We start from the raw sequence: 72,089 nt of genomic DNA, 5'->3' as shown, positions 1-72,089 counted from the left end.
TGGAGGAGGTGGTAATCCGTCCCAAATGTGACGGATTTACCACCAGCCGTATTACGAGTTCCATAGGATATAATGGACTCGTAATACGGCTGGTGGTATATCCGTCACTTTACCGTCACTTTTGGGACGGATTACCACTTCCTCCAAAGTTGGAATAACCCCCAATGTCTCCAAAAGATTCAAGTACCAAAAGTTTGTAACTCTTACATAGCTACTGCCGTGGAGAAAGAAATTCAGCTGCCCAAACAATATTCATCTTACAAAGATGTATTTGATGAGAAAGGAGCAGAGACTCTACCTCCTCATAGATCTTATGACTGTCAAATTGATCTAGCCCCAGGTGCGATACTTCCCAACTGTTGTGTATATGCCCTGTCAGAACATGAAAATCAACATTTACGAAAATACCTAGATAAAGTTTTGGAGAATGCTTCATTCGCCCCTCTAAGTCTCCTGCAGCTTCGCCTTTGTTTTTTGTTACAAAATCTAATGGAGAACTTCAAACTTGCATCGACTATAGGGGTTTGAACAAAGTCACCAAGAATAAATATCCTTTACCCCTAATTCCGGTATTATTGGAACAAGTAAAGAGAGCAAAAATCTACACAAAGCTTGACCTTTGAGGTGCTTATCATTTGGTCAGAATGAGAGAGGGTGACAAATGGAAAACAGCGTTCAAGACAAGATATGGCCTTATTGAATACACAGTCATGCCTTTTGGTCTGTGTAATGCTCCAGCAGCATTTCAATTTTACTTGAATGACGTTCTTAGAGAGTACCTCGACATAGTTGCCATAGTCTACATCAATGACATTTCGATCTACTCTGACAATGAAAACAAACATGTCCAACATGTCAAGAAAATTCTTGCAGCCCTTCGAAAGCACCATTTATATTGCAAACTAACCAAGTGTGAGTTTCATGTTACCACAGTTGAGTTTTTAGTGGTTATTCTTACCCCTCAAAGTAAGGTGATGGCAGAAAAGAAAGTAAAAGCCGTATCTGATTGGCCCATCCTAAAGACTGTTCGTGATGTACAATGTTTACTGGGGTTTGCACATTTTTACCGGAGATTCATAAATCATTTCTCCCAGACAGTGGCTCCAATCACTTAGCTACTAAGAAAGAAAGAAAAGTTTGTATAGTCCCCAGAAGCTGATCAAGCCTTCTCGACTTTGAAGAAAGCTTTCTCCACTGCCCCAGTCTTGACTCATCCTGATGAGAATCGACCTTTCATAGTGGAAGCTGATGCTTCAGATGTAGCAATAGGAGCCGTCTTATCACACCGAAATAAAGACACTGGTCAACTTCATCCTGTAGCTTATATGTCTCGGAAGTTGAACGAAGCCGAACAGAACTATGTCATTGCTGAAAAAGAGCTTCTGCCGATTTGTGACGCCTTTAATGAATGGAGACATCATTTGTTGGGTGCCAAATACACTGTCACAGTATATACTGATCATCGTAATCTTCAATTCATGAGTTCCGCCAGACTTTTGACCCCTCGGTAATTACGCTGGATGCTGTTTTTTGCCGAATTTGATTTTGTAGTAACCTTCCGGCCTGGTAAAGATAATCGCAAAGCTGACGCCTTGTTCCGTCAAGAGTCCACCACGTTGCCTGCATTTCAAGCCTCCAGAGCTATCATTGCTCCTGACAAGGTTCTATGTATCATAAAAACTGAAGATTTCTTTGAAGAAATTTGCAACTCTTTCACTGTTGAAAAGTGGCAAACATGGGCCCAAGCAGCTCCCAAAAGGTCAATCAAGCAAGGACTACCCTTTCATGACGCTCGTTTGTTCGTACCCACTACCAAACTTCGCAAGATAGTGTTTCATTGGTTGCATGTTATACCGACGGCAGGTCACCCAGGTAATCCTAAAACTCTTGAACTGATCCAACGCTATTTTTGGTGGCCTACCCTAACAAAAGATGTAAAAGCAATGGTAAACAACTGCGAAGTTTGTGCTCGCATTAAAACAAGTCATTCAAAACCAAAAGGGTTGTTACATCCACTTCCAACCCCAAGTCGTCCACGGGAGCACATTTCTTTAGACTTTATTACCGGTCTGCCAGTGGTTCAACAGCATTCAGTTATTCTGGTGGTAGTAGATAGTCTCACGAAATATGGACATTTCATTGTCTGTAACAAATGCCCACTTCTAATGAACTGGCAACTATTTTACTGAACAGAGTGGTTCATTATCATGGACTGCCAAAAGTTATCCTCTCCGATCGGGGGTCACAATTTGCCTCCAATTTCTGGAAGACATGGTGTAAACCACTCCAAGTGACATCTACGCTATCTACTAGTCACCATCCTCAAACAGATGGTCAAACGGAGAGACTAAACCAGACTTTGAAACAATACCTACGTGCCTACGCTGAAAAGGCACTTCATTCTTGGACATCTATGCTCTGGTTAACTCAGTTAGCTTACAATAACTCATTCCACACTTCTATTGGTGTTACACCCTTTTTTGGTTAATTTGGCTATCTTCCTGACACCCTGCCCATCACAATTCCTCAAGAAAGTTCTCTTACTCCAGCTGTGTCAGAAACCATTCAGAATTTGCATCAAACCCAGAAACTGATTCAACTGCATTTAGAAAAAGCCAACAAAAATACAAAAGGCATTATGACAAGAAACATTGTGAGGGACTGCAATATCAACCAGGTGACAAAGTGTGGCTATCCACAAAACATATAGACTTCAAGAAGAAGCACATCTTTAATCCCAAATTTATAGGTCCTTACACAGTCCTTCAGCAAATCAATCCGGTAACCTATAAACTACAATTGCCCAGATCCTTACGGATTCATCCAGTGTTTCACACTTCCCTATTGAAAAGGGCAGTCCAAAAGGTCCACCCTCATCCAGCTCGTGTTCTAGTACAGGGAGAAGAAGAATATGAAGTTAAGAAAGTGTTGGATTCTAAACTACGAGGGCATAATCTATGGTACTTAATCTCATAGAAAGGTTATGGTCCTGAAAGTAACTCATGGGTTTCCGCATCTGATGTTCATGCTCCAGTACTTGTGAGACGCTTTTATCGTCTTAATCCAGGCAAACCAGGCCCTAGAGCGCGTCTGGGAGAGGGGAGTACTGTCAACACCAGGGCAGTGCGCGCTCTATTGGCGACTAGAATGCAAATACCCAGCACTCTCAAAACAACGTAATTTATGCATTGTGCTGATATGTTGTTGTTTAACCTTTTGCATTGCAGAGTTCAATCCTGAAGACTTATTTTTAATGTGCTTACAAATGCTGTTCATTTGCAATGTATTGCTGCAGGCTTTCAGAATGTTTTAGGGTGTGGTCCCTTTCCAGGGCCTTCTAGAGACTTTCCCTGCAACATCCCTGGGTGTGGTTGTGGGTTGGGCCAAGACTCTATAAAAAGGAGCCAGCCCAGCTCCAGGTGCTCACTATTCGGAGGTCCCGGTGCAGAGCAGCAGCTACTTCCTGAGCTCCTGTCCCAGTGACCTATTTGATCTTCCAGACATCTGGCTTTCATTCTTCATTTGGAGATCCTTGTTCTGGGCGGTAAGACGGTGGTTGGGCTGGCCTCCTCCCGACGCCGTTATCGAGAACTCTTATGTTCTTGGGCCTAATTCTTTTATGATTTGACAGAGTACTTTGCACGTGTGAAATATGCACGTGAGTGTTTGTGACATTTGCAGGGTGACTTGCGAATCGGCAAGACGCGCGATTCGTTTCATGATAATTTAATCTTGTTAATTATTGCGCGCTTCCATTTCTTGACATTTACATGGTGGCTTAAGAATCGTCAAGACGCGCGATTCGTTTTATGGTGTTTTAACTTTGTTGTTCATTGTGCGCTACCATTTCTTGACATTTACATGGTGGCTTAAGAATCGGCAAGACGCGCAATTCGCCTTATGGTGTTTTAACCTTGTTGTTCATTGCGCGCTACCATTTCTTGACATTTACATGGTGGCTTAAGAATCCGTAAAAGACGCGCGATTCGTTTCATTGTACTTTGATCTTGTTATTCATTGTGAGCTGTTATTTCTTGGCATTTACATCGTGGTTTACGAATCAGCAAGACGCACGATTCTCTCCTCGAGTTTAATTCATGTTGTTTATTGTATGCCACTATTCTAAGATATTTATCATGTAATATTCGAGTTGACAAGTTATGTGATTTGTTTTTCCTGAATCCATATTGTGTTATTCATGGTGCACAATCCTTTTATGGTGTTTACTATATATATATATATATATGTATATATATATATATATAAATCTACAATATGCGCAATTTGTGTTGAAACATTTTAAGAATACACAGAAGATCAGAGTGTCTAGATGCAATATTGTATGGTCCTAGTATGCATTCTCAAAAAAGGATTTATATGACTGGTTTAAAATTTTGCCATAAAGTTTTTCTGATTCTCATGTAAAGGAAAGTACTTGAATAAGAAAGTTTTTATTTAATCCATCTTGATTCCCTTACAGGTATCCAGCCATCTTGAAACTTAGTCATTTTAAACTTAATTCTTAGATTGTTCATGTTTTCAGAATGACTATGCTTACAATCATAGGTGGTCATTACAACATTGGCGGTAAAAGGCGCTTACCGCTGTGCAGAAGACCGCCAATACACCGCTGCGGCCGCGGAACTCCGCCACATCTATTATGACACACATCTCGGAATCCGCCGAAATTCAGACACCCACACAACACCGCCACACCAAAGGTCAGTGATAAAGTGGCGGAAACAAATCCTCCACCTCCACGCCAACAGAAACACGCCCATGCTATTACGACCAACGAATCCACGCAGCGGTCTTTCAACCGCGGTATTCCATTGGCGGTACACACCGCCGCGCTCATAATACACACACTTCTACAAAACACCGCCACATTGGACATTTCGAAATACACACACCTGATACACGTAGACACACCACTCCCACACACCCAATACTATATAAAACACACACCCACATCACCCACAAACCCCTACGACCAAAAAATCACGAACGAAGGCCAGAGAGAGAGCTCAGAATAGACAACCCCAGCACACAGAGGCACACAACACCATCACCCACACAACATTCACGCACAAAACACCACACACCACTACACTCACCACACTCATCACCACATACACCACCCCACACATCACACACACCACCCCATGTCACGCCAAAGACACCCCTGCTTCTCCGAGGAGGAGCTCAGGGTCATGGTGGAAGAAATCATCCGGGTAGAGCCACAGCTATTTGGCTCACAGGTACAGCACACATCAATAGCCAGGAAGATGGAGTTATGGCACAGAATGGTGGACAGGGTGAACGCCGTGGGACAGCACCCAAGAAATAGAGAGGACATCAGCAAGCGGTGGAACGACCTACGGGGGAAGGTGCGTTCAATGGTCTCCAGGCACAACATCGCGGTGCAGCGGACTGGCGGCGGACCCCTACCTCCTCCCCCACAACTAACAACATGGGAGGAGCAAGTCTTGACCATCATGCATCCTGAGGGCCTCGGAGGAGTCGGTGGAGGATGGGACACTGGTAAGTCAAATCTTAACTATCAGATCCCCCACCCTACCTGCATGCTATCACACACCCCCACCCTCACACCCTCTCCTATCACTCAAAATCCTCACTAATGTACCCATAACACAAACCACACATCCCAACACCAAGCCCTGCATGACACAACTAAGCATCAGCACCTCTCACTAAAGCATGCCCACTGCACATACCCAGAACACCCCCCAACCATCATCACACAAACCCACACACAGGAATGCTTGCACTGGGGTACACAAACACCCACCCATTGCACACCATTACACACACACATGCAATAATCATGCTCTTATGACCCTGCAGGAACCCAAAGGACCGTCACCACACCAGAGGCTCCAGACAACACCACTCCACCCCCAGAAGAGGCCCACAGTGATGAGAGCAGCTCTGCCCTACTTGATCCTGATGACCAGCCCGGACCATCGTGGGCCTCGGGACAGTCGGTTCCCCTTGCACAGGCACAGCCCAACACTGACCTTCCACCCTCTGGTAACCCCAGCACAGCACCCACCCAGCGGGCCCAAACCTCCCTACCCAGGACAGGTCAATCAGCGGTGTGTCCACCACTACAGGGAACCCAGGGTAACCCACCACCCCAACAACAACAGGGACCTGGGGGCAGTGGTAGTGGGCACACGGTCCAGGGCACGGAGGCACAGGAACACAGGGGAACTGGGAGGGCTGCTGTGCGACAGGGGGCGGACAGGCCAAGGGAACCCACTCTCCACGAGGCCCTCACCTCCATCATGGGAGCATACCACCACTCCCAGGAGACGATGGCGACGGTCCTGGACAAGTTGCAGGAGACCCTGCGCCTGCAGGAGGAACAGTATTTGGGGTTCAGGGAGGAGCTCAGGACCATCAGCTCCGCCCTGGGCACCATCGTAGTGGTGCTGAAGGACATACAGCACACCATGAGGGACACCGTGGCACTCCAAGGGGCCCCTGACACTAGCCAGGATGATGAACTGCCCACCACCTCTGCCGGCGCTAGTGGACAGGACACGCCGCCACAGGACCACAACACCAGCACCCCACCCCCTGCAGATGGACAACCACCACGCAAGCGGTCCCTGAGATCCAGGAACAGGATAGAGCAAGATGGCAAGACCCCCGCCAGGAAATGATACCACCCTGTTTGTCCTCCCACTGTACCACCTTGTTCCCCTGTCCATACTTAAACTGCCCCAGCTCCACTTCCTATGCCCAGATGGGCAGTGCACATGTGAGACTAAAAGACTGGACTCTGCCATGGACATTCCTCCACCATCACCCATCCTCATTTAACAAACCCCTCACATTTCTGAGCACTTCAATAAACACCCTTGAAACACAAAACAATCTGGAGTCAGTCTGTGATTTAGTAAATATGTATTATCAATGACAGTGTCATAATGAGTTTCCCATTGTAAGGCTAACATACCTATGTCACACATCACAAGTCCTTGAAGGATGCAAGCAGATGACACGTTGGTAACCACACCTGTGAAACCGTAATGGAAGGGTACAACTCAGTTACCAAATAGTGATTGAATTCGAGAAACAGGATAGAGGTAGACGTGTGAAAGTTGATGTAATGTAAAACATGAAAATGTTCTCACCTGTGTGTCACTGGAAATATTGCTGTATGACTGACTCCCTGTTGTCGTTGTCTTCTTCCTCAGCTTCCTGCTCATCACTGTCCACAGGCTCCACAGACTCCACAGCTGCTACAACACCGTCATCTGGATCATCCTCCTGCAGAAAAGGCACCTGGCGTCGCAAAGCCAAATTATGGAGCATGGAGCAGGCGATAATGATCTCGCACACCTTCTTCGGTGAGTAGAATAGGGATCCACCTGTCATATGGAGGCACCTGAACCTGGCCTTCAGGAGGCCGAAGGTGCATTCGATCACCCTCCTAGTCCACCCATGGGCCTCATTGTACCGTTCCTCTGCCCTGGTCCTGGTATTCCTCACTGGGGTCAATAGCCAGGAAAAGTTGGGGTAACCAGAGTCCCCCAATAACCATACACGGTGCCTCTGGAGTTGACCCATCATATCAGTGATGCTGCTATTCCGCAGGATGTAGGTGTCATGCACTGAGCCAGGGAACATAGCATTTACCTGCGAGATGTACTGGTCTGCCAAACAGACCATCTGGACATTCATGGAATGATAACTCTTCCTGTTCCTGTACACCTGTTCACTCCTGTGGGGGGGACCAGAGCTACATGGGTCCCATCAATGGCACCTATGACGTTGGGGATATGTCCAAGGGCATAGAAGTCACCTTTCACTGTAGGCAAATCTGCCACCTCAGGGAAAATGATGTATCTCCTTACGTGTTTCAGCAGGGCAGCCAACACTCTGGACAAGACGTTGGAAAACATAGGCTGGGACATCCCTGATGCCATGGCCACTGTTGTCTGAAAAGACCCACTTTCAAGGAAATGGAGCACTGATAGCACCTGCACGTCAGGGGGGATTCCAGTCGGATGGCGGATTGGTGACATCAGGTCTGGCTCCAACTGGGTACATAGTTCCTGGATAGTGGCACGGTCAAACCGGTAGGTGACGATGACATGTCTCTCTTCCATTGTCAACAGGTCCACGAGCGGTCGGTTCACCGGAGGATTCCGCCATCTTCTCACATGTTCCAGCTGACGTTGCCTACGAAGGACAACAGCGAAGAATCAGTCATTATTCCTCCAGGTATGAACCCACAGTTACACAGAAGACTACACCCCCACAAAACCCTTCCTGTATGTGTGTTGAGTGTAGGCCTAGCTATGTGTGACGCAGAGGTAAATGAAGCCATGTGGGCCCCTAAAATGGCAGCTGCCTGACCTCTAAACTGGGACAATGGCATTGTGGGGTAACTGCGCTGGCGTTGTACACCGTCGCGGTAGGCGGTCGTAGACCGCGGCGCAATGCTGCATTGGCTAACATTGGACCCTATGGGTCCCAGGAGCCAATGAACAGGTGCGCCGGCGGTGATGAAGCGCCCTGCAGCGGACATCACCGCCGCGGACGTCACCGCCATTTTCTATCTGTTCAATCACTAGATACCTGACCTTCGACAGGAGAGGACCTACACTGCAAGTGCTGCTGTGACCTCGGTCTGGAAGCGACGATGGCTGCTGCGTCTGGGGAAAGGGCCCCTGCCTTCACTGCTCAGGAGTTGGAGAAACTTGTAGACGGGGTCCTCCCCCAGTACACGCTACTCTACGGTCCTCCAGACCAACAGGTTAGTACACAGGGAGCACGTTGTATGGGCTAGCCCTGGGTGGAGAGGGCTGGTTGGAAGAGGGAAGGGGGCAGAGTTCATAGAACATTAATGCATGGGAATGAATGGGCCACATGGCCAGAGTAGGGAGGGGGCCACTCACAACGACGGTGCAGTTGGTAATGACTGTTCCTTTTTCCTTGTGCATGTCATGTAGGTCAGCGCCCACCAGAAGAGGGACATTTGGTGTGCCATCGCCAAGGAGGTCCGGACCCTGGGGGCCCACCAGAGACGGGGCACCCACTGCCGTAAGAGATGGGAGGACATTCGCCGGTGCAGCAAGAAGACGGCAGAGGCTCAGCTGGGGATGGCCTCCCAACGTGGGAGGGGTGCCCGTCGCACCATGACCCCCCTGATGTTCCGGATCCTGGCAGTGGCCTACCCGGAGTTGGATGGGCGCTTGAGGGCATCACAGCAGACACAAGGGGGTGAGTACACTCTCATTCTGCGGACTTTGCGTGCAGTGGAGGTGTCTGGGTGGGGGGGTGGGCTGGGGGTGTCCCTAGGCCAAGTCGAGTTCAGTAGGCAAGGCCCCTCCGTAATGTAGGCCATGTGGCACTCTACCCCACATCAGCAGAGTGCCAAGTCGAGGTATAGTTGCCCCTGTGGCATCCATGTGCGCAGATGTCCACCATTGCCATGTAGGCCATATCCCAGAAATTGCATGTGCAGAGGGCAGGAGCACGACGTAATGCAGGGGGCTGCTGTGTCTGTCTTGTCGCCAAAGGTAGCGGTATGCCATGCACTAAAACTCTCTTTCTTCTGTCTCCCCCCCTTTTTCTACTCTCCCTGTCCTTTTGTACATCAGCATCATCAGGCGGAGGTACAGTGGCACCGGAGCACGAGGGAGCTGCATCCCACATGGCCATGGAGGGCCACACCACGGACTCTGAATGCACCAGTGGGACGGAGGGCGAGGGGAGCTTCACGTCGGCCACCGGATCACCAAGCAGCGACACAGACTCGTTCGCCGATGGGGGCTCCCTTGTGGTGGCGGCACCATCTGTGCCCCCCACCTCTACAGGTACAGCCGCCACCTCCCCTACTAGCCACGCCCTCCCAGCAACCCCTCAGCATTCACCCCGTGCCCGCTCACCCAGGAGGGTGGGCATCACCTTTGCCCCAGGCACCTCAGGCCCTGCCCCAGTCCCCCCCTGCTGCCCTCAGTGAGGAGGCCATTGACCTCCTCAGGTCACTCACTGTTGGGCAGTCTACCATTGTGAATGCCATCCAGGGTGTAGAACGAGAGTTGCAACACGGTAATGCATTCCTGGAGGGCATTCATTCTGGTCAGGCTGTCCTTCAGCGAACCCTGCAATCTCTGGCCTCAGCACTGATGGCAGCCATTGTCCCTGTGTCTAGCCTCCCCCCTCCAACTTCCTCCAACCAGACCCAATCTCCTGTACCCCAGCCCATCCCAAGCACACCTACAGACCAGCATGCACACAAGTCTGCACACACAAGTAGCTCAAGCAAACATAGGCACCACACACACCACAGGCACTCACGCAAGCCTCACCCACGTACAGACACAGCAACATCCACTGCCTCCACTGTGTCCCCCTCCTCTTCTTCTCCCTCCTCCCTCCCAGTCTCGTCTACACACACACCTGCATGCACCACATCTACAGGCACCATGAATCGCACAAGGACACCCAGCACCACAAGCCGCTCACCTGCACTCACCACCTCCACTGCCATTTACACGTCCCCTGTGTCCTCTCCCAGTGTGTCTGTGACGCCCCCTCCCAAAGTACCCAAACGCCGGCAATCACTCACCCAACATCCATCCACCTCACGACAGCCTCCAGTTCCTGCACCTGCACCCAAAACAGCTAAAGTGACACCTCCGACAACCACCTCCTCTTCCTCCACTCCCAGACCCCCTCCAGCTACCCATCCCAGTGTTCGTCAGAAACTGTCCCTCTGTAAAGTTGACCTTTTTGCCCCCACCCCCCCCAATTCATCAGTCCCGTCGTAGCGCCTCAGCCAAAAAGCCTCCAATACCAGTGGTGCGTGTTCAAGGCTTGTGGAGTGCACCGGCCACCAGGGCAGGCAGTGTGACCCGGAGCCAAGGCACTGGCAGCCCACCCCCTGTAAGGGCTCTAAAATTGGAGAGTGGACGACGGGACCGTGTGAAGACTCCTGGTGGGAAAACAACTCACATGGGTTCCAAGGGGATTGGAGAGTCAGCTATGACTCCACCAAAGGTGGGAAAGGGCCAGAGGAAGTCTGCCAAGCCTGTTGTGAGTGTCACGGCGGAGAAGTGCGCCATCATTTCCGGCGGTCGAGACACAACCGCCAGCACCGTCATCACTGGTCCAGAGACCACCGCCAGAGTCACAGCCCAGGAGGGCCCAAGTATCGTCACAGGTCAGGAGACCACCGCCAGAGTCACAGCCCAGGAGGGCCCAAGTATCGTCACTGGTCCAGAGACCACCACCAGAGTCACAGCCCAGGAGGGCCCAAGTATCGTCACTGGTCAGGAGACCACCGCCAGAGTCACAGCCCAGGAGGGCCCAAGTATCGTCACTGGTCAGGAGACCACCGCCAGAGTCACAGCCCAGGAGGGTCCAAGTATCGTCACTGGTCAGGAGACCACCGCCAGAGTCACAGCCCAGGAGGGCCCAAGTATCTTCACTGGTCCGGAGACCACCTCCAGAGTCACAGCCCAGGAGGGCCCAAGTATCGTCACTGGTCCGGAGACCACCGCCAGAGTCACAGCCCAGGAGGGCCCAAGTATCGTCACTGGTCAGGAGACCACCGCCAGAGTCACAGCCCAGGAGGGCCCAAGTATCGTCTCTGGTCAGGAGACCACCGCCGGAGTCAGTGCCCTGGAGGGCCCCGGCTGCCACAGCCCCGCTGGGCAATGATGGAACATCATGCCACACACCAATGCCCAGTGTAGAGAACGTCATGCCACACACCAATGCCCAGTGTAGGGAACGTCATGCCACACACCAATGTCCGTATCAGAACCGCCATGTCAAAGCACCGCTGAACAGTCCAGAACCGCCATGGCTAAACACCGCTGAACAGGGCAAAGAGCGCCATGGCAAAGCACCGCTGAACAGTCCAGAACCGCCATGGCTAAACACCGCTGAACAGGGCAAAGACCGCCATGGCAAAGCACCGCTGAACAGTCCGGAACCGCCATGGCAAAGCACTGCTGAACAGTCCAGAACCGCCATGGCTAAACACCGCTGAACAGGGCAAATACCGCCATGGCAAAGCACCGCTGAACAGTCCAGAACCACCATGGCAAAGCACCGCTGAACAGGGCAAGCACTGGGTAGGAATGAATGGACCACCACATCAGGCATCCTTATCCCATGTGCAGCTGGGACAGTGACAGGACAGGAACTTTCACGGGGAGACTCATCCAGTCTGGGCACCAGTCCCCCCCAGTACCAGTGGAGACCTGCATCTACTTGAGAGACTGTGGCTTTGCACTCCCCAGGATGGCACAGTGGGCAAACCACCCACTGTAGAGACTTGAGAGACTGTGGCTTTACACTCCCCAGGATGGTACAGTGGGCAAGCCACTCATTGTAGAGACTTGAGAGACTGTGGCTTTGCACTCCCCAGGATACATCAATGGGCATGGAGCCCCGTCGTGGATCTGGCTTTGCAGTCATCTGGCTGAGGTGCCCCCCCTTCCCTTCCCCCTGAGGTGCCTGTAGTATTTCTATCTGATGCCCCGGCAGTGTTCTCTCCGATTGTGGTCAGGTATCCTTTGTGGGCCTCGCCCATGCATTTTTGGACTGTTGGTGCACGGACATTGTTATGTACATATCTGCACTACTTCTCGTATTGTATATAATTATGACTGATTTTCATATACATATCTGTATATTTTTCTATGACATGTATATTGCCACATTACAATGTTTGACCAAATTTCGCTTTGTCTTTTCATTCTTCCGGGGGGATTGTGGGTTGTTACTGTGATTTTTGTGAATGCATTGGTGTGTATGTTGTAATATGCGAGGGTCGGGGTGGTGGTCTTTGGTGGGTGTCCCCCTAACTTTTGCCTCCCCTGTGTCGTAGGTGCAGTACTCACCGTTGTCTTCGGCGCGTACGCAGCTGTTGGTCGTAGAGGAGCAGAAACACAAGGGCAGGGAGTATTTGGAGTTCCAGGTCCATGGAGTCCTCGTTCCTCGTGGGATGTGTTCAGGTGAGCGTTTTCCCATTGCAAAAGCTGTTTCCGCCGTGTTTTTAACCACGGTGTATCCGCCCCGGAAAAGGTGGCGGATTGGCGGGTTGTGATACTATGGGCTGTACTTTGTCTTCCACCTGTCTGTTGGCAGTGACCGCCAGGCTGCTTGTCTGTACCGCCGTGGCGGGCGGTGTGTTAAAGAGGCTGTCTTTGTTGGCGGTTTCCGCCAGGGTCATAATTCCCTTTTTTTGTCCGCCGGCCTGTTTGCGGTATTACCGCAGCTTTAACACCGTCCGCCAGGGTTGTAATGACCCCCGTAGTCTAGTATTGATTTCAGGAGACATAATTTTCATATTGTGTGTTCTAACCTTTTTCTTACTACAGGTCTCCTTCCCAGCTGTTTCCCTTCCTAATCCCCTCTTCCCCTCTTGAACTCTCTTAGCCTCTGTGATTTATCTATCAGAGTCTTGGAGCTGTTCAGTGGTGGACGTGTTGGGAACGTGCGCAGACCCCGAGGATCTGGTGACTCTGACAGCAAACCTGTTTTGCGATTCGGTAACCAGGTTACGAATTGCAAAACGGGTTTTGTGCATTGCGATGTGGTTTTTGCACGTTGCAAACAGCCAAATTCGCTGTTTGCGATGTGCAAGCAACTTAGTACATGTGGCCCAAAGTTCTCTAGACAGTGCTGCAGCTGCTTCTCTAGTCCCTGGGGAAATTCCATATTCTTAGTCCTGTAAACAATGCTGCTGCTGTTTCTCTGGCCCCAGTGGTAATTTCTCATTCTAAGTCCTTTAGACAGTGCTGCAGATACTTTTCTGGACCCAGTGGTAATTCCTCATCCTTAGTCCTCTAGAATGTGTTGCTAGGTGTGTATCTGGTGCAGTCAGCAATTCCTCACTTTACATTCTCTAGACAATGCTGCAAGCTACGTCTTTAGTCCCATTAGTCATTCCTCATTCAAAGTCTTCTAGGCAGTGCTGCTAACTACTTCTCTGGTCCCAGTGGTAATTCCTCATTCTAAGTCCTCTAGACAATGCTATAAGCTTCTTCTCTGGTCTTGTTGGTATTTCCTCATTCTAAGGCTTCTAGGCAGTGCTGCTAGCTGCTTCTTTGGTCCCTGTGGTAATTCATCATTCTTAGTCTTGTAGACAATATTGCAGCTGCTTCTCTGGCCCCAGTGGTAATTCCTCATTCAAAGTCCTCTAGACAGTGCAGCTAGCTACTTATCTGGTCCCTTTAGTAATTCCTCATTCTAAGTCCTCTAGATCCCATTGGTAATTCCTCATTGGAAGTCCTCTAGACTGTGCTGCTAGCTGCTTCTCTAGTCCCAGTGGTAATTCCTCATTCTTAGTCATTCTAAAAATGCTGCAAGCTCCTTCTCGAGTCCCAGTGATAATTCCCCATTCTTAGTCCTGTGGACAATGCTTTAGCTGCCTCTCTGGTCCCAGTGGAAATTCCTCATTCTAAGTCATCTATACAGTTCTGCAGCTGCTTCTCTGTTCCCACCGGTAATTCCTCATCCTAAATCCTTTAGACAGTGCTGCTAACTGCTTCCCTGGTTCCATCGGTAATTCCTCATTCTAAGTCCTCTGGACAATCCCACAAGCTGCTTATCTGATCCCGTTGGTAATTCCTAATTTGAAGTCCTCTAGACTGTGCTGCTAGCTGCTTCTCTAGGCTCAGTGGTAATTCCTCGTTCTAAATCATCTAGACAATGCTTCAAGCTCCTTCTCGAGTCCTAGTAATGATTCCCCATTCTTAGACCTGTGGGCAATGCTTTAGCTGCTTCTCTGGTCCCAGTGGATATTCCTCATCCAAAATCCTCTAGGCAGTGCTGCAGCTAATTCTCTGATCCTAGTGGTAAATCCTAATTTTTAATGCTAGAGGCAGTGCTGCTTGTCTGGTCCCATCAGTAATTCCTCATTCTTAATCCCCTATACAATGCTGGAAGCTGTTTCTCTGGTCCCAATGGTAATTTCTCATTCTAGGTCCCCTAGACAGTGCTGCAGCTGCTTCTGTGGTCCAACTGGTAATTCCTCACTGTTAGTCCTCTAGAATGTGCTGGTAGATGCTCCACTGGTCCCTTCGGTATCTCTTCATTCAAAGCCCTCTAGATAGTTCTGCTATCTGCTTCTCTGGTCCCATCGGTAATTCCTTATTCTAAGTCATCTAGACAGTGCTGCCAGCTTCTTCCCTGGTGCTGTTGGTAATTCCTCATTCTAAGTCCTCTAAACAATGCTGCAAGCTGCTTCTCTTGTCCCAGTGGTAATTCCTCAATTTAAGTCCTCTAAACAGTGCTGATAGCAGTTTCTCGGGTCCCAGTGGTTAATCCTTTTTCTGAGACCTGTAGACAATGCTGCAGCTGCTTCTCTGGTCCCAGTGGTAATTCCTCATTGTTAGTCCTCTAGGAAGTGTGGCTAGCTGCTTCCCCAGTTCTAGTGGTAATTTCTCATTCTAAGTCCTCTAGACAATGCTGATAGCTGCTTCTCTTGTCCCATCAGTAACTCCCCCATTCAAAGTCCTCTAGGTACTGCTGCAGCTGTGTCTCTGGTCCCAGTGGGAATTCCTCATTCTTAGTCCTCTAGACAGTGCTGCTAGCTGCTTCTCTGGTCCCATCAGTAATTCCTCCATTCTAAATCCTCTAGGCATTGCTGCAGCTGTCTCTCTGTTCCCAGCGGCAATTCCACATTCTTAGCCCTCTAGGCAGTGCTGCTAGATGCTTCTTAGTTCCATCAGTAACTCCACCTTTCTAATTCCTGTAAGCAGTGATGCAGCTCTATCTCTGTTCACAGTAGAAAATCCTCATTCTAAGCCATGTAGACTGTGCTGCAGCTGCTTCACTGTTCCTGTCAATAACTCCCTCATTGTAAGTCCTCTAGGCAGTGCTGCAGCTGTGTCTCTGTTCTCTGTGATAATCCACCTTTCTTAGTCCTCTAGAAAGTGCTGCAGCTGTGTCTCTGTTTATACATCCACTACATCCCATGGCAAAACTCATAGGTAAAAGACATTGGGGGTAATTTCAACCTCGGTGGTCTTTTCACAAGACCGCCGAGGGACCACCGTGCTGAAGATCGCCAGTGGTGGTGGTTTTCCGCTCGGCGAATTATGACTGCTGGCAGCCCTCCGTCCTTTTCTGGACGGAGAACCGCCAGCAGCCATACTGGCGGTCGGCAGGGTAGTGGAGGTTGCTCCACCTCCACTGCCACGTCAACAGAACACCGCCCACCGAATCACGTTACGTGATTTGGCGTGGCGGTGTTCTGTTGACGGTTTGCTGACGGTGGAGCAGCCCCCATGGATCGCATTCCCTCCAGGAGGATACACGTACCATGTAAGTTGATCGTCCATTAGGGGAGGGGCTGGGGGATGTTGTGTGTTGTATGCTTGCATGGGGGTGTGCGTGTGAGTATGAAGAGGGGGGGTGTGAGTGTGTGTATGCATGCGGGGGTGTAGTGTGTTTGGAAATCTGTGCGTGTCTGCCTGTATGTATGTCTGTATGGATGTGTGTGTGTATGTCTGAATGTGGGTGTGTGTGTATGACTGTGTGTGTCTGTTCGCATGTTTGTTCGTGTGTGTGCAGGTATGTGTGTTGGTGGTGTCTGCATGCGTGTCGGTGTGTGTGTCTGTATAGTGATGTCGGGTGTAGGAGTGGGGAGGGGGCTCCTGCCACCTTTGTGGGGTGGCGGGGGTGGGGGGTGTCAGGGAAGGACTCGGGGTGGGGGTGGGGGGTGGCGGAGACCCCTATCGGTGCCAGGGAAGGGATTCCCTGGCACTGATAGTGCTTACCGCCATGGATTTCATGGCGCTGCCCAACCCCATGAAATCCATGGCGGTCAGCCGGGTCATGATACTGCCAGTGGTCTTGTGACAGCCGCCGGGCTGCAGACCCAAGTCTCCAGCCCAGCGGTCGTCTCCGCCATGGCGGTCGGTTCGGAGAAGTGGCAGATGACCATGGCGGTAACCGCCATGGTCATAATTCCAATTTTTTTACCGCCAGCCTGTTGGTGGTAAGACTGCCACTTCTCCACCAACCGCCAGGGTTACAATGAGGGCCATTGTCATTTACAACGCCAATAGCTCTAACTTACAAATGCGAGACCTATTACATTGTTAATGTTTCTTGGTTTGGTTTTCTTTGGAGAGGAGGGTAAGGAGGGGGCATTTTTGTTTGTTTGCCTTCTTTACTATCCCTCTCTCACATATGGTAAAGACGAGAAATAGTGCAGCACTTCACAGTGACCTACCTAGGGGATAATAATTTAATGAATTTAACAAGGCATGAGTTGGCTCCATTGTCTCACCTGAAAAAATCTGACACCAAGGTGTTTGGACTCCATTGGATCTGATGTTTATCTCCTATGTAACGTTCCTGGAATGACACCTCGAATTTCGTGCTTAATTCTTCCATATCTGTATGTCCTGGTAAATGCCAAGACTTTTCACCCTGCTAAATTCCGGCAGATTTGTCCTGCAGAAATGTAGGGAGAAGGTGAACTTTATCTTATCTGATAATTACAGGGCGCGATTAAACATTACAGTATTTATAATGGTGACCTCTGCGCAAATAGATTCTAGGATATGTAATCAGGCCAATGATGGCGGTTGATATATTGAGGAAAGCTGCTGACACTATTCGACTGTCAAAGTCAGGAAAGGCAGCATTTGGTGTGAGTTGATCACTCTGGAAGATGACATAGGAAGATATTGGTGTAGAGGTGCTAATATTTATGTAATGCAGTCCTGCATGAAAAGATAGTTGCATTTTGCCAAGTATCTAAAAGAAGTGCAGCTTTAAAGTTCTAGCCAGTCGCTCACCGACAATGATTCATAAAATCCGAGTCTCGTTATCGATAAATATACTGAGTGATATTTTGCATTCCAGTTGTATTTGACACATCCCTTCTGCTCCAAATTGCTCACATATGAAAGGCCACGAGTACATCACATACAGTTTCTCCCAAGAATATTGTCTTTTACCTGCATGAGCATGGCTTTCGTTGAAAGCACTCAGTCGTGGTCACATACCCTCGTTAGTAAACCACACTCTCATAATAAGCTATTTTTATAGCTCCTAATCAGGACTTCGAATTAGAAGTGAAGACATAGCTCGATGTCTCAGACTTCCGCCACCACAGGGGACAGATGCGTTTGCATCTTTTGCAAGTCTATTTCACGGTCTCTCAGACATCAGTCGATTAACGCGAAATGCCTTTGATCCGCTCCGCAAGGGAGTCCACAGTCGCCGCGTGCTCCCCTTCCGTCCAGTGCGCGCTGTGTCGCTTCTTGCGCCTATTTTCCGGGACCCAGAGTCACTAGGCGAGGTCTATATATAGGATGTATGTTGATAAGGGAGGATTGGATTTCGACCGATCAAACACTCATATGAAGGACGGACGTTTGGGCTAAATCCAAGATTAAAAGGACAAGAGGAAATGTTTTGTTCTTCCGGAACTAAGGATTAGAATTCGAATGCCGCATTCTCCCGTCAAACAAATTGTATTCAAAGCGCAGCTGGCCAACATCGTCACCCCACTAAAGGAACAGGGGATATTTGGCATTGTTCCTTTGCAAACACAAAAAATGCTGCCAGAAGAAAAAACATTTGAACGGCGTATTTATTTTTAAATCTCCATCTAAGCACTCACATTCTATGAGGGTGCTGCAGCTCCTCCGCATCTTAAATTCCACTGATAAGTGATTTTTTTTCCCACCTAAGAAGACATTGACAAGCGTTTTGATGGGTTGCACGCCACTCTGCAACCCAAAGATTGTGGTTAATGTTAGGCAGCAAGAAGTTACTCAGAAGGAGAGTATGTCATTTGTGATGAGCGGTGAGTCAAACTGTGGGGAAGTGTACACAGGCTAGAAAAAGGGAGATATTGTTTGACTGCATAGAAGGGGCGTTAGTGATTTGTGCCCCTTGGTTGCTCACTTTCCACCCCTGACACTGAACCTGCAAAAAAGCCTATGAAAAGAAAGTTAATAAGTATCCATGAGCATGCTTTTCAGGTAGAGGGCGCAAGCGCTTTTTGACCTGTTGTAAGTATTCTGTGGGCTTTTAACCCTTTTAACCACGCCCATCTCATGGCCCTCACTTTCAATCGTTTGTGGCCTTGCCTTTCAAAAATCCCTTGATGTCATTGGTAAATGCTTTACGTTTGCCCTGCCTTGGGGCAGTTTTGTTGCCGCCTTGCAGACTGACCCCGTTACATGGATTATTGCACGGTTGTCGATATACTTTAGTGTGGGCGAACTATATTTTTTCTTTTGTATCTCCCTTTCGTGCTCCATGGCGGCCTTGGCACTCACATAACTCACAGCGCAGAACACAAACTCCAGCAGTATTGAAGCTCTAGTCACATTGTTCACACTGTTACCTAATCAGAGTCATTTCTTTTTGGTCTCCCCTTCACGCTTCATAGCTTTCACAAAAACCCTTGTAAGTGATATATGCTTTATGTACAAAACCACAGAAATGCTCAAATCAGCTCTCCCTACACAGCGGGAGAGCTAATACTCCAATATTCACTGCACTTGGGAAACTCGCCGGTATTACTTTTACACAACATTTTTCCTCATAACTCAGCCTGTGGTAGTCCTAAGGCAATGGGACCACGTTCAAAACTTTCACAACATGCTCTTTCTGTCTACACAATCTCTGGATCCCCCACACTAGGTTAGTGGTGACCCCAAAATAATAACCCCTCCCACCATTCAATGTCTTTTTTAGTTCTTTAGTGGCTTGAACCTTTGTTATTCAGCTGGCAGTAATTTTGATTGTTAAGAGCTTTGTTTGTCATATCTTTGTAATAGGCCTGCTAGTCTGTAAAATGTGTAATGCACTGCATTCTCTTGAGGCTAAATATATAGTTACTCAGTATTGCTTTCTGCCATTTTCTTTTTTATGTGGTTATGCCCTCTGGGGGCTAATTGTATGGTCACATGACTATCTTTCTTACAAGTGCTATTTTTATTGTGGTGTTCTCTAGGGGCTGTTCTGAGCATTACAGTCAACATACTACAGTATTCTCAGGCATGACAACTCACCCCACAATTCTTTGCAGGACATTACTTTTACAAAACATTTTTGCTCACAACTCAGCCTGTGGTGTTCCTAGGACAATGGGATCACCTTAAAAACTTTCATCACAATGTGCTCTTTCTGTCTACATCATCCCTGGGTCGCTTGCTAGGTTAGTGGCGATCCCAAAATAATAACCCTCTCCCATCATTCAGTGTCTTTTTAAGCATTCTCTTAGTTGTATTTTTTGTTCTACACTTGAGAGTATTTTGTGTTTTAAAAGCTTTGTCTGTAATTTAACTGCAGTAGGCCTGCTGGCTCTAAAACGTGTAAGGTGCTATTCTCTCTAGGGTTTAAATGTATGGTTACAGTGTATTACTCACTGACATTTTTTTCATGTGTTTGTGCTCTCTAGGGGTTAACTATATGGTTACATGAGCATGTTTCTTACAAATAAGAGGGGCAGTTTTGAGCATTACACAATGATGCCAAAAGTGTATTTCTGTTAAAGGTTTTTATTGGGTTTACTTAATAATTGTATATGTTTTAATAACCTCTCCTTATTGAACTGATGATCATGATCAGCCTAACTTAACATCCTTATTACACTATAACTGTTTGAATACTCTTGATATATTTGGGTGACCCTTGTAGTTTATTTCTCTCGCTATTCCTCTGTGGCTGTCTTATGTCTTTTTTTGGGGACTTGTGTTAGCCAGAAACTCTGACCATGGGGTGGTGAAAGTGGTATTCTATTGGAATTAGCATGGCAGATTTAAATTAGGATGCTAAATGGCAACATTTTCATTTTTGGCTGCAGATAGAGGAAGAAGGTAAATTGAAGTGCTTTAGTTATATGTATGGCCACTGCAATTATGTGGCAGGAAAAGACCAAATTATGAGGCAGGGTTGACTAATTTATGTGGCAAGAAGAGTCCTGTTATGAATTTACAATGCCAATAGCTCTAACTCAAGCAAATCCGAGACCTATTGCATTGGAAATGCTTGTTTCTTCTGTAGTGTTCACACTCCTAACCATAAACAGCAAATAAGAGGCTGTGTTCGGGGAAAGATGTAGGTAAGTCTCCCAGAGAATCAAAAACAGAAAATGCCTGGACAGCATAGAGTGGCTGATGTGCTATTGTAATTATTTCAGCTTCAGGAAGCTAGAACGAACTACCGTCTGCTGCATGACAGTCAATCCGTCTGCTCATTCGTGCTGCACTTGTGTATATGCTAAAGTGAGCACTCCAAGACAGTGCTTCCTTTCAGTGTTTCTCTCAGGGACATCCTAAAGATTTTGGGGTCCCAGGGCCAAAAATATTTTGAGGTCCCCTGTTCGAAACTGCTTTGATCCAGTGATGGAACTGAAGGTCTTTCTTGGCATCTTTGGCCAGATTACTGACAGTGCACAGGCGCACCTGTCCAAATTTGAAATGTGTTTACATTGAATACTCAGTTATATTCGCATGTGTTTTTAATATTGTAACACAGCAGCATTTCAGTAATATTGCTGCAAATAATCTCTGTGTCACCCTCCCATTTCTCATATGTAATGTCCTGCTTTGATCTAAAAGAAACATTGTTACGGATGTTGCATGAAACACAAACACATTTCTCCCCAAAATGTCTGTACAGACTCTCACACATCACCCACATTAAAAAATAAATTAAAGGAAACCTGTATTTAAAACAACCTGTTTAAGAATTATTCAAGGTCATCAGGACAAGCCTCCTGTGCACAAAGAGCTGACTATATCAGGGGGCCCCTGAAACGCTGGGACCCTGGCCCAGAGCCCACTTTGCCCATGCCTTAAAACGTCTCTGGTTTCTCTCTATTATGAAGCATGTGCAAGAAGCAAACAGTGAGCAAGAAAAAGGAAACCGCTCCAATGTTACAGGCTGCTGCACACTTCTTTCCATCAAGCTCTGCAATGAGAAAAGTACTCAAAACTGCAGAACAATACTGTTCGAGTACTAGACCCTATTAATCATATGACAAGCTTAATTTCATCCTTGGCAGCCTAAATTTAGCCTCCTTGCTGAAATAACGGAGGTAACGATTACAATTCAAATGATCTTCATATAGCATAAATTCTAGTGATGTAATGCCCTTTAGGACGTTTAAGGCTGGTATGATAATAACCTTTTATGAATGAAATCGATGCCAGTGCGCTCCGGGAGTGCTCGGACGGGTGTTGTTCAATGAGTTCTTCAAGTTACAACCGCTGATGCAGTTTTGAAGCTGGGGAAGGAACAGGATGCTCTAGTTCAAAGCTCCATATTTCGCATAGTGTTGATGTAACACTTCAGCGGTGTGCAAATTCACGTAATTTGCTTTTGAAAAAATCCGTAAAATTAAGTCTAATTGTGTAAAATTACAGTCTGTCATTTAGCACTCATTTAGACAACGAGGGGATGGTGGGGTGGGGTGGGGTGGGTAATAGGAGGCACCACTGACAAACAAAGGTGGGGCCTGAATGGAAGGAGGCAACATGAACAAGTGGGCGTGGAAGGAGAAGAAACAACAAGAAGAAAAATAGTACCTTAAGCACAGCAGGAGTGTAATTCACATGATGCAGTCAGAATTTGGTGCATACTCCTGCCGCAAGATGAGGAAGTGAAGCCAGTTCGTACTGCTGAATTAGAAGGCAGCATATGTGAGTGACAGTAAAGTGCACTAATGGTAAGCAATTGGCAAGCTCCAAGCCGTTTGCAAAACACAATGGGGCTGATTTAAGAGACCTTAGTGCCTCCTTGTGCCACATTAGCGTCATTTTGTTTTTACGCTAATGGGGCCCAACGAGGCCAAAATCGCTGCCCCAGATTTACAAAGTGGCACAATACATACATTATGCCACTTTGTAACCCTTTGCCCTACATTATGCCTGAACCAGGCATAATGTATGCAAAGAGGGCACTCCCCTTTTGGGGGGGGGGGGGCGGCAAAAATGGCGCAAAGAAATGTAAGAGGTTTCTTTGCCTCATTTTTTTGGCACTTTTAATGCCTGTCCAGAGCAGACGTTAAGAAGAGGCACACCATTGTTTTCAATGGGCCTCAATGGGCATTGCAGGATTAGCGCTAACATTTTCAACGCTAATCCTGCAAAGCTCCGATCTAGCGTCATTAGTTTTGACGCTAGTTTCCCTAACTACCACCATGGTGCGCCGTATCTTAGATATGGCACACACATGGTGGCTTTGGAGGGGCACTAAGGGGTGTAAGAATAGCTGCGCTGCACTGGGTGTACCTCAACTTTCCTTAAATCAGGCCCAACATCTCTAGCGAGTGAGAGCACATGCGGTGTTAAAGGCAAGACCTAAACATGAGCCTTATTTACCATGTTCTAGACTAAATTACACTTACTTCTTCACTACACTACCAAAATATCTCTAGTCTGTTGCCTAGTGTTTGATTTCTTCTAAAGGTAGACAAAGGTAAAACCGTTTTCCATTGATGTTTGGTGAATTTTAGAAACTCTGCTTTGGCAACGTTGGGAAAAAATTCCGATATCAATACGAAGTTTCCTCCAGCAGGCCTTCTAAACTAAATTATTTTCCAACGGCAGTGTGGTCCACCAGTGAAGGGCAGAACAATCTGTAGCAAGGAAATGGCTCTGTCTAAATACCAGGTATGATGGGGGATGAGCAAGAAACGGGAATAGCGTGTTGAATGTGTGGGGGGGTACCACATCTCGGGGTCAGGTTTCATCTGCGAATTACCACCTGGGCAGGGAAGGATGGGAGACAACGGTGTTAACGCTGAATTTACTAATGATTATTTATGTATTCTGAGTGTTGAATTTGCATAGAAAATGAATTAACGTAGGAATAAAATAATGCAAGCATTTGAAGGTACGCCCACCAGAGTGGCTGTCAATCTTCACGAAGTGTACTTATCAATAGCTTGTTAATATGAAATGTTGAGCTAATGTCTTATTAATGTAGTAATATGTCATATTAAGGGCTATGTGTTATGTGTTAGCTTTATTAGTCGTAAGCCTTAACTTAGCGAGGTCTTGGCCTTGTTGCACGGTCTTATGTCAAGCTGCATTTTTATATCGACTTATAAAATGTCTACTTAGAGAATTTAATTGTGATTTTCCATTGTACTGACCAACTGATCATAGACAAAAAAATTTCTCATGAGAACTGCTTGCTAGAAGATGATGTACTAACTAGGGTACTTTGTTTAATGTAATGTGTGTAAGACTGACCTTCCCAAGAGAAGACAATGGATGCACTGACTGGAGTATAAGCTGCAACAATATTGATACCTGACAAGCCAAACGATGGGAACAGGAGAAGAGGAGCCAATCGTCGACATGTGAACCATGTGCTAGTAGAAGTGTAGATTTAGGGGTTTAATTTCATTGGACTAACTGCAACATGTGGTTCTTTAACCAATAGGGAAATGGGAAGTAGTTTTAGGAAATCTAACTTTGCTGAACTGCACTGAGAGGGAGACGCCATTTGCCCATTTTCTGTTTGTCATGCCTCCATTATTTTCATGACCATCTTGAGAAGAGATGTGCTTATCTTTATTGCTTAAAGAGATTTTGCCTTTTTCTGAACATTGATGCTGAACCTGATGCCTTGCTGACTGAACTGATGTCCTATTGACGAAGACTGTCACAGCTTGCTGAACCATATTGAGGACAGGTATTAAGACTATGTTACTGATTGTGATGTCTGTTTGCTTTTGTTTCTAGGTACCAACTGCTAATTTTGATAGAGCCATAGCTAGATGTTTTTCCAAATTTGTGTTGACTAAATTCTTTTGCGTGAAGCCCAAACATGCTGTTCTAATCTGGTGTTAGGGTTCTCACGGATGATGTTCGCTACATGTAATGACAGTTGATGTCTTTTGTTTGCTGAATTCTAAATGTATGTTATATTGTTTGTGCAGTTGTTCTTGCAATTAATTTGTACTGTAACCTTAGAATGTGTAGTGCCTCAAGCTTTGATTAGATTGAGATTCTTTCGCCGCTTTGGTCATCCAGTGTTGTTTCTGTATGTTTATCATTTGATTTTGAGACTAAGTTACGTGACTTTAGCATTGTTAGTATAGGGAAATAAACATTCTAACTTCTATACGAAGGTGTGGTTATTCATGACCGCAAGGTCATGGTGTGTGGAAATTACTGACTCCTATTGATTATTGATGTTATTGATTGTTACCGCTATTGATTTGTATTTGTACGGGGTACATGGTGGGAAAAACTTGAAGCGCAGTCAAAAGGTCCATCGGCCTATTCGCGTCTCCTTGTAAGTTTACCTATTAAGGTCTGACACGATAACAGAGATGGTAGCAGAGATTGATGGTTTGTCTCCTTAAGAGCCCACCAGAAAAGCCTGATACATGGTTTGTCACCTTAAAATAGTCCAGAGATAGGTGGTGGTGGATTTGGTCCCAAGATCTTGGATTTTTCTGATTAAATGATACAAATTGAACAGATAATGTGCCCTTAAGTGCTTAAAATTACTTTCCTAGAATCTTGGTTGCTTGAGGATGTTCTTGGCGTTCTAGTGTCTGTATAAATGAAGTAGGTTTTGCGTTTGCACAGCTTATGCTAATCGCAGGTGAATTGTGATGCTTGTGAGGCTTTAGGAAGTTTGCGTACTCCAAATGAAGTTGTAGAAGAAGTGTGCATACTCCAAAGTGTGAGAGTAGGGAAGACACAAACTTCACATGTGTGTGGCACTTTTTGCTCAAAACAATTGTCCACATGGTTGTTGGTATACGGACCCTGTGTGGTCTAAGACGCTGGAGTATATTGAAAAAGTGTATGAGACACTTGGATTTTGTTGTTATTTTTCTGGTTTAATAGGTTAATTGGGCGTGGTCGACAAGTCAGAGTGTGAGTCACAGTGGGCAAAATAATTTTTTGACTAAGATCTGGCAAGTCCTGTGTGCACCAGAACAGACCCACTGATCAGTTGAGAGTGAAATTTGAGGGTTGAATTTTGCTTGTGAATCAGGGAAACTGAGAAAGAAGGAGTAGCTGTTAGAGCCAAATGCCGTCAGTGAAAAATCCGTAGAGCTTTTGAACCGATTGTGTTACATTACCTGTAGTAAATGGACAAATTGGGTTTGGATTTTGTTTAGTGCTCGCAATAATTTTGAATTAGTTTAGTGTGAGTCTGAGTTTGGGAGGACAAGCCTCAAACTTTGTCAGCTGCAGTACATATGAGTGTGACATCATTGCAGCCGTGCTGGAATAGGTTGGCTAGTGAGAAGGGTCGCACATGGATTGGCAGCGCCCATGAAGTGCAATTGGTTGAGAAAATGGGTGAAGAGAATTCTGGGATTAAAAGTCACTTTCTGATTTAATTTAGAACAAAATAAAGGTCACAAAGCTGACATTTTTTTAAAGCTTTAAAGAGTGCTTTAAGGGGAGATACGTACATTACAACGGGTATAGGGGATATTGCACCACCAGAAGGCACACCAGCTTACATTGTAATAGAAGAAAAGGGTGATGTGCCATGTCTTTGGCTGAAGCAGTGGTGCAAAGCAACAGAGAAAAATGGGAGTTTAGCGTTTCCTGCCCCCGGAACATTTAATTTGAGGAACTTAGCGAATCTGAGGAGGGTGCTGTACGATCTGATACCCCCTCTGAGACTAGCACAGTTCGAGGCATTAGCGATCTGGGAGCTAGTAGCCAGACAACAACAGCAACAGGAATTTGAGATGAGAATGAGAAAAGCAGAAAAGGCACTAGCCGAGGCTAGATGGGACACTGATCAAAGGTTTTAGAGAACCAAGGGCCAGATGTAGCAAATTCCGGGTTTGCGACTCGCAAATTGCGAGTCTGAGCAACTCGCAATTTGCGAGTCGCAAACCCGAATGCAGGATGGTGTCCCAGACACCATCTGCGAGTCGCAAGGGGGCCGCAAAGGCCCACCTCATTAATATTAATGAGGTGGGTCACAATTTGCGACCCCCTTGCGAGTCGCAGCACTCACAGGAATGGTGGCCTGCTGGAGACAGCAGACCACCATGTCTGTGACTGCTTTTCAATAAAGCAGTTTTTTTTTTTTGTAATGCAGCCCGTTTTCCTTAAAGGAAAATGAGCTGCATTACAAACGAAAAAGTGAAACGTTTGAGTTAAATTTTTTCAAAGCAGCCAGTGGTCCATAGGACCACTGCCTGTTCTGAAAAAATGTTTTCAGGGCCATTCACAAAGGGGATGGGGTCCCATGGGGACCCCTTCCCTTTTGCAAATGGGTTACTAACAGTGTGACACTGGTGGTAACTGCGAATTGCTTTGCGACTGCGTTCGCGGTCACAAAGCAATTCGGCATCGCGATGCGACTCCCAAATAGGAAGGGGAACACCCCTTCCTATTTGCGACTCACATTCCCATTTTGCAAGTCGGTAACCAGGTTACCGACTCGCAAAATGGGAATGGACATCGCGATGTGGCTTTTGCGCCTTGCAAACAGGGATTGTCGCTGTTTGCAAGGCGCAAAAGCCTTCCTTCATCTGGACCCAAGTCTTTACAAGGGATTAAGGGGGTCATTCCAAGTCCGCCGCCCGCCAGACTTCCCCCCTCCGAAATACCGCTCCGCGGTCGAAAGACCGCGGAGGGTATTCTAAGTTTTTCCCTGGGCTGGCGGGCGGTCGCCAAAAGACCGCCCGCCAGCCCAGGGAAAAACTCCCTTCCCACGAGGATGCCGGCTCGTAATCGAGCCGGCGGAGTGGGAAGGTGCGACGGGTGCTGTTGCACCCGTCGCGTATTTCACTGTCTGCCAAGCAGACAGTGAAATACTTGTAGGGGCCCCCAGGGGCCCCGCGACCCCCCCTACCGCCATCCGGTTCCCGGCGGGCGGACCGCCGGGAACTGGATGGCGGTAGGGGGGGTCGGAATCCCCTCGGCAGCGCAGCTAGCTGCGCCGCCGTGGAGGATTCCAAAGGGCGGCGGTACACTGGCGGGAGACCGCCAGTGTTGCCGGTCCGACCGCGGCTTTACCGCCGCGGTCAGAATGCCCTGCGGGGCACCGCCGGCCTGTCGGCGGTGCTCCCGCCGACCCTGGCCCCGGCGGTCTTAGACCGCCGGGGTCAGAATGACCCCCTAAGTTGTTTCCTGCGATACACAGGACAGCGAGAGATAAGGAAGGAAAGCCACTAAAAAGACAAACAGAAGCCCTTCCGAGAGTAGGGAGCGGAAATCAAGGGAGGCTAGAAAATCTTTGACATTGGAGGAAGAGTCAGACGATGATGAGTTTATTTAGCAGTTACTGAGAATTCGTCCCCCACCATACGCAGCACAAGAGAGTGGTCCGAGCACTTGTTTAAATCCTTCAGCTCCGACACAGGTTAATGGGACAATGAGTCCAGTGCAGGTTAATCCTAGCTTGACACAGAGCCCAATGCAGAGCAGTCTTTATGTACCTACTATTCCAGTAGCACAAAATCAGGTGGCACAGTCAAGTGTTCAGAGGATTTACCCTGATGAATCGGCATTGGAACAGTATATTGATGACTTATTGATTGTATCCAAAGTGAAGGAAGAATGTAAGTATGACACGATTGCATTACTGAACCATTTGGGAAAGAATGGTCATAAAGTGTTACCGCTTAAATTGCAATACTGTCAGAAGGGGGTGAAATACTTGGGCCACCAGATTAAGAAGGGATCAAGGAAAATATCCAGAGAAAGGTTCACAGCCATATTGCAGATGAGCCCCCCAGCCATGCAGAAAGATGTCAGGCTGTTTTTAGGGATGGTAGGCTACTGTCACCAATGGATTCCAAATTTTTGTGTAATTTCCAAGCCCTTGCAGAAGCTAAGCCACAAGAAGGTCACCGATCTCCTAGTTTTAGATCAGGCTGGCATGAAAGCGCTTTCTGATTTGAGAGAGAGTCTGTGCAAAGCTCCGGCTTTGGGTGTACCTGACTACATGAAGTCTTTCACATTGTTTTGTCATGAGCGTGATGCATGTTCTTTGTCTGTCTTAACACAGGTCCATAGAGGTGTAAACCGCCCAGAAGCATATTTTTCAGGTACTTTGGACCCAGTTGCAGCAGCTTTACCAGGCTGTCTGCATGCCATTGCAGGGGTTGGACAGAGCCTCACACAGTGTGAAGGAATTGTGATGGGACACCCCTTAACTATCTTGGTCCCTCACTCTTTTGAGATCCTACTTACAAAAACGAAAACCCAATATCTGACAGATACCAGATTGACTCATTATGAAACAGGTATTTTAGGGTCACCAAATGTGGCATTGAAATGATGTACAGTGCTTAACCCGGCAACCTTACTTCCAAATGAAAATGTTGAAATTGAAAAAGTGGAAGACATTGACCATGATTGTCTTGAAATAACTGATTTGTGCACAAAACCGAGACCTGACATTAGAGACACCCGATAGGAAGAAAGTGACCAAATTATCTTTGTCGATGGTTCCTGTCTAAGAGAAAATACAGGAGTACTGAGAGCAGGATATGCTGTGTGCACAATTTCTGGTATACTGGAAGCGTCTTGGCTTTGAGGAGTATATTCTGCACAAGTAGCGGAGAGCGTGCCATGTTTCTGCTCAGCTTAAAGTTACCATCCATGTGGATAGCTAGTATGCATTTGGAATAGTCCATGACTTTTGCCAGTTGTGGTCACAGAGAGGTATCATGATCTTTTCTGGTTCACCAGTGAGAAATGGTGAAAGAATTGAAGAATTGTTGTAAGCATCCAAATGCCTGAAAAGATTGCCATGGTGAAATGTAGTGCACATCTGAAATCGCAAGATTTTGTGTCAATGGGAAATGGATATGTGGATCAAGTCGCAAGGTTTTGCGCATTAAACTGTATATAGTTCAAAGATAAGTGGAAACTGTTACCTGAAAAAGATGAAACATGTCCAAATTTTGCATTGCATGGTATAGATACATTGGAAGAATTGAAAACCCTGCAGAAAATGCTGACAGGGAGGAAAAACTATCATGGAGCAAAAGGAAATGAGTACAGAGACAGGATGAATTGTGGGTTTCAGAAGAGGGTCAATCGGTTTTGCCAAACAGTCTGTTGTCTCAAATAGCTAGGTTTTATCATGGTCAAGCACATGTTGGGAAGGGTGCCATGATTCGTCTTTTTAAGTATAATTGGTTTAACTCAAGGTTTAGACAAGTTGCTGAAGCAGTTTGCCATCATTGCGCCATTTGTCAGCAAATGAATGCAGAAAAGGGACAGTGGTTAATTTGAGCCACATTGGAAGAACAGGAGGTCCATTCAGCAGAATGCAAATGGATTTTATTGAGATGCCTGTGTATGGAGGATTGAGATATGTGTTGGTGATGGTCAGAATCTTTAGTCATTGGATTGAAGCATACCCTACATGAAGAAATGACAGCATCACAGTAGTGAAACTACTACTTAGGGAACTAACACCACATTTTGGGTTTCCGATCTCTTTAGAATCAGATAAGGGAAGTCACTTCAACAACTAAATAATTTAATTGCTATGTGCAGCGTTGAACATTGAGCAGAAGTTGCATTGTATTTACCACCCTGAAGTATCAGGACTAGTGGAACAGATGAATGGTACCTTGAGATCAAGAATGACGAAATTGTGTGCGTCCAAGAATCTAAAATGGCCTGACACACTGCCTTTAGTTTTGATGACAATGAGAAACACACCCGACAGGAAGACAGGATTGTCACCCCACAAAGTCCTCATGGGCAGAGCAATAAGGTTGCCAGCGGTCGCTGCAAATACCCTTGTGAACATAGCAGATGATATGGTGTTGGACAACTGCAAAGGTCTGGCTGATGTGGTTCACTCTCTCACAGCAGAGCAGCCGGAAGCCACCACACTGCCACTGATCAAAGATCAAGGAAACACCCTGAGAGTGGGTGACTGGGTGGTGGTCCGGAAACACGTGAGGAAGACGTTTTTGGAGCAGCAGTGGAAAAGCCCTTTCCAGGTGGTCCTGACCACTGTCACAGCTGTGAAGTGCACTGGAGTTCCGAACAGGATCCACGCCAGCCACACGAAAAAAGTGACATGTCCTTTGGACAATGAAGAAGAGTTATTAAGAGTGCCAACAATGACCAGCCAAGCCTCATGTCGAGACTGGGCCACTCATCTGAAAAGCAGGATGTCTGCAGGGGCGATGGTATGCCCCCGACCTCCTGGAACACCTCTCAGCACTTCCTGGTAGACACAGAAACCCCGGCAGGTGTCCCAAAAGGAAAGGGGAGTGCAGGAGAAAGAGACAAAATACTGCTACGTCTTGCCGGTCCAGCCAGGCACCCTGTATCTTTGTGGGGGGGGAGGTCGTTGTTGACAGAGTGATAGTAGAGTTAGTGCACTCAACTTCCTTGAAACTGAATCTCTCTTTCTGATATGGTCACGGAAGTGGTAGTAGAACACCGGGATGCTCCAGCACTTTTCTGGGATAATAATAACTGTTGGCACAATTACTAACACTGCATTACCAAAAATCCAAACTGAGTACCATAACAATAAGTACTGTGACACTAGGGCTGGCTTCACAGAGATTCCCTGTTGCACACTACAATTAGAACTGTTGTTGCACTTATCATGCACAAGAAAGACAAACAAGGGCATTAGTTATATCACATATAACTTTTCTGCATGCATAGAGTTAAACTAAAAGGAACAAAAACAATCCAAATAATACAAATGTCCACTCTGGGTTCAAACAGTTAGGGTGGCACATTTTGGTTTGGTTTCACTCTGTGTGTGAAAAACCCTTCAAAAAGCAAATTCCTCAAACCTGAAACACAGACATGAATGACACAATTTAAATCCAAGAGTTATGCTATTAGAGAAAGAAAAGTCACGTAAATGCTCTTTTAAAATTGCACTGTCACTTTTTGTAGTACTTGAGCTCAGGCAGATTTCCTGAAGCACATTTAGGCAAGTAACTACACTAATAATGTAGAATGTTCAGAAATGCATTTGTCTCTTCAAGATAAGCACTCTACCATACTACGAGGTCTGAAATACACCAGCTGTGTCAGGGAGACCAGACCCTCGGGGCCTGCGTACACTCCCATGTCCACCACTAGACAGCTCCAAAACTCTGATAGAAATATCACAGAGCCTGAGAGAGTCCAAGCGGGGGAAAAGGGGATTAGGATGGGAACATCGGGGAAGGAGACCTGTAGGACGCAAAAGGTTAAACAACACAATATCAAGATATTATCACATTGATTTTCACTAGACTATGATTCTAAGCATTGTCATACTGTAACCATGGATAACTTTCGAAAGGACTATAACTAAACCTCAAGATGTCTGGGTACCTGGGAAGGAATCAAGAATGGTTAATACAATGTTTCATATGAACTTTTCATGAAATGTCACATACTGTGTAAGAATATAAGAATCTTCTAGAATTATGTTTCAGAACAAACATTGCCTCTTTACATGAGTATAAAAGGTAATCTGAACATTCCCTGGAAAACAATAGGAATTGTACTAAGGACTTAACATGCACATAGAATGTAACATCTTGAATTTAACATCTTTGCAGAAAATTCAAAGGCCCTGGATAATCGTGTGCACTTCAGGAAACACTACACATCAAAGTTTTAATTGCCATGAAATGATCGCGCACACTGTAAGCGATCTGAACATCAAGGTTTAAATGCGGGAAATGAATCGCGCACACTGCCGATTCCAACAAGTATATGCAAATGCCATGAAATGATCGCGCACTCTGTAAGTGATCTGAACATCAAGGTTTAAATGCGGGAATGAATAGCGCACACAGCCGATCTCAACAAGAAAATGCAAATGCCATGAAATTATTGCGCATTCTGTAAGCGATCTGAACATCAAGGTTTAAATGCGGGAATGAATCGTGCACACTGCTGATCTCAACAAGAATATGCGAATGCCAAGAAATGTTAGCGCACTCTGTAAGTGATCTGAACATCAAGGTTTAAATGCGGGAATGAATCGCGCATACTGCGGATTCGAACAGGAATATGTGAATGCCATGAAATGATTGAGCACTCTGTAAGTGATCTGAACATCAAGGTTTAAATGCGGGAATGAATCGAGCACACTGCAGATTCCAACAAGTATATGCAAATGCCATGAAATGATTGCGCACTCTGTAAGCGATCTGAACATCATTGTTTAAATGTGGGAATGAATTGCCCACACTGCCGATCTCAACAAGAATATGCAAATGCCATGAAATGATCACGCATTCTGTAAGCGATCTGAACATCAAGGTTTAAATACGGGAAATGAATTACGCGTCTTGCCGATTCGAAAGCCAATATGCAAATGTCAAGAAATGGTTGCGCACACTGTTGCCGACCGGAATCTCAAACGTCAAATGCCAAAAATGAATTGCGCGTCTTGCCAATTAGAATACCAAAATGTAAATGCCAGAAACCACAAGCACATTCACACGCACAAGGAAAATCTTTCAACATGAAAGCTAGGCCCAAAAACTCGAATGCCTTTGAAAACGGGGTCGGGGGCCCAGCCCGACCTCCGTCTTACCGCCCTGTTCAAGGATCACCAATACAATGAAGGGCAAGGCCTGGAAGGTCAAAGTAGGCCTCCGGAAAAGGAGCTCAGGAAGTTGCTGCTGCTCTGCACCGGGACCTCTGAATAGTGAGCACGTGGAGCTGGGCTAGCTCCCTTATATAGAGTCTGGCCCAGCCCACAACCACACCCAGTCATGCTGCAGAGAAAGCTTCTGGAAGGCCCTAGAAAGGGACCACACGCTAACACACTCAGTAGGTCTGCAGCAATACCTTGCAAAAGAACAGTTATTGCAAACATCATTAATAGTGTTTTTCAAGGTTAAAGTCTGCAATGCAAAAGGTTAACATACTGCATATAAACACAATGCATGAATTATGCTCTTGCATAAAGGCTAGGTTTTTGCAGTTTAGTCACCCGTAGAGCGCGCACTGCCCTGATGTTGACAGTACTCCCCTCTCCCAAGCGCGCTCTAGGACCTGGTTTGCCTGGGTTAAGACGATAAAAATGTCTCACTAGTCGTGGAGCATGAACATCAGATGCGGAAACCCATGAGTTACTTTCAGGACCGTAACCTTTCCAAGAGATCAGATACCACAGGTTACGACCTCAAAGTTTGGAATCCAACACCTGTTTGACTTCATATTCCTCTTCCCCCTGTACTAGAACTGGAGCTGGTTGTGAGTGTATCTTCTGGACTGCCTTTTTCAGGAGGGAAGTATGGAACACTGGATGAATACGCAGTGACCGGGGCAACCGCAGTTTATAGGTCGCTGGATTATTTTGCTGGACGACAGTGTAAGGACCTATGAATTTGGGATTAAACATCTGCTTTTTTTTAAGTCTATAGGGGTCATTCTGACCCTGGCGGTCATGGACCGCCAGGGCCAACGACCGCGGAAGCACCGCCAACAGGCTTGCGGTGCTTCCTGGACAATTCTGACCGCGGCGGTAAAGCCGCGGTCAGAAAAGGGAAACCGGCGGTTTCCCGACGGTTTTCCCCTGGCCATAGGAATCCTCCATGGCGGCGCTGCAAGCAGCGCCGCCATGGGGATTCCGACCCCCTTCCCGCCATCCTGTTCCTGGCGGTTCTTACCGCCAGGAACAGGATGGCGGGAACGGGTGTCGTGGGGCCCCAGGGGGCCCCTGCACTGCCCATGCCATTGGCATGGGCAGTGCAGGGGCCCCCTAACAGGGCCCCATAATGATTTTCAGTGTCTGCTTAGCAGACACTGAAAATCGCGACGGGTGCCACTGCACCCGTCGCACCCCAGCAACTCCGCCGGCTCCATTCGGAGCCGGCTTCATCGTTGCTGGGTCTTTCCCGCTGGGCGGGCGGGCGGTCTTCTGGCGGGGGAACTTTGGCGGGCGGCCTCCGCCGCCCGCCGAAGTTGGAATGACCCCCTATATGTCTTGTAGAAAGCCACACTTTATCACCTGGTTGGTACTGATGTCCTTCACAATGTTTCTTGTCGTAGTGCTTTTTGTATTTTTGTTTAGCTTTTTCTAAATGCTGTTGAATCAGTTTCTGGGTTTGGTGGAGATGCTGAATCGTTTCCGACACAGCTGGTGTAAGATAACTTTCTTGAGGAATCGTGATGGGTAAGCTGTCAGGATGATAACCAAACAAACCAAAAAAGGGTGTAACACCAGTGGAGGTGTGAAATGAGTTATTGTAGGCTAACTCAAGTAACCAGAGCATTGATGTCCAGGAATGAAGTGCTTTCTCAGCGTAAGCACGCAGATACTGCTTCAATGGGTTTTTGCAGTTTAGTCACCCGTAGAGCCCTGATGTTGACAAGCTGTTCTAGGAAAGCATGGCGCTCAAAGAACAAACTCCCTGGAGAATACCAGTCACTTAGCTGCAGTCTTTTCCGGTGTGCTGGAGGAATGCCTGGTGTCAGCTGGTACAGGAACGAAGAAAAGAATTGCCTCAAAAGTCCTGAATAGGAGGCTGACAGCAGGGGCTGGACTGCCAAGTCAGATGCTGAGATCATGAAGCAAAACAAAGCCAAGCAGGGAGGCATGCTTCACTCTGCTATTTATAGCCAATCGGGAAAGCAGTTGAGATGAGTCACCACTCCCAATTAGAAGCACGTGTTTACACTTGCTCACATTAGTAAACAAGCATTGGTAAAACAAGCATTGATAAAACCAATTGTGTAACACAGCACATTATGTTTACTTAGAAACATGGAGGTTTAACCAAGAACAGAGATATGATTTAACCCTAATCCTTGGGGATGCTGACAGGTAACGCAGGATGCACTTTGGGGATTCCTGAAATCTCAGAACTGGAAGAAGAAGAAAAAGGATCTGAAACCAGATTTGAGCACATTAAGGACGGTTCAGTCACTCCTATAGGAGATCAAAGAGAAGACCTCCAGGAGGGTGACCGTGAGCCAATCTCAATTGAGGCAGCAGGACAGTCTAGTCAGAGGATGGCTCTCCCAGAAGAAGATGATTTTGAGAGACAAGCAGAGCAATTGCCAGACCCTGAGGGTGAAGGAGTTGAGGCAGATCAAAGCCAATGTGATCTTACTCCTCCTGAACCAGTTGCAGGTCAGTCAAGAGAAAATCCTGCAGAGCAAGAAGAAGTTTCAAGTTCAACACTGAAAAGAGCATTCATCAAGGGTCCACTGAAAGGACATAAGTGGCCAGTGTCACAAGCGAAGAGAAAGGAAACAGTTGTGATGACAACAATCGAGGAAGAGGTAGATACGACAAGGAGAGAAGTCCTGAGTGAAGGAGAATTGAATGGAGATCAAAAGTTGAAAAGGAAGAGAAAAACAAGTTGAAGGTATGCAGGTCCCGAATGGACATATGCAACAATAATTGAATGGGAGAAAGAGTTTTTGATCTTTTTGTTTTGATTGAGATATTCCAGATCAATATTTTGGCACTTGAAGGAAGCTAATGAACTGAACAGTTGAGACCAATTGAGAAAAGTAAAAAAAGAGAATGTTGAAGGTAACTGGAAAAGACTTTTGAAACCTGATTTTGACAAGCTAACCTGATTTGACAAGCTGCGAAACTGATTTTGACAAAAGGGATCCTGGAAGTGAGACTGAAAGCTGTAAATAACTGCTGAAAGAACATTTTTTTTTTTAATTCGGCTGCATAGTTTCTAAATTTTTCTCTTCTACTTTCTGATTCTTTTCAGATCATGAGTAACATTAGTCAGCAGGGTTGGAAGAACAGGTGCTGTAAATACATTAGTATTGGGTTGGCAATTGTGTGTGATATTGTTTGTGATATTAATTGTGGGTATGACTGTTCTTGACAATAGTAAGGCCAATCATACTTCACCTTAAGAGACAACTACTACATTAACAGCAATAGAGAAGTTTAGGCTAGATGAGAAGTATTTGCATGTAGGGGAACTTTCTTCTAATGTCTTCTATAGCTTATTGAGTGAATATGTTGAAATGATGTACGCGAAGAATTGTGTAGTGTGTACGCAGATTCCTTCATCATTTGAAGAAGGAGTTACCTATCATAGTTTGCCCCTTACTTATTGGATAAGTTGTAGTCTGTTACTAACAAGATTCTGTAACCAGAAATATATTCAGTATTTCTACTCCAATCATGATGTCGTGTGTTTGTTTGTCCCCATAATCAGATACATGAATAGGGGACCTAAAGATAATGACATGGTATTAGTGAGAGTTTTTTTTGAGCCTACATTAACTTTTGGCACAGCTTATGCTCACAGGAATAACCTGACATGCTTGCTTACACCTTTAGAGAAGAGCTGTTTAGATCACACAGGTGACAGGAGAAAGACACTGAAGGAGAGGTTAGAAAAGGGTTCAGAGAAAAGGACTTTTGAAATGATTACGCTTTTAGTGAAATAAAAACACAAGGGAAATTAGCTTTAGATGCTCAACACGTAGGAAAGCTTTGTGTATATAGACCTAAATCTCTCATTGACACTTTATTTTTGGGAATGAGTGAATGTAGTCATGTGTTTTTGTTTCAGAGTAGATAGACAGGATCAGCGATTCCTGGCATATATTACATTTGTGGACTTAATGATTATTACCGTCTTCCAAGAGGATGGTATGGTACATGTTATTTGGGGATAGTTTTACCAAAGATCTTTCAACTTGATGACCTGAAAATGTTTCCAAAAGTGACAGAATTACATCGCACCAGAGACAAGAGAGAGTCTCCTTCTGGTATAGTGGGAGATATATTTGGAGCAATAATTTCTTCAGTAGGAGTTGTTCTGAATTCTATAAAGATTCAAAAGTTGTCTACTATTGTGGATAACATGCTGACAAATTTTTCAGGGGCTTTGATCCTGATAGATACAGAATTAGCTGCTGAAGGAGCTATGACTCTTCAGAACCGCCTTACGTTAGACATTCTTTTAGCATAATATGGCAGAGTTTGAAAAATGCTTAATTCTAGGCATTGCTGCTCATTTATTCCTGATAATAGTAAAGAAACTAGAAGCTTACTTACTGATCTGACTAATGAGAGTGCTGATTTGAAGGAATTGAAAGAACCAGGTGTTTGGGAGAAAGTTGGCAAAGGATTTGCCTCAGTGGAAAAATTGGCTCTGCAACATTGGGAAAGGGATATTATTGAAAATAATACAAGGGATATTGATTATTGTGAATTGCATAATTGGAGCATGGGGAATATGTAAATTATTTAGGAGGATCAAATTGAAGAAAATGAAGGATGATCAGAAGAAATAAAAAGAGAACATTTGTTTAGAAGAAATTTGAAAAAAGGGATAGAGATGACAGGATTTTAGCCGAAACAGAAAATTTGTGTGGGTAGATTTAGTGTGACAACATATTTAGTCATCAGAGGAGGGATTGTTAACGCTGAATTCACTAATGATTACTCCTGCATTCTGAGTGTTGAATTTGCATAGAAAATGAATTAACTTGGAAAAAAATAATGCACACATTTGAAGGTGGCCCCACCAGAGTGGCTGCTAATGTTCACAAAGTGCACTTATCAATAGCTTATTAATATAAAATGTTGAGCTAATGTCTTATTAATATAGTAATATGTCATATTAAGGGTTATGTGTTATGTATTAGCTTTATTAATCGTAGGCCTTAACTAAGCGAGGTCTTGGCCTAGTTGCACGGCTTCATGTCAAGCTGCATTTCTTAATCGACTTATAAAATGTCTGCTTAGAGAATTAAATTGTGATTTTCCATTGTGCTGACCAGCTGCTCGTAGACAAAAGTCTTTATCATGATAACTGCTTGCTAGAAGATGATTTGCTAACTAGGATACTTTGTTTAATTTAATGTGTGTAAGACTGACCTTTCCAGGAGAAGACAATGGATGCACTGACTGGAGTATAAGCTGCAACAATATTGATATCTAACAAGCCAAACAATGGGAACAAGATAAGAAGAGACAATCATCAACATGTGAACCATGTACTAGTAGGAGTGTAGAGGTAGGGTTTTAATTTCATGAAACTAACTGCAACATGCGGTTCTTTAACCAATAGGGACATGGGAAGTAGTTGTAGGAAATCTAATTTAGTCAGACTGTACTGAGAGGAAGACGCCATTTTCCGTTAGCCATGCCACCGTTATTTTCTTGACCATCTTGAGAAGAGACGGTCTTATCTTTATTGCTTAGAGAGACTTTGCCTTTTTCTGAACATTGATGCTGAACCTGATGCCTTGCTGACCAACTGATGTTCTATAGACAAAGACTGCCACAGCTTGCTGAACCATATTGAGGACAGGTATTAAGACTATGTTACTGATTGTGGTGTCTATTTGCTTTTGTTTCTAGTTACCAACCGCTAATTTTGATAGAGCCATAGCTAGATGTTTTTCCAAATTTGTGTTGACTAAATTTTTTTGCATGAATCCCAACCATGCTATTCTAATCTGGTATTAGTTAGGGTTCTCACGGATGATGTTCGCTTCATGTAATAACAGTTGATGTCTTTTCTTTGCTGAATTCTAAATGTATGTTATATTGTTTGTGCAGTTGTTCTTGCTATTAATTTGTACTGTAACCTTAGAATGTGTAGCGGCTCAAGCTTTGATTAGATTGCAATTCTATCGACGCTTTGGTCAGCCAGTGTTGTGTCTGAATGTTTATCATTTGAATTTAAGTCTAGTTTATGTGACTTTAGCATTGTTAATATAGGGAAATAAACATTCTAACTTTTATACAAAGGTGTGGTTATTCATGACCACCAGGTCATAGTGTGTGGAATTACTGACTCCTATTGATTATTGATGTTATTGATTGTTACTGCAATTGCTTTGGATTGGCACAGGGTTCATCGTGGGAAAAACTCTAAGCGCAGTCAAAAGGTCCATCGGCCTATTCGCGTCTCCTTGTAAGTTTACTTATTAAGGTCTGACGCACTAACAATGGCGACAAAGAACAATGCTGGGGGTGGAGGCTGGGAAGGGGATTTATTGGTGTGCAGGCTTAGAAAGGGAGAGTCACTGAGTGGTGGCAGTCGACCCACTGTCTTCAAGGCAACCTAAAGCAAAAGAATCAGTATCTCATTGCCATGAAGGGCCACTGAAAGTATACCTCTTTGCACTTTGTGAATCTTACATTTTTTTAAATGTGCAAAGTTGCAATTTGTTCAACATTGCTACTTTGCACATTCCTATTTTCTTCCTCTTTTGAATGAGATGGTGCATAGTCAGAGACCTGGGTCACTCTCTCCTCCATCCGCGTTATCAGTATATCATATTTATTGGCCCCCACAGAGGCCTTCTCTAGCACTACAGCTTGCACACCTCTTGCACACCAATAGACACACTTTTCTGTTCTTCCTAGTGATCCATGTATGGAAAATATCCCACCATAGAACAGGATAGCTGGTATTAACCCCTAACACTCACCTCTTTGCATTCTTTCACTTTCTAACCCAGGTTAGGCCTGCCTTCTTAAAATCCAGGAATTTATAAGCTGCTGTGTTCTTGGAGATATTTTTATAAAAGTATTCAAATGCCTGTTAAATCACCAAGAGTGTATCCAAGTACTCATCCCTGTTATCCCCACCCAGAGTTGAAGAGACTGCACATATAAGATAAGATTGGTACTGCCATTTCTCTGCCCTCTTGTAGGAGGCTGTCCTGGTTTGTAGTGGGTACCCTAAGTACTTACACCTTATTCCAGGTCCAGTTATCCCTTATTAGTGAAATGTAGTCAGTGTCCTAGCAGCTTAGGCTGTCTAGAGGTAGCTGTAGCAGAGCAGCTTAGACTGAACTAGGAGATATGCAAAGCTCCTGCAATACCACTATAGTTACACAGTACTTAGACACAATAAAAGACAATACTCAGTGTTACCAAAACTAAAGGTACTTTATTTTAGTGACACAAGGTGAAAAATATCTTAGAGGCAATACTCCTTCTGGAGGTAAGTATTATACACAATATATACACTAGAGACCAAAATCAGGTAAGTAAATAGTCACAGAATAGTGCATACAGTAGAAAATGCAATAGAATGCAATAGGATGCAATAGGCCTAGGGGCAACACAAACAATATACTAAGAAAGTGGAATGCGAATTACAAATTCCCCCCTAGGCAAATGTAGTGTGTTGAGGGGCGCTGGGAGTGTAAGAAAACCACAACGGTAAGTAAAATATCCCACCCCAGAGCCCAGGAAAGTCGGAGTAAAGTACTGCAAGTTTCCTCAGGACACACTACAAGTCATGATAAGAGTTATTGCAAGAACTAAGCAAGACTGCAAGCCGCAAATGGTGGATTCCTGGACCTGAAGACCTGTGAAGAGAGGCGACCAAGTCCAGAAGTCGCAGAAGATTCCACTGCCAACCTAGAAGACGGTGCAAAAGAGGATTCTCATGTTAGAAGATGTCTGCAGAAGAACACCAAAGAAGATGTCTGCGGGCTCCTGCATAGTGCAGGACATGTCCTACGTTGAGATGTTGGATGCAGGCAGTTTGCGGCACTGGATTCGTCCAACAAGCCTTGGTTCAAGCAGTGTTGCGTTTGCATCAAAATGGCGCTGCCTGGACCCAGGCGGGACCTGGGGGCCTCAACTCAGACTGAGGAGGAAGAGGGGGCTCCCAACACTGGAGAGAGCCAACAGATGACCAGGCAGCACCCACGGGAGTCCCAGGACATGGGGACAAAGAAGGTGCAAATTGCTGTTGTTGCAGCACAACAAAAGAAGGTCCCACGTTGCCGGAGAACGACTCAGCGAGTTGTGCATTGCAGGATGGAGTGCTGGGGACATGGGCCACAATGTGCACAAAGGATTCTTGCAAAAATTGCACAGAGTCCCCAGGAGCTAGAGATGACATGGTGCAAAGGGGTACTGTTACAAACAGAGAAGGCAAGTTATTACCTCTGCCAAATTTAGACAGCTGGACCTTAAGACAGTCTGGGTTGAATGGGGTTCACCACCTGTGTTCCAGGGAGCATGCTCGTTGCCAGGAGAGGAGTCCAAGAGAACCGGTCGTCATCTTGGAAGGTGCCTTCTGGAGCAGGGAGGTGACTCAGTCACTCCACAGGAGATTCCTTTGGTTCTTCTGGTGCAGGGTGAAGGCAGGGAGACCTCAGAGCGTGCACACCTTGGAAACTGTTGCAGTTGCTGGCTGGAGCTGAAGTTGCAGGGATCACATTAGCTTTTCTGGATATTTTGTTGCAGTTACAGCAGTTCTTGGAGCAGTCTGAAGTTGATCCGATGGTCAGAAGCTGAAGCAGAGGATGCAGAGGATTCCTGGAGGAAACTTGCAAGCTGAATCTGAAAAGGAACCTACAGGAGAAACCCTAAATAGACCTACCGAGGTATGCACCTATCAGGAGGGGTCTCTGACGTCACCAGCTGGTACTGGCCACTCAGAGATCTCCAGAGTGTCCCCACACCTTGGAAAACAAGATGGCTAACGTCAGGGACACAATGGAGGAGCTCTGGGCACCACCCCAGGGGTGGTGATGGACAGGGGAGTGGTCACTCCCCTTTCCTTTGTCCAGTTCGCGCAAGAGCAGAGGCTGGGGGTCCCTGAACTGATGTAGACTGGCTTGTGCAAGGAGGGCACCATCTGTGCCCTTCAAAGCATTTCCAGAGGGTCTGGGAGGCTACCCCTCCCAAGCCTGTAACACCTATTTCCAAAGGGAGAGGGTTTAACATCCTCCTCCCAAAGGAAATGCTTTGTTCTGTCTTTCTGGGACTGAGATACTCAGACCCCAGAAGGGCAGAACCCTGTCTCTGAGGTGGCAGCAGCTGTAGCTACATTGCAAGCCTCAGAGAGCTGGTTTGGCAGTACTGGGGGTCCATGGTGGAGCCCCCAGGATGCATGGAATTGGCCCCCAATACCAGATTTGGAATAGGGGACAATTCCATGATCTTAGACACCTTACATGGCCATATTTGGAGTTACCATTGTGAAGCTACATACAGGTATTGACCTATATGTAGTGCACATGTGTAATGGTATCCCCGCACTCACGAGGTCCAGGGAATTGGCCCTGGACAGCGTGAGGCTACCTTTGCTATTGCAAGGGTGCCCTCACACTTAGTAACTTTGTACCTAGCCTTCAGTAAATGAAGGTTAGACATATATGTGACCTATAAGTTACTTAAGTGCAGTGAAAATGGCTGTGGAATTGTGTGTGCACTATTTCATGCAGGCTACAGTGGCAGTCCTGTGAATGGGTTTGTCTGAGCTCCTTATGGGTGGCTAAAGAAATGCTGCAGCCCATAGGGATCTCCTGGAACCCCAATGACTTGAGTACCTAGGTACCATATACTAGGGACTTATAAGGGGGGTCCAGTGTGCCAATTAGAATTGAAATATGAAGTCACTAGACTATAGTGACTAATTTGGAAGCAGAGAGAGCATAAGTACTGAAGTTCTGGTTAGCAGAACTTCAGTGACACAGTTACGCACCACTGACAACACACACATAGGCCACAAACTATGAGCACTGGGGTCCTGGCTAGCAGGATCCCAGTGAGACAGGCAAAACACACTGACAACTAGGGTTTTAACTATGAGCACTGGGGTCCTGGCTAGCAGGATCCCAGTGAGACAATAAAAACACACTGACACACACTCACAATCAATTCAGCCATGTGGGTGGAAAATATTCCTTGAAGCTAGGAAGCTTCAACAACTCCTGAACGAGTGCAAACAGCATGAGCTGCTCTCAGACTCTCTCCATTGTCTCGTAAACATGAACTATCTTCATAAAACACAAAATCAGATTCAGGCAATGGTTCATCTCATATATCTGGTCTTGGTTTGGTGCACAGATCAGTTACTTTGAGACAATCATGGTTGGCTTTACATTCTACATCACTTTCAAAATCAGGTACAGGCAACGTAGTGGGATTCTAAACACCACAGCATTATACAGTTACATTCTCTGCTGCCAATTTAACTTGTTCATATTTGGCCAGACGGCTTCTAGTCATGTGCTGAGTTTTTGTTTTAGTCAGCAAAAATTCAACAGAGTAAGGCACATACACTGTTAGAGGGTGTCCCACTACAATATTTTCACATCTCTCAATGCTCGTGCTGAACGAGACCACTGCCTTAAGACAACTGGGAAAAGCTGAGGCTACTGGATCTAGCGTGGTTAAAAAATATGCCACAGGCCTCCTGGCATTTCCATGGGTAAGCACTGAGAGAGCGCAGCCCTCCATCTCACTGCAGAGAAGTTGAAAAGATTTGTTGTAATCAGGCATACCTAGAGCTGGGGCCTGGCAGAGACTTTCTCTCAACTCTAGAAAGGAAATCAAGCAATCATTATCCATTGGTTAGGGATCAGGCACACAGTTAAGTATCCACTACTACAGTAGCTCATCATTTGCAAAAACAAACTTACATCACTTTCAAAATCAGGTACAGGCAACGAAGTAGTGGGATTTTAAACACCACAGCATTAGACAGTTACATTCTCTGCTGCCAATATAACTTGTTCATATTTGGTCAGATGGCTGCTAGTCATGTGCTGGGTTTTTGTTTTGGTCAACAAAAATTCAACAGAGTGAGGCACATACACAGTTAAAGGGTGTCCCACTACAATATTTTCACAACTCTCAATGCTCGTGCTGACCACGGCATTAAGACAAATGGGTAAAGCTACAGCTACTGGATCTAGCGTGGCTAAAAAATAAGCCACAGGCCTCCTGGCATTTCCATGAATTTGTGTAAACACTGAGAGAGCGCAGCTCTCCCTCAAACTGCAGAGAAGTTGAAAAGATTTGCTGCAATCAGGCATACCTAGAGCTGGGGCATGACAGAGACTTTCTCTCCACTCTAGAAAGGAAATCAAGCAATCATTATCCAGTAGTTTATCAGGCACATCCTTGTGTGCCAACCTCTGTAAAGGCTTAGCCACCAGGGAAAAGTTAAGTATCCACTACTACAGTAGCTCATCATCCACAAAAACAACTTTACTTCTTTTTGTGTTGTCAGCGGACTCATTTTCAAGATCGCTGAAATTCTCTCTTGAGATACTTTCTTTGCTCCTTTCTCAATATGGTGGGCAAGATATTGCACCTCTTTCTGACAATAGTACAACATTCTTGGGGAAACTTTATGTCCTTTCTTAGCAAGGTGGTTCAATAAAGCAATTGTATCCTGGGTATTCATCGCCACCAAAAGGTCATTGATGTATAGTATTAAGACTGAGTTACAAGGCATAATCAAAGATTCTAGATTTTTCTTGAGAATCTGGTTAAAAATGGCTGGGATCTTAGTAGACCCCTGAGGAATGTGGCACCATGCCAAACCCTATTCTCAAACCGAAATGCAAAAAGGAACTAACTGTCCTCATGCAACAGAATTGAGAAAAAAGCCTGCCACAAATTAATGACAGTGAACCTCTCAGTCTCACATGGAACCTGAAACAATATCACAGTTGGATTTGGTTCCACACAACAACAAAGAGTGACTATATTGTCCACCTTACACAAATCTTCGACAATCCTATACTTACCACTTGGCTTCTGCAAACCCATTATAGGGGAATTCCGAGGACTGCCCATAATTTCCTTCAAGATTTCTTGCTTAATCATACACTCGATTATGGGTCAAATCCCTGCATTTGTCTCAGTTATCAGACTGTATTGTGATGTTCTTGGGAATTCAGCAGTAGGCTTGATTATTATTCAGATAGACTCAACTCCTTTAATCAGTTTGATATCTTTTCCTGAAAAATCCCACTCTTTGATTCTGACGGTGTCCCTCAAATCTGTGGGTAAATCATCAACGTTCAACAACAGTCAACAAGGTGAATATGGTACAATAGGACCTGTCGTTTGCCAGTTTGAAGGCAACATCGTCATCAGGCGTTTGCATCATTATACCTGCTGGGGTACAATAAATGGTACAGTTGAGTTTTCAGAGTCAGCCCCTCCCCAAGAGATTCACTGGGCTGGAATTCCAAGCCACAAATTTGTATCTATCTTCGAAAGACCATATTCTCACCAAAACTGGTTCTGCTTCCTGAGTTTTCATCTGTTTGTTTGATACTCCTACAACTTGGACTAATTTTCCCGAGAGGGGTAGGTTTGAACCTCTAGTACTCTCAGAGTAGAGCGGGTGGCACCAGTGTCAACCAAAAACAACACAGGCGGCCATCCACTTTGCTGTTTATAAATTGTCCACCCTACTCCGCATCCAAGGCTGCTCCAAGCATGCAGTCATCCTTCTCTCTCAGGCACCGTCAGGCTGACTGACTGGAGCCATAGCTTTCTTTTGGTTCAAATAGAGGAAACTGTTAGAAAGCATTCGCTCCCTGAATCACATTCACATTCATGTTTGGATTCTGATTAGCATTCTGTCTATGACTCATCAGATTTTGCAGTGGCATTGTTGGTTGAGGAACCTGCATCATCAGGGGCTTGAGGCATTTAAAAATTCTGATTTCTCTGTCTCAATGCATTTTGCATCTGTGCTGAGTTAGCATTTTGTGGTGGTATAACTCCTGAACTTTGAGTTTGGTTATCTGGATTAAAACAACATTCTCAATACCAATGCCTCATCCTGTTGCAGAGATAACAGAGGGTGGTCCTTTTTAAGCTATTGACATCCATTCCAGTATTTGGATCAATAAGCATTCCTCGACCTCTGCCCTGCGTGGGACTTGGTCCTTGCTGGTATACACTTTGTATGGTACCAACATTGTTCGCTATCAGCTGAATCTGACTAGTTCTCTAAGCTGCTTTCATCTGTGAAACCGTGAGTTTGTCTTTGAGCTTCTTCTGCTTCTTCTCAATCTTGTTGTAGCAGTACTTGGCATACCGAACAAATTGTCAATCGACTTATTCTGGCAACAAATCAAATCTTGCTGGATCATCAGACTGATTTCTGGCCTCAATCCAGTCACAAACCTCCATATAAAATGTCCCACATCCTTAGCTTCTAATGTCTCCGTACCACTGTACTGCGTGAATGCCTGTAATGACCTCTCATAGTAAGCATGGATCGACTACTTTGACTCTGTCAGTTTTAACCCAGTGTACATCTTGGGGAAGCACCTTCCCCTTCCAAAATGTCATAACCTCTTGATACTTTTTCATTATGATTGGTGAAAGACCCTTATCAGATTTCTATTCGGTTCAGCAACTGGACAGCTACCTTACACTGCATCAGCATCGCCCTCGCCCTGCCAGCAGCAGCAGCTGCAAAACTTGAAAAATAAAACGATAATAAACCTTGTCTCAGGATGGCCAAACCAACATGCGCACTGAGCTGTCTCCAACCCGAGCTGTGTTGCCGTGTTGGAGACAGCAGGCACAGAGTCCCAGTCTGCCTGGAGTGCCAATTGAGAGAGCTCAGGCCAATCCTGACGCTGCGCTCATGCATCCTCCAGCATTAGAGCAGCATTAGGACTGGCCGCAGGCCAGACAGGGAGCATGTCCCTGCAGTGGAGCCTGGAGATTGGTGATGCAGCAATGATGCAGGTAAGTTTATTTTTTGTATTTGATTTGTATCCCCTGCCACCCTGTTCCCCCCCACCGTCCACCCTGCCCTGACACTAGCCACGACTGCAATGCATCCACAAATCTCTCGGAACAACAATGTCAAACCACATATGCAAATCAACCCACAACACGTGTGATATTTTCACAAATCTTTTAACATTTTTGTACCATTCCATTGGCTTCTCATGCAATTTTGGGAAATCATTAGTAAATGACGCAAGGTCACTTATGCTCCATAGCACATGTATATAACGCCCACCAGGCACTTCTCTCAAGGAAAAGGTTATAACACCCCCCTTTGCTCCACCTGGAGGCGGCTCACCCAAATGTTTTGTTACCTCATTCCTTTTCTCCCATCTAGTGTCCCACTTGTTTAGTTCATTCCATTTCCTAATATTATGAATTAGTTCATTAATCTGAGTTTTCATTCCTGGAGTTCTAATGTCAGCAATGTCCTTTTCACTAAAACATACTTGGTAGCTCCTCTGTAAAGCCTTAGTTTTACTAAGATCTACTTCATATTTTTAATCAATTCTGCCTATTTATCGTTAATTTGGCAAACTTGCTTAGTGAAGTCCCTACACATAAATGGGAGCTCATCTTCATGATAAGTTTCCAATTGCTCTAGCCCAGGATTCCCAGCAATCATTGTATGCAATTCTAATGTAAGCTTTGCACATCCAGATTTCTCTCTTTTGGTATTGATGGAATTATTCCCTGACTCACCTCTATACTCGTACTCTCTCTAGATGGAGTACCTCCATTAAAAAATTGCACCCAGTCATCTATCTCCTTCACACTAATGGATCGAGTCTCCACAGGAACCTTAGGTATGGAATCATTTCCTTGAACTCCATTTACCATATTTACATTTAATGTTGGCACTACTCCTGTAGAGGACATCAATAGCGTCACATAGAATAACGATATTGCCCCCTACCCTGTGCCATGGTGCGCCGTATTTTAAGTACAGTGCACACATGATGGCGGTGGGGGGGTGCTAAGGGGCACAGAGAAAGTAGCGCTGCACTCGGTGCAGCGCCACTTTCCATAAATCTGCCCCTAAGTGCTTCATATTGTGCAGGTCCAAGAGGTGGTTTCATCTCATAAAATACCCTCTTCAAGTTTTCAATAATTCTCAAATTGAAAGTGCCATACTGTGGAAACCTCAATGCACCTTTATTTTCTGTGATCTTATGCCATTGACCAAGCCATAGACATATATAGAGCCCTACATTAATTGCCATATAGTGACCTGAGGTATCCTCTAGAGGCACTTCTGCACCCTCTCTTCTAGGAATATGAACATCGCCTCTAAATAAATCATGCATAATCTTAAAACATTTCATTTTCAACAATTAAATGCGGATAATTGCAATAAAACTTCAACTCAAAATGGTGTTGTATCCACAATTCTTTGCTCCGCAACAACTACCAATCAAAATGTGGTCCCTTATGAGGTTGTCAACCAATAACAGCATAGCACCACACCAATCAACCAATACCAGTGTGGCGCACTGTGACATAGATCTTGCTCTTCATATCTGGGCCCCTCCATTACAATCTGCATGCACACTCCTTCTGCAATATCACACACATACAGCCAATACAATACAAGTAACTTATGTCTGCTCCTCTAAGGAATGAATAGTTTCAAACACACACAAAAGTTCCCAAATACTTTGAACAAAACTCGTGCTGCGGGGTATCATTCAAATCAGTACAGCTTCACTCTGCGCATTAAGATCCACTATACCAATTGTCGCACATTCACACAAAGCAAGTCCTATCTTAACTCTGCCAGTGACGACATCTCACAACAAACACAACTTCTTAGCAGACAATTTAATATGGTATCTTCTATACCTTTTAATACTATCATGGGATCTTAGGTTATGTCGGACCCAATAACCTCTTCAAACTCTTTTACAAATCACACTCATACAACAAGCAAACATCCCGCATGACATCATCCAGACTTATAAACACCACAAGATAAGTAAAAGAAACTACAATCTGTAATCCTATTAGTACTCACACCTCCTTCTTCAATACGAAAGTCCTCCACGTCTTGACAACTTAAGCAATCTTCTGCGATTTGGAGATGGACTCTAAGGGCTGGGCGCTAAAGACTAGATGATCTTGAAAACATGGTTCTAGTTCTCCTTACGTTGGACACCTAACTATCATCACTTTGCTACTATCTGATTTGGTGTCATCCTTTCCTTTTTCTTCTTGGTTGATGAATCTTTCTAGGAGTCCCAAAGGGCATGGAGAAACACTTTCACTTACAGCATGTTAATGACAATGCAACCCATTTGGTTACACATAAAATCTCAGAGCCGAACTTGAAGTTTAGAAAGGGATTTATTATAGACTCAAAGCCAAACTTACATAAATGAGAAAAAGCTCAGGTGCTTCAAATTCATACTCAGATTTTCCTGCCTAACCATTGAACCTAAACTCCTTACAATTCTAATAATCTAAAGATGAATACAAGGGAAAGTGTCAACATCATAGAAAACTTTTATAGAAGTCCAGTTGAGAGATGTGAGTAGGATAAGGCCACTTAACCTAATAAAGAAAGACGATCTATCTTTCCCTAAGGGTCCACTCTAATCAAGGGGCAAAGGAAATCTGAAGCACTGACTAACTAAACAACATTTTAATCGATCCCAGAACCGTTCAGCAGCTGACATCACATCCAAGAACATTTCCACTAACAAGACACCATGGTGAATTATATCCAATTAACTTTATCCTCTTCTTGACAGAGCTGCTCAACCTTGGATTACATCCAGGCCTAGGGATTAAATAGGGGAGTCGTTTCTCCTAGTTACCGATTTTCGTCCTTGGCAACCCAACTCTTGCTTTCTTATCTAACACCTGCAGAAGAAAGATAAATAATAGAAAAGGAAACCGAGTTTCATGTCAAAGTTAAACATAAGAATCACGTAGGCCTTAATTCCAGCCTGAACAACAGAAAGGAAGTACAATTTAGTTATACTCTTACAAATAAAATCCTCTTCAGCACAATAAATGGAGTGATTATAAAATGTATAATTCGTTAAAATACTAAGGTATAAATGTATTTGTTTAACATTGCTTAACATAAATGTCTTTATTTTCAGCATCAAATGCCATAAAAGTCTTCCACACAACAACATTGCATATAGGCATTGTCATTTCATAGTCTTTCAATGCACCACATTGACACAGATACATTTTACACATAATATATGAAGTTAAATGCTTCCTTACTCTTCATAAGCATAATGGTGCAGCCAAGTTATGCTCTATCAACAGTGAACCGCAAAATGGAACAAAAGTATGCATAACGTGAAATTCTCTTATTTCACAAGATTTCCCAAGTTTATTTTATTTTTTAATTGTTACTCTGGCCTAGATGACCACTATCATGATGTGGTTTGCACTGACAGTTATGCCTCCCTCACATAGTGACAATCAACAAGAAGCTTGAAACCAAAATCCCTCGATATCCACTTCCAAACTCACTGGCCCATACCTCCTAACAGACCATTGCTGCTCACTGAAGCACTACTTAGGTGTTTTAAAAAAAAGTCCAAAGTGTTTTTCCCCATCTACTTTTTTTACAACATAACCAAATCTACCCTTCATTCAAAAGTGAAATTTCTTGGTTTTCCTTTTCCTGTACAAAAATGTTCTCTGCAGTAGCTAGATGATTCTATACTAATGGAACATTGCAAAACAAACACAACCCATAGAATCCGATTTACGTTACTTTTTTGGGAAAATATTTGCTTATGTTTTTCTCGGTACGTTTACATTTTGCATATATTTCATATGTACATTGACATTGGGGAGGAGAGCACTAAAGAACACAAAATTCCATTGTAATAATCATGCAATCGTGGTCTGTTTTCAGCATGCATATCCCTGAAACGGTGGGTATTATAATGGTCAGTGTTTGAAATGGAAATATAAAAGTATGTGTCCTCACTGTTCCAGGTGATGGAGCACTGGGCCCTATCTATATTTCTGGAGTCTGATGAATCTTTTCTTCTCAGTTCTGAGGCAAGAGGAGAACCTGCATCAACTTTATTCAGAACACTTACAGTGTAACTCAGAGAGCCACACATTAAGTCTCAGAGACCATCTTAAGTTTCAGTGGGCTTTATTTCAGACTCAAAGTTACACAAATGAGTCTCAAAACCATAGTATAGATATACACAATCACCTGAGGAGAGTTAAAGCGTCGTACTATATTAAATTTCACAAGCATATAAAAGACAAGTATCTCAATGGCTATAATGCAGAAAATCAGAAACAAAGACTGGTACTTAAATTTTGAAATCAATTTCTCCTGCCTGACCATTCAATCTAAGTTTAAATATTCTAATAATAAAGTTTTCTGAGTAAAGAGTTAGCAAGCAGAATCTTCACTAAATGTTTCTGTTAAAAGAGGTTCAGCGCCATGAAGCCATAGAGAATCTAAGTGTAAGGAAAATCTCAGTAAGGTCCGCTCTCTGCTAAGGACAGGGGGAATCTAAATCTTTCACTGGATAAGTCCCAATCTCAATCTTTTACTGGATAAGTCCTAGTCCTTCAAAGTTTACATAATTTCAAAAGCATCTTCACTAAAAAACAGATCATTAAATTAATTTTAGTTAGCAGGTTAACTTCAGAAACTCTCCACTCCAACCTTGCGCCCCCCTCACATTTCCAGGAACTTCAGAAGAATTATGGTCCCCATTCCAAACACTCCACTCATGATAACTGCACCTCTTATAAATCTTCCTAGCTCTCAAACACAATGGACTCTTCATTAGCTCAACCTCTGATCCTGGCACCTGCATCTCATATAAAAACAAGCAAAAACAGCTTCACCTTAAAGGTTAGGCAAGAAAAATTATTGTGGCCTTCACTCCAATAAAGCTAAAGAAAACACAAATATACCTCAGTTTAAATGAATTCTGTTGCTTATAGTTGAAATACAAAATGATTATGCAGAGTAGTACTTTTAAATCATTATAACATAACATAATTTCAAATGATGGTTATATGCAGCTTCTTTTAAACGTTATATTCAGCTATGCAGTTTTTTTCATGTGTATTCCAGTGCACCATTTAAATGAAAACTTCTCTTCACGTTATACTGAAATGTGACCACCAAATCATGACCACCAGAAGGTGACAACCATTTCGCATTCATGTTTAAGAGGCATATTGGAACAGACAACTTTGCTCTCTCACAAGTTAACTGTTACCTCCTGAAATGTGTCGTAATGTCCCATTATATGCATTGCACCTCTGCTGAGAAGTGCAGTTCATTTTCCTTTTCAACGAAAGAAGTGCATGTACTCAGCACCTGTCTATACCATTTGTGCCCATGTAAGGCAGTGATAATGGGAAAAGGTGACCATAAAAAGGTGAAATGTGCGGGAATCGGCAAAGCCATCCCCAATACTACAATTTACGCCCCATTCTGATCTCTACTTTTTATGATGTTGCACTAGTGAAATGCAGCCTGAGGTATAGGTAATTTCCCATGTGGTATGACGACCTCATTGTTACGTCAGGGCTCGTAATGAGCCCTTTTTCTGCAAAGTATGGCTTCTGAAGAACATGTTTTTGTTTAAGGACGTATGCCACAGCAATTAATGCAACAGTCACGATTTTCACATAAATGCACTCATGTACAAATGTTTGCAAGGTATAGAAAGGAATGCTTCCGTATGGATTTGTGAAGGATGTAAACAAAAAATAAATACAAAGAACATCTCGCTACCCCCCCTCCATTTAGTTCTGAACCCTTTGGCAAGGTGAGAGGAGGAGAAAAAATACGCCTGCGCGCAGTCTACAGATGGCTTCATTAGAGCTAGGAATCTGATGAAGTGTGTTCTCCCTCAAGCTGTGTTTATGTTATGAAGCCCAGAGGGGGTACAGGGGGCGGGGTGACATGTTTCTTAGGAACAGAAGCGCTCCCGCTCCGCCCTCCACCCTCCTTCCAATAAAAAGAAAGGGATTGCTATTTTTGGTGGGCTGTCAGGAGTCCTGCATAGGCATACTCATCAGCACGAATGATGGAGGAAGCGAAACAATGCCGAGTATTTATACGTCTGGCCTGTGTGTATACACACAGCGCGGCGACGTGCAATCCTTTCTGCTGTTATTTTAATGCTAGTGGAAATGAACGGCATGGGATCGGCAGGCGGGGATGCTCAGTGTTGCTTCTGCTGCAGACAGCCAACTAAGTTTAAAGACAGCCTCCGAACTGGTTACGGGGAACTTAATGCTGATGTAATATGGATTGCAACATCGGTAGAACCTGGCACTCACTTTATCACTATAAAGACTGAATTTAAAGGCTGTTAAAGGGTGTACTAGGTTGCATCCTCATTTGCTGTTCCCGAGGATTTTTTCGTATACTTCCCATTTGTTCTTCCAGGTCTTTTGCTTCAGGACAGGTGACACACAAAAAGTGATGGGTAGATTGCATGAATTATTCCCAGCCACTGACAATTACTTTGTGTCGCAATACAGTCCAGTGTTCTAATGCTCAGATTGACATCTCAGACTAAAATCAGCCAGTGGCATATGCAAACTAGAATTCACCCCGCCCCCCCCCCCCCCCCCCCCCCGCTCCGGAGTCATTCAGGTCAGGTGCTGTTCTGAGGGGGTCACCTTTGGGGCTGTGGGGTCCTTTGTTACACCCCTCGAATCAGTCATGTGTAAATAATCCATGATCCATTGCCAATAGGAACAATAGGAACAACCCAGCCTCTGCCAGGTCAAGGAGCCTCTGAATAGGAACACAAGCAATTCCAGATCTATTTCGGCCTATTTGGTCCTTATCAGTAGGGTCCTATGAAGCAGTGAGCGCAGGACCCATGTCTAGGCATAATCGTAGCGCTTTGGGCATCTCACTGAGGAAAAAAAAAAGATTGATGGATTGCTTGGAATAATCACAGCCACTGGTGATTATTTAGGCCACAAACCATTCTACTGTTTATGTGCCCACCATGCATCCTCAAACAGGAACCAACTATATGCTATGCATGTTAAGGCATTTTTACAAATACGTTTTTAACTGTTGCTAGCAAGAATCCTCTTCAAAAACTCTCACATTGTGACCTCTGATTCCATGACTGTTCTTTCACAGAATAATCTTACATATTCTGTAGTGTCTGCTTTCTTTAATAATGCAGTATTTTCTGAGGTCCAGGGTTGGTGGGTATTTGGGGGTCACCTCTAGAGAGGGTCATCTCTGCATTTCCTGTAGGTGCCATAGATGAATATGATTGCCTCTACCATGTCCTCTATCAGCTTTCTTTCACGTCATCCCTATTTCTGTCCAGTGACACATGCATACATTCCAGATCCTGACCATAATCTGCACCAGTTTGGTTACCAAACCATGAACTGTCTCTAATCAGTTTTATCTTTCCGGAGATATGGTATTCAGGATAGGGCACAGTACTCAAGATAAAGCCTCCAAAATGGGACAAAACATTGTAGATTTTGTATCCAGAACTAGACACATTTTATTCTAATTTGGCCTTGATAGTTAGATATAGTTTAACACTTATGCTCTCGAGAGCATACACCTGTGTGCTCTAGGACTGGACATAAGACTCCAGCAGGGACCTTCAGGACTGGACCAAGTATTGAATATGTGGCCTCTAGTGGTGTACATAGTACTTCAGATGGGAGATTCGGAACTGAATACAGTATTTCTGATGTGGTTCCGGCATGCAACAAAACGACAAAATAGACAAGGGGTGGTATTCAGTATTGAACACAATATCCCTAATTTAGCCTGTAGGGTTGTACACAATACCAGATATAGGATCAAGCCAGTGAAATGTATAGTGATAACAACATGTCTATTCCATGTCGATTTTGTTCTTTTGTTAATAGCGTTTACGGTGTACATCAACATTTCTTTTGCCTCTCACCATGGCTTTGTCACTTTGGCCTTTTAGCAGTAAATTTATATGATAACTACAAGATGCTTGACATTTTTCATCATCTTGAAGACTGTATCTCCACTTACTGCTTTGAGAATTTCTATGGGATAATGCCCAGGTTCATAGGTGAAAATATTAGACCCTGTTTACCACTGCCTAGAACGGTTTTCAACTTTTTCTTTTAAAAAGTATGCATTATTGTTGAATCGGTTCAGTGCCAGATCTTTGCACCATCTGCAAATAAGCAAACATTATCTCCTGATATCCACTATGAGGCTGTATTTAAAAAAGTTCCTGACAGGCTCTGTAGTTGGCATCTAGACTGTTTTTTCCTTTGTCCCCTCGGGTTTCCCTGTGCCTCACCTTTGGTGACAGTTTATGGGGTCTAAAATCCCTTCAGATACTCCAATTGCAGATTGGTGCCCTTTAAATAATCCCTTGGGGAACCTCAGTAGGCTTTATACACCTAGACAGAAGGAGGTAGCTCTCTTTGCCCCCTTTTGACAACCCATGGCTGGTGGCAGCTGACTCATAGTTTTGGTGTACTTAGGTACATGCAAGGGAGCTGCATACTGACCTCCACATGGAAACTGATGTCCAGAAGCTTCAGGGGATAGAGACCTCTTTATATATAATTTTTTATTGAATAGAATTTTCATGAACACTGTGCAACCATCACAGTCAAAAGGATTCTCAAGATTAGCGTGTCTGAGTTCTGCTAACAGGGCCAGTAATCATTACCGATACATCCACGTTTGGTTTATCGTTAAGGTTTTAAAAAAGTTTATCCAGGGTTCACTACCATAACCAATGCAGCTGCCTTAAGTGTATCTGTAAGTGATCACGAACATTTCTTTTTGTAAGAATGCAAATTTCAAGAAGAAGGGTTCACTGGTGATCCTGCATCTAGGCTAAGGACTCTGGAATCTCAGACTCCTATCTAAAGAAGGCAATAGTGACCCCAAGCAGATTTGCTGGCACTTTGAAATTAAATTGAAGAATTAACTTGCTGTGATTAGGCATTTAGTGGGTCATATCAACCTCAGCTGCTTTTTCACAAGGCCGCTTAGGGACCGCCGTGCTGAAGACCGCCAGTGCTGGTGGTTTTCCGCTCGGCGAATTATCACTGCTGGCAGCCCTCCGTCCTTTTCCGGACAGAGAGCTGCCAGCAGCCATACTGGCGGTCGGCGGGGAAGTGGAGGTTGCTCCACCTCCACCGCCCCGTCAACAGAACACCGCCCACCGAATCACATTACGTGATTCGGTGTGGCGGTGTTCTGTTGATGGGGTGCTGGCGGAGGAGCAGCCCCCAGGGATCCCGTCCCATTCCAGAGGATCAACGGACCAGGTAAGTTTATCATCCGTTAGGGAACGGGGTGGGGGGGTGTTGTGTGCGTTCATGGAGGTGTGCGTGTTAGTATGAAGAGGGGGTGTTTGAGTGCGTGTATGCATGCAGAGGTGTAGTGTGTTTGGAAATGTGTGCGTGTCTGCCTGTATGTATGTCTGTATGGATGTGTGCGTGTATGCTTGAATGTGGGTGTGTGTGTATGACTGTGTGTGTGTCTGTTGGCATGTTTGTTCGTATGTGTGTGGGTATGTATGTTGGTGGTGTCTCCATGCGTATCGGGTGTGAGTCTGTATAGTGATGTCATGGGTAGGGGTGGGGAGGGGAGTCCTGCCACCTTTGGCGGATGGCAGGGGGGCGGGGGTGTCGGGGAAGGACTCGGGGGTGGGGATGGGGGGTGGGGGAGATCCCTATCAGTGTCAGGGAAGGGATTCCCTGGCACTGATATTGCTTACCGCCATGGATTTCATGGCGGTGCCCAACCCCATGAAATCCATGGTGGTCAGCCGGGTCATGATAACGCCGGCGGTCTTGTGACGGCCGCCGGGCTGGAGACCCAAGTCTCCAGCCCAGCGGTCAACTCCGCCCTGGCGGTCGGTTCGGAGAAGTGGCGGATGACCATGGCGGAAACCACCATGGTCATAATTAAAAAATTTTTACCACCAGCCTGTTGGCCGTAAGACCGCCACTTCTCCATCAACCGCCAGGGTTGTAATGAGGGCCTTAATCTATGCTAACAGCCCACTTTGAGAGTATAAAGACAAGCTGCTGTTAGGCTTATTTAGCCTTTTGTTGTCTTAAACGTGGGCAAAACTGCATTTAAGTTGTGGAATGTTAGGCCTTACAGCCTTAGTGTGTGTTCAAAAGGCAGGACATGTACTTTTACGTTTTACATGTCCTGGTAGTGAAAAACTCCCAACATAGTTTTTCACTACAGCAAGGCCTATCTCCCCCAAAGGATAGCATTGGGGTTTTCTTATTACATTTTATGAGTGTAATTCACAATCTGGAAGAGACAAGTTTGTCAAGTTAAGCGTCTCTGGACTCATACTTTAAAATTGCAACTTATGGTGAAGTCAGATTAGAAATTGCAGTTCTGAAACTGTCACTTTTAGAAAATTTGTGTTTTCTTACTTTATTCTTTTGGTGCCTACTGCCTATTTCCAATACACTTCTGGGGAGGGGTGACAGCTGGGCTTGTGCCTTCCCCCTAGGTAGCCACACACAAATGAAGCCTAGCTGTGACTGTTGGGCCTTCCACAGACTGATGGTCCATCCTTGACAGGATGGGAGGTAAGGGCTGACACTTACATTTTAAAAGGCAATGTCCTGCCCCCGCACAAAGGACTACATACCCCCTGTATTGAGTCTGGAGCAAGGGAAGGAAGGGTGGATCTTTGTGCCCTTCAAAGACCTTTCACTGAAATGTTCCCTACTTCAAAGGCACAACTGGGTATAAGTACTGGACCTCTGACACCACCAACCCAGTACATGTTTGGACTTGTGGATACTCTAGCCAGCGCGGCCGCCGCAAATATCAAGGGAAGTGATGGGGAGACAATGGATGGAGGAACACATAACAACATTTTTTTAAAAAGACATACCTGCTGCTGCTGCAGTTTCCTGCTGCCTCGCTCGTCACTCCTTTTCTGTTCTGGTGGTCCAGCATTCACTGGGACGCCAGAACAGGCTCTCCAGTAATCCTGGCACTGCTTTCATGCTAAGCCTAGCATGAAAGCAGCGTCAGGGTTGGTTTGAGCAGCTGGTACTGTTGGTCAAACAGAACCATGAGGCCTGTGCAGTTTGTGTACACAGCTGGGCTGGAGAAACCTAAGTGTCCGTGTGTTTGACCAGCCTAAGATGGCTGGCCAAACACACATATGCACTTAGTGAACTTTATTCCTCATCCAATGTCCCTCCTCCCATGGCCCAGCCCCGCCCTGCCCTCCCTTCATATGGTGACTGAGCCAGCAGCAGAAAAATAAAATGATACTGAAACATTGTTTTATTTTTCTGCCGCTGGCTCTTAGCCAGGGAGGCGATGCTACTCTGACATTGTAGAGGATCCGCCCCTGACTCTGGTAGTAAGTAGGACTGCTGTCCTATTACAAGTACGGCCTCTCTGCTGAGCTGCTACTCTGCTGGACTTCTTCTTTGCTGTGCTGACCTGCTGCCTGCTGCCCTCTTGCCTTGGAGTGAGAAGGACTGGACGTGCATATCTACCAACCAGAACCCAGAGTGACTCCAAGGGCCAGCTGACCAGTCTTCTTTTTCTGAAGTCTGAGGGACAAAAAATAATTCAACTCATCCTGCTACTGCACCTGGACTTTGTTTGCTGCAAATATTGCCCTCCCAAGTGGTGCCAACCTAGTCCTGGGGCCTTGGAAATGGGTATAAACTGAGGCTTCAACCAGTACCCACACATCCTCATTGGAACTGGCTCATCTTCACCTTTACGTGTGTGTCAGAACCAGCACATCCTCGTTGTTGTATGGATCGGACCTGGAGCATCGCCTACGGGACTAGCACATCACCTTCGGAATCAATGCATCACCTACTGTGAGAGCAGCAGCCATGCATCCCATTCGGAGCCGGCGTGTTGCACTAGGAACTAATGCATCACCACGGGTTTGTGACGAAAATCAACGCATTTCATCCACTGCATAGCTCGACACAGACTCATCACTTTGGCTGCACCTCGCATCTCCATTGACTACAACGTATATCGGATCAAGATACTTTGGTTCAGGGGGCCCAAGTGTGTCCCTGTATCTGGCTTGCACTCCATCGCAGTCAGACTGAATTTTTAACTTTGTCCTGGACCAGCATGACTGGATATCCATTTTAAGTGCTTATTGCTTCTAAGCGCTATTTTGCATTTATTCTTTAAAAATGTAAACCTTAACCTCTACCTATTGGATTTTTGTCATTTTGGTCTTGTTTTATTTATTAAAAGTTCTATTTTTCTAACCAGGTGTGGTATTTTTTATGTGGTGTTTTCAGTGTTTTACTGTTTGAAGTGTTGCACAAATACTTTACTCATTGTCTCTTAAGTTAAGCCTGACTGCTCTGTGCCAAGCTACCAGAGGATGAGCCCAGGTTAACCTAGTATAATATTTTGACTTACTCTGACTAGGATTGTTGTTCCTACCCAGACAGACTGCAAACCTGTGCCAACTAGAAACCCAGTTTCTGACACAAAACATTAACGATACCCATTTCCTTGTGGCTTGGTCTTATTCAGGACCTTGCCCCAACTGAAAGACCCCGGTCAGCCCAAGGAGTCCTCAACACATCCACTGATCCTGAAGATAGCTTTAGCCCTCTGTACTCCTCACAACGAGATGAAGGATGGCTGCTTGGAATTTGACCTTATCAAGACACTGATGTTCACAAACATCAGATCAACCCAACACGCGTTACACCAGCTATGAATATGGATTTCCCAAAAGATGAACCCTGCTTGTGTCATTCAAACAAGGTGACTCAAGCACATTCCTCTTTTCACCAACTATCGTTTTTTCATCCTTTATACCCATGCATGCTTGACCTGCCACATACAGTATTGCAGCACTGTGTTGGCAAGCTAAACAAAAGTTACTTTGTGCTTAATAATCAACCCCTCGTACCTCTGAGCACACAGCCCTGTTATCACTTAATGGCCAACCAGTGACAGGATCACAGAGGTGCACTGGTTCTGACCTGATCCCTAGGTGAATAGAGTCCACAGTGCCAAACCTAGACATGGACCACACAGCTGGAGCTGGGTCCTGGAGGAATGTGCTGGTGGTGGCACAGGCATTATGAGTACATTGATGCTCTGCTGACTAGGCAGACAGTACAGTACTGAGGAATGAGAAATACTGTGCAAACTGGCAGATGCACTCAGTGGTTTGCAAGACAGGCAAGACCACACTGCACACCCTGCATTCTCTAACTCAGCTGAGCCATCCCCAGCTACAATTAACCAACTGCAAGTTGAGAGCGGTGAGGCTGCGTACCATTACGAATGATGGATGATGGTCATCAGTTCACAGCAACACTAAGGCCCTCATTCCGACCCTGGCGGTTTGAAACCGCCAGAGTGGAGGGCAACGGAAGCACCGCCAACAGGCTGGCGGTGCTTCCAGGGCTATTCTGACCGCGGAGGTAAAGCCGCGGTCAGAAAAGGGGAACCGGCGGTTTCCCGCCGGTTTTCCCCTGGCCCAGGGAATCCTCCATCATGGGGATTCCAACCCCCTTCCCGCCAGCCTTTTCCTGGCGGTAAAACCCGCCAGGAACAGGATGGCGGGAACGGGTGTCGTGGGGCCCGCCGGACTCGGAATGAGCCCCTAAGTCTGCATGCACACCTGGGTGTGCAAACCTGCAATGAGAGGATAGTCAGCCAACTCAGGAAACAGTTTTCATAACAATGATCAGGACCGCTGTCCATGGTTGGAAGTGAAGTGTTCCAGTCCTGTCAAATAAGCTCAGATACTGAGTATTGGCCAAATCAACCATCATTAAGTACCAACATTTATGTTGCAAATCTATAACATAAAATATGCAACTGAAGGAATAACCATCTTTTGTGTGGTGTACCCTCCAGAGTTTTGCCTTGGCTCTTTTTTGCTGGCTCTAGTACACTGTGCACTTTACCCCTGCTAACTAGTGGTAAGGTTCGTGTACTCCTCCTTTTAACATGATGAAATTGGTCTACATCTAATTGGTATATTTAACTTATGTATAAGTTCCTAGCATGTGGTACAAAATGTACCCACGGCTTGTAAATTAAATGTTACTAGTGGACTGCAGCACATATTGTGCCATTCACTACAGTGACAGTGTAAACTATGGTTTCAGGGCTACCATTAGAGCCTGACTGTGTTTTGTGTAATCACTGCAATTTGACCTGTCAAAATAAAGCCTTTTTACATGTCAAAACCTCCCTTTTAAATATTAATAGGTCACCCCTACATAAGCCTGGAAGTTTTTAAGGCAAGGTGCCTGGTATTTAAAAGTAGGACTTGTAGAATTTCGATATTAGCATGTGCTTACAGTGAATAGCAGCCAAAAGCAATGTTTCTCTGTGGCAAGCCTTGATCTCATAGCCGATGTAGAAAACCAGGGTACAGATTACAATCCTAATACTGTGCCATGTGAATAAAATGAGGGAAAAATAGACAACTATTTTTTATAGTTTTTTAAATTCCATTTTATTGATTTTGAAGTAAACATTTGAACAACATCAATGCAACCATTCCAGCAGTTGTCATTGGCAGTAGACATGCCAACAATACATTTCAGTGGTGTTTCACTCCAAAGCGCCAACCGGTGAGAACTAAGGGGCAGATTTATGGAAAGTGGCGCTGTACCGAGTGTAGCGCCACTTTCCCTGCACCCTTAGCGCCCCCCTGACATCACCATGTGTGTGCCGTATTTAAAATATGGCGCACCATGGCGCAGGGTAGGGGGCAATAACATAATTTTTCATGACGCTATTGATGTACTCTGCAGGAGTGGCACCAAAATATTGGTGCTACTTCTACAGAGTACATAGAGGTCCATTTTAAATAATGGAAGCCCGCTTTTAACACCTGCTCTGAGCAGGCGGTAAAAGCGCCGTACAAAATGACGCAAGAAAATCTAATAGATTTCCTAGTGCCATTTTTAAGGCCCCCCCCAATGGGGGGAATGTCCCCTTTGCATACATTATGCCTGACACAGGCATAATGTAGCGCAAAGGGTTACAAAGTGGCGCAAGGCACGCATTGCGCCACTTTTTAAATATGGCGCTAGAATTCCAGGCTCGTTGGGCCACATTAGCATCAAAATAAATGATGCATATGTGGCGCAAGGTGGCGCTAGGGGCTTATAAATATGCCCCTGAGTCTCTTAGTTTTAGTGTTCGGTATCTGTGCTGTTCTCCGGTGATCCCAGAGGGGTCCCTGTACATTGCTCCATAAATCCTGTTAATCATTCCACCCAAATCTCTAAGTCTTTTTCTACCTTATCTTCTAACCTCTCTACCTTTATGTGTTGAGTGTCAGCTACCACCCATCTAGGAGGTCTCTTTTTCAGGTCAACACCAAAAGAGCGTGCGGCGACATCCATTGAATTGCAATCCTATGTCTTGCAAGTACCAGACCCAGCACCCCCATATATTTCTTCATTTGTTTCCCTTCCAGTCTTATAGAATGTTAAATAGGCATAGCTTCAATGAGCCAACTTTATTTTCATAATTCATGACAGTTCTGTGGAGACAGATCCCCAAAAGGCTGCCACCATGCATAATTAGTTTTTGACATCCTGCCAAGTCCACCAAATGACACACCACTTACTGTTCTGTGGACTCATCCCAGAACATTGTCCATTCTTGGTGTGCCAAATTGGCCACCCTAGCATAGCGCAGGAAATGACCTGTTCCCTTCGAAATGCTCTTGCGCATTTTGGGAAGTTATGAATCTAATGTTGCAATAGAGGTCACCTACAGTTTTACACCTGCCGCCCAGCCATTGGGTGTAGGACCATTCTTCCCTCATGGCTGCAAAGGGCTGTAGCCACCATAGTAGTAATTTTCCACGAAGGGTGCCCTCTGTAGGGTTTTGCTGATCACCTTGTGCCAAACATTCCCCATGTGTCTTATTAAATAACGGAGGTCTTTAAGAACTCTCCTAGCCTTGAAAAGGAGATCCTGTAGGACATAGCATCCACATGGTCCCACCTGTAGGGAACTTTCCAAAGTGAGGTCCTCACTGAATCAACACTACGTATGTTGGAGTTGCATTGTTGCCTAATATAAGGTAAAGGTCCGGGTCTCCCAGCACTCCCTCTGCCAGTGGGAGTTTTAAGGTGTCAACCTTTACCCAGCTTATTTTACCGGTCCATACCAGCTGGCTAAGTGTTTGGTCAAGTTTTCGAAATGTCTGAATTGGGATCAGACATATTACGTTCTGCAGCACATATAGGCCCTCATTATGACATTGGCAGTAAATCCCTCTTACCGCTGCACTGACGGCCGCCAACTTACCGCTGCACTGGCGAATATCCGTTCACCATATTATGACACACACACACCAATCCGACAGAATACAGCCACATATACAAATCCGCCAACCCAAAAGTCAGTGCTAAAGTGGCGGTCCCAAAATCCACACCGTTACGCCAACAGAACAATGCCCATCAGATTATGACCCACGAATCACCATGGAGGACATTCAACGGTGGTAAACCATTGGCGGTACATGCTGCCGCGCTCAGAATCGACACCCACATACAAAACAACACTACATTGGCCAATACTAAATACACACACCTGACACCCATACACACACCACACCCACACCACTATAAAACACACACCCACAGTACCCATAACACCTTACGTACAACAGTTGCCACCAGGAGACTGAGAAGGAGAGCACAGAGACAACTAGACACACACACCACATACAGCCATATACTCCTCACGCCCTCCACATCCCACACCCCACCACATTACCCAACACACCCTCACCAACACACAACACCCATGGCACCACAAAGGCACCCCTGTTTCACTGAGGAGGAGTTAAGGGTCATGGTGGAGGAAATCGTCAAGTTAGAGCCACAGCTCTTTGGAGCACAGGTGCCGCAAATATCTATGGCAAGGAAGATGGAGTTATGGCAGAGAATCGTGGACAGGGTCAACGTCGTGGGACAGCATCCAAGAACAAGGGACGACATCAGGAAGAGGTGGAACGACCTACGGGGAAGGTACGTTCCATAGCAGCAAGGCACCAGCTCGCCATACAGAGGACTGGCGGTGGACCCTCTCCTCCTCCCCCACAGCTCCCAGCATGGGAGGAGCAGGTACTGGCAATACTGCATCCTGAGGGACTCGCCGGAGTTGACGGAGGACTAGACACTGGTAAGTCAACTTTTAACAAGTCTCACCCCCCATACCTGCATGCCATCACACACCCTCAACCTCACTCCCATCACTCCACGACATCCCACACACTCCACCAACATATCTCACTAATCCCAATGCCAGGCCCTGCATGCTGTGCCAATGCATGAACACCCCTCCCAGCCCTGCTTGGACACTCATCACTAAAGCATGCACAGCATGGGGAAACTAACACTCCCACAATATACCAACATACACAAGCAAAAGCTGACAGGGTAACACCAACCATAGAGGGGAAGCTACAGAAGTACAAATGTCTTACACATGAAGCATAATACATCATTTACACCCCCACAGGTACCCCAGCCAATGTCAATTGGTGCCACCACTATCCAGTCCCCCAACAGAAGATGCCCACAGTGATGACAGTAACTCTGGACTTCTGGATCTGGACGACCTACCTGGCCCATCAGGGACCATTGGACAGCCGGTCACCCAAGCCCACTCACAGACCACCACAGTGCCTACCCCATCAGGAACCAAAACTCCAGCACCCACCCACCGTATCCATGCCTCTGTCCCCAGGACACGCCAATCAGCAGTGTTCCCACCTGTACAGGGACCCCAGGCCACACCTCACCCACAAGACAATCAGGGACCTGGGGTCAGTGGCAGTGGGCACACCATTCAGGGGACAGAGGCACAGGCCAACAGGGACACTGGGAGGGCTGCTGTGCGCCAGGGGGAGGACAGGACCAGGGAACCGACTCTCCAGGAGGCACTCTCCGAGATCCTGGGAGCCTACCAACATTCCCAGGAGACGATGGGCCAGATCCTAGACAACGTGCAGGAGAACAGGCGGCTGCTGGAGGGACAGTATCAGGGGATCAGGGAGGACTTGCAGGCCATCAACAACACCCTGATCTCCATAGCAGGGGTGCTGGCAGACATGGCAAACATCATGAGGGAGGCAACAGCACATCAACGGGCACCTACCAATAGCCAGTCATCTGAACAGCTCTCCACTTCCACTGCTGCTAGTGGCCAGGAGGCCCCGCCACAGGATCCACAGGCCACCAGCACCCCTCCCCCTGCAGAAGGTGAACCACCCCGCAAACATTCTCTGCGAACCAGACAGAAGCCAGAGACAGTTGCCAAGACCACCACCAGGAAATTAGACTCTCCTGATTGTCCCCCTCGTGTCCCACTCACTCACCTTGTCCTCCTTGAACTGCCATTGCTCCCCTTCCTATGTCCCCATCTACACTGCACCTGTGCTACAAACAGACTGGTACAATACCCTGGAGTTTCCTCCATCATCACCCCCATCACATTGCAGTTTCCCCTCTATATTTTAGCACAACAATAAACGCTCTTGGATAAAAATCGACAACTAGTAAGTCATGTATTGCAAATCTGAATTGATTGAAACAGCTACAACCATTGCAAATGAACTGTACATAGCATGAGCATAGAATTAATGACCTGTTGCTGGCTGTTGTGATCACATCAGGACAATGTTGTCATATCACCAACATCTGTAAACTTAATATCCATAGGTAATAGTAAGTAGGGGAAAGAAGTGGGTAATGCCAGCATGCTAATGCCACATAGAATACACCAATAGTCTTAGAAATGTGAAGTTGCACTGCCTCACCTGTGTGGCATTGGAAATACTGACGTATCACCAATGTTCTGTTGCCACATCCTCATCCTCTGCCTCCTCATCCTCACTCTCCTCAGGGTCCACTGCTACCACAGGGCCATCTCCAGTCTCCTCCTTCAGAAAAGGTACATGGCATCTGAGGGCCAGGTTGTGCAACATGCAGCATGCCACTACTATCTGGCAGACCTTCTCGGGTGAGTAGCAGAGGGATCCACCTGTCAAATGGAGGCACCTGAACGTGGCAATTCAGGAGGCCAAATGTTCTCTCAATTATCCCTCTGGTTCACCCATGTGCCTCATTATAATGTTATTCTGCCCTTGTCCTGGCATTCTTCACAGGGATCAGCAGCCATGATAGGTTTGGGTAACCAGAGTCACCTGCAAATATTGAGGGTCAACATTTAGCCACACACTATCCTATATGGCCAACAGCATAGGCATACACCAACATATACTGGGTGGGAACCAAGGCTCACCTATTAGCCACACCCTGTGCCTCTGTAGTTGGGGCATCACATTTGGGATGCTGCTATTCCTTAGGACAAAGGCATCATGTACCGACCCAGGATACTTAGCATTGATGTGGGAGATGTACTGGTCCGCCAGGCACACTATCTGCACATTCATGGAGTGGAAACTCTTACAATTCCTGAACACCTGTTCATTTTGCCAGGGGGGGGGGAACAAATGCAGTAGGTGTTCCGTCAATCGTCCCAATTATATTGTGGATATGTCCCATTGCATAAAAACCTGCCTTCACAGTGGCCAAATCTCCCACCTGGGTGAAAGCAATGTAGCTGCACATGTGTTTTATCAGGACAGACAAGACTCTTGCCAGCACTGTTGAGAACATTAGCTGTGACATTCCTGCTGCCAAGCCCACTGTCACTTGTAAAGAACCAGTTGCCAGGAAATGGGCACTCATAAAACTTGCACAAGAGGGGGGATGCCAGTGGGATGACGGATAGATGAGATCAGGTCAGGTTCCAACTGGACCAACAGCTCTGTGATTGTGGCCCTATCCAGTCTATAGGTGAGTATAATGTGCCTGTCCTCCAGTGTAGCCAAGTCCACCAGGGGTCTGTACACAGGGGTATGTCTCCATCTCCTATTCATCCGCAGTGGTAGGTATCTAAGGGACACAAGAGTGAGTAGGTTGTCACATATTGAACAACTATACCACAACAGCAGTCCACATCCTGCAATCATGTTTTGGGACAGTGGAATTTAAAAGTATGTGCCTATATATCCTGTGACGCAGGAATAAACGATAGGCCTGTTCACCCCCCCTTGAAATGGCGATCGCCTGTCCTGTGTGGAGGGACAGGTGGATTGAGGTAATGCCGCCCACTTTGTGCGCCGTGGTGGTAGGCAGTTGTGAACCTCCATGCAATTCCTCATTGGTTTATATTGGGCCCTATGGGGTACAGTGGCCAATGGGGATCTATGCCGGCGGTACCGCCGCAGGGGTGACCGCCATTTTATTTCACATTCCTCACTTGTTTCCTGACCTTCCATAAGAGAGGACCTACACTGCATATGCTGCTGTGACCTGTGTCAGGAACCTACCATGGCCAGTGTGACTGGGGAAAAGGCCCCAGCCTTCACCTCAGAGGAATTGGAGCAACTGTTGGATGGGGTCCTACCCCAGTATGGGCCTCCAGACCAACGGGTGAGTACACTGTGGGCACGATGCATGTGGCATGAATGCATGGAGTTGTGTGTGAAGGCATTGTGTAAGGGGGGAATGTTCTCTTGGCAGTGTACATGTTGTGCACTGGGCTATGTGTGTGCCAATGGTGATGCAAGCGGGTATGGTGGGCCATCTGTGTGACAGGCTGGACTGTTTGTCTAATGGTGTTCTCCTGTCTGTATTGCCTCTGCAGATCAGCGCCCATCAAAATAAGGAAATATTGTGTGCCATCACCAAGGACGTGCGGACGCTGGGGCTCTATGGCAGGCAGAGCACCCATTGTCTGAAACGGTGGGAGGACCTGATACGCTGGGCACGAAAGACCGCGGAGGCCCAGCTGGGGATGGCCTCCCAATGAGGAAGGGGTGCCCGTCGGACCCTGACCCCCCTGATGGCCCGCATACTGGTGGTGGCCTACCCTGAGCTGGATGGGTGCTTGAGGGCATCACAGCAGCCACAAGGGGGTGAGTACAGTGGGTATCATTACAACTTACGGCTGGTGGGGTGGTATCCGGGTGGTGGTTGTATATCCTTGGGTGCCCCTAGGCCAGGCCAGACATAGCAGCGTAGGTCCTCTGGAGGCTAAGGGTTTGAATGGAAAATACTGCTTACCTAGCTTGTTAGTATTCACTTCTGGGCAGGTCTGCGCGGGTCCCAGGTTTGCTGCAGTTGGCAGTGTGTGCCCCTCCTCATGCCTTGGTGACTAGCCATTTCACTGGTAGTGCAATGCATAGTGCATAGGCCTGTTCCCTGTGTGTGAGGGTGTTGTGTATGCCAACAGTGGTGTTGGTGCAGTCATTGACCCAGTGTATCCTTTGTCTCTCTCCCCCCTTTCTTGTTTTGTCATCATGTCCTTATGTGCATTAGCATCATCTGGTGAAGGAGCAGAGGCACCGGCGACAGAGGGAGCTGCATCCCACCGGACCCAGGAGGCAGAGTCCATCAACGTCGAGGAAACCAGTGGGACGGAGGGCGAGGGCAGCACCACGGCAGAGACTGGAGGGGACAACACAGACTCTGATGCCTCCTCTGATGGGAGCTCCCTGGTGGTGGCGGACACCTCTGTGACCACCCCAGCTGCAGGTACAGCCGCCACCCTCCCAGCAGCCCGTCAGCAAGTTCACCCAGGACGGTGGGCATCTCCTTCGCCCCAGGCACCTCAGGCCCTGCCCCAGTGAGCTCTGTTGCCCTGAGTGAGGAGGCTATTAACCTCCTGAGATCCATCTCTGTAGGACAATTAACCATTGTGAATGCCATCCAGGGGCTGGCATCCTAGATGCAGCAATGCAATGCATTCCTGGAGGGCATTCACGGTGGATTGGCGGCCCAACAGAGATCGATTCAGGCTCTGGCCTCCTCTCTGATGGCAGCCATTATCCCTGTTTCTACCGTCCTCCCTCCTACTTCCACTTCCCAGTCCCATTCTCCTCAACCCCAACCCATCCCAAGCACACAGGCAGACGAGCATGCACACAGTACAAAACACAAGAGTGTCACAGGCAAACACAAGAACCACACTTCATCCCACAGGCACTCACACAAACCCCATTCAGTTGCAGACACAGCAACATCCACTGTCTCCACTGTCTCCCCCTTCTGCTCCTCCTCCATCTCCCACCCAGTTACGTCTACACTCACACCTTCATGCACTACATCAATATCCACTACCAGTATCATCACCACACCAAGCAGAACACACACCTCACTTGCAGACACCTCCACAACATCCATGCACGCATCCCTGTGTCCCCTCCCACTGTGTCTGTCCCACCTCCTCCTAAAGGACACAAACGCAAGCACTCAGACACACAACAGCCATCCACCTCACAACAGCATACAGCCCCTGCATCTGCACCCAAATCCAGCAGACATATTCCTCAGACGACCACTCCCTCATCCTCCACTCCCATAACTCCTCTCTCCTCCCACCCCAACGTCCCTAAGAAGCTTTTCCTTTCCAAACTTGACCTTTTCCCTACCCCTACCTCAGTCCTGCATGTATGGGCAGGGTACCAAGGACACAGCCCAACACATCAGCCAAACAGTCCACGGGACAGCGGTAGCACCACCTACGCATGGTGGTAGGGATAGCAGACCAACAACACTGAAGGGGAAGGAGGCAGCACAACATGGGATGAAAGGGAAGAGTTCAACACCAGCTGTGAGGAAGGGGAAGGAGCCTGCACCAGCTGTGAAGAAGGGGAAGGAGCCTACAATAGCTGTGAAGAAGGGAAAGGAGCCTGCTCGAGCTGTGAGGAAGGGGAAGGAGCCTGCACCACCAGGCAGAGAGGTGAAGGGCACATCCAGCCCTGCTAGGAAGGGATCCCCAACCCATGACCAGGAGGACAAGTGGCACTCTACACCAACGGAAGCTGTCAGGCAAACACCGCCACCACCACCAGCTGTCACAGGGCCCCCATCACCAGCCATGGATGTGCTGCCATCACTGAGTGCAGGGGCTGCCCAGGAGCCTCCCCCAACATGCAGCCATCACAGACTACAGGGGCTGCACAGGAGCCTCCCCCAACCACCACCAGCATGCAGCCATCATCGCTGGTGGGTGCCATCTAGTCCACCCTCCAGGGGCTACTGTGTGGGCTGCCCCCTCCAGAACCAGTTGGGTATTCACCCACTTAAGACAATATGGCCTTGCACTCCCCAGGACAAAGCAATGGGCATGTTGCCCCCTCCAGAACCAGTGGGCAAGATACCCACTCGAGAGACTGTGGCCTTGCACTCCCCAGGATAAAGCAATAGGCATGTTGCCCCCTCCAGAACCAGTGGCAAGATACCCATTCGAGAGACTGTGGCTTTGCACTCCCCAGGACAAAGCAATGGGCATGTTGCCCCCTCCAGAACCAGTTGGGTGTTCACCCACTCGAGAGACTGTGGACTTGCACTCCCCAGGACAAAGCAATGGGCATGTTGCCCCCTCCAGAACCAATGGGCAGAGACCCACTCGAGAGACTGTGGCCTTGCACTCCCCAGGATAAAGCAATGGGCATGTTGCCGCCTCCAGATCCAGTGGGCTTGTTCCTGCATCCGGCTGAGGTGCCAGCCCCTCACCCTGAGTTTCCTGCCTGTTTGCAAACTGATGCCCCTGCAGTGTTCTATCCGGATGTGGGCAGGATTCGAGTTGGGCCTTCGACTGTGCCCTGTGGCCATGTGGGCCCTTGGAACTTTGGACTGGGCAGTGTCCCTTTTTTATACAAGTGTACATATCTCTTTCATGGCCAAATCGGATTATTTATTTTAATGTAGAACTGATTACAATCATCTTTGTAAATTCATGTTGTCCTTGTATTATTCTGCAGATTTTCAGGGTCAAATTGTTTTTGTACTGCAGCTGGTTGTGTGTGTGGTGTGTGTGTGTCGGGTGTGTGTTGTGTGTGTCACTGTGGTTTTCCTCCCTCCCTCCCTCCCTTGTGTGCTAGGCAGCTGTACTCACCGTCGTCTTCTTCTTCAATGTTGGTGTTCCAGGTGGAGCATAACGTCTAAGATCATCTGGAAAACTTGCATTTAGGGTTCCATGGAGGGGTGGTCTTTCCTGCGTCTCCAATGTTGAGTCCTTTCACTTCTGAGCTCTGTTTCTGCCAGGCTTTTGTTGGCATTGGTACCACCTTAGAAAGGTGTCGGTTTGCAGGTTCTTAATACCGTGGGTTGAACTTTGTCTTGCGCCTAGCTGAAGGTGGCTGCCGCCGTGGTGGCTGTTGTTCCACCCTGGCGGTTGGTGTGGTACATTGGCTGTCTATCGGAGACAACACCGATATGGTCATAATTTGGCAGTACTTACCGGCAGCCTGTTGGCGGTATTACTGCCACTTTATCACCCTCTACCAGCGTCATAATGAGGGCCATAGTCATCTAGGAAGGAGGGCCAGGTAGCATTTTGGCAAATGCTACGTGGCACATCAATGACAGATGCAGTTGGATCCAAAACGCCATAAAGGTATCCAAACATTTCAGCAGTGTCCCAGTGTTTAAGCCATAATGGGTTGTGTTGGTTTGTGTGATCCAGATACCTAGGTATCTGAATCTATCCTTCGCCCATCTCAATCCCACCTCCCATAGGACAGGCATCCTGACTTGGCCCAGGGGACAGAAGGGGCTTTCACCTTGTTTGTGCACAGCCCAGAAACCTTCAC

The sequence above is a fragment of the Pleurodeles waltl genome, chromosome 9 (assembly GCF_031143425.1).
Source record: "Pleurodeles waltl isolate 20211129_DDA chromosome 9, aPleWal1.hap1.20221129, whole genome shotgun sequence".
In the NCBI taxonomy this organism is placed as follows: Eukaryota; Metazoa; Chordata; class Amphibia; order Caudata; family Salamandridae; genus Pleurodeles; species Pleurodeles waltl.
The sequence above is the reverse complement of the archived record's forward strand: the minus strand, read 5'-3'. Positions refer to the sequence as shown.